This window comes from Ranitomeya variabilis, chromosome 4 (assembly GCF_051348905.1).
Source record: "Ranitomeya variabilis isolate aRanVar5 chromosome 4, aRanVar5.hap1, whole genome shotgun sequence".
Lineage (NCBI taxonomy): Eukaryota > Metazoa > Chordata > Amphibia > Anura > Dendrobatidae > Ranitomeya > Ranitomeya variabilis.
In genome coordinates, this window is record NC_135235.1 from 227065570 (window position 1) to 227131004 (window position 65435).

Consider the following 65435-nt stretch of genomic DNA (forward strand, 5'->3'; position numbering starts at 1 on the left):
TTAATATTAGGTCTAGCGGTGCCCCCCTTATTGTTGGGTCCTGAACCAGTTGTGAAAGGTAATTGTCTCTCATAGTTTTCAAAAAGGTGATGTCACAGCTCACCTCTTCCTCCTGTACAATGACTGATAACACCTCTATATACAGTAGATAACACAGGATCCGCCATTCACAATAGCTGATGTCACAGCTCACCTCCTCCTCCTGTACAATGACTGATAACACCTCTATATACAGTAGATAACACAGGATCCACTATTCACAATAGGTGATGTCACAGCTCACCTCCTCCTCCTGTACAATGACTGAAAACACCTCTATATACAGTAGATAACACAGGATCCACCATTCACAATAGGTGATGTCACAGCTCACTGTCATGTCGGACGCTGTTCAGACCAGGTCGTTCGACAGACAGCGGTAATTCCGCTTTTGACCACTGTGTGCTCATTGGCGTCGACTAGATTTTATCTAGCTGGTCCGGGGTTAATTTACCTGATGCTCGGATTGGAAGCTGGGCCATGCCCATGGCCTTTAAATAGTTCTCCTGAACATTGGGCGTCGCCGATTATAGCTTCTGTCTTGTGCGTTGTTATCTCGGTCTGGAGTGGTGAGCTAGTAGTTGGAGTATCATTGCTGGTGGTGTATTTCCCTTTGTTTTATTTACTCCTTCCTATATTTGTATTTATTTTGCCCTGCACATTTATAGTGTATTTCTGAGTTACTGCGGCGTGGTGTATATTTTCCGTTATCCTTGTCTGTTCTAACTGTGGGTATTGGTGTATGATCTTTTCACTGGGTGGTGGGCGGTGGTTTCAGCCTGGGGTTGAAACAGGAGACAGTGCGAGGTTCGAGGCCTAGACATGCACACCATCAGTGTAAACTCTAGGTAGAGGGTCAGTCAGGATTTCCCTAGTCTGAGGGAAATTGCAGGGGCCCGGGTTATTAGCTCTTGCCCACCTAGTCTCCCCATGACACTCACCTCCTTCTTCTGTACAGTGACTGATAACACCTCTATATACAGTAGATAACACAGGATCCACCACTCACAATAGATGTCACAGCTCACCTCCTCCCCCAGTACAATGATTGATGACACCTCTATTTACAGTAGATAACACAGGATCCACCATTCACAATAGGTGATGTCACAGCTCACCTCCTCCTCCTGTATAATGACTGATAACACCTCTATATACAGTAGATAACACAGGATCCACCATTCACAATAGGTGATGTCACAGCTCACCTCCTCCTCCTGTACAATGACTGATAACACCTCTATATACAGTAGATAACACAGGATCCACCATTCACAATAGGTGATGTCACAGCTCACCTCCCCCTCTTGTACAATGACTGATACTTTGCCAAGTGCATGGTTAAAGCTACTTCCATAAACTGGGATGTATAGCAGTAAATGTTTAACTTTGATAATATAAGGAAGTCAACTTGAGATTTTGTTTATTACTGTGTAGGTTTATATTTCTGTAGAATTCCCAAGGCCCATCCTACCTCCACCCCTCAAAACCCATATAAATACTTAATTCAAGGTTTTCATCTCACAAGAAGATCTATCTTCACTGGCAGAATGATGAGATCCTTGATTGGAATTCTGAGTCTCTTCTCTACTCTCGCAGCAACAAGTACGTTTTTTCAAAAATCTTGAAACTTGAATTTATGCTTTGTTTTTGTCAATTTTTTTTTAATCCTTATTACCGTGTTGTTGTATTATTATTATTACTATTATTATTTTTAACAAATTAAGATATGAGGCCTGAATGGGCCTTAATGACGAGCCTTTTTTTTTCAATTTTGCATATCCTCTTTTTTAGCAGCCATAATTTGTTATTGTAGCATGAGGCTTTGTTTTATTTGGGATACATTGTAATAGTTTTTAGCCTTCATTTTGGGCATAATAACTTATTGATTAATTTGTACAATTTGAACACTGATTTTCTTTTAATTTCTTTAGTTTATTTTTGCATATTTTTTTTATTGTTTGCGTTTCACACCAAAGAACTAATTGAATTAATTCTCCAGGTTATTACACTCGCATGGAGACCTAATATGTGTAGCTATTTTGTTTTCTTGTTATATTTGTGGAATTAATGTTATTCTGTTCACTGCTTATCAATTGCTAACTGCTTTGCACCCTGGACCACAGCTGTGTCTGACAGTCAGGATTGGAATTGTACCTGGCAAACTGCAGGAGCAGAAGTTTTAGCTCTGCTCTTTATATTTTTGGGGGGCTAAAGCACACGACCAAGTACCACAAATGATTATTATTAGCGATGGGCGAACCCCTGCATGTTCAGGTCTGGAGGGCTTAGCCGAACAGTGAAAAAAAGTTTGATTTGGGTACCACAACAGTATGGCGCCATCGAGTTACCACAGGTCACTGAGGCTAAGGTTCCTGCCGGGCCCCTGAACTGTGGTAACCTCTGTGAGATCACCACTAGCACCGTCAGGGCTCACACCCATATGTAAGAAATAAAATGGTCCGATTTCCGGGCCGAAAAACGAATGAGTGCTATGCGAGTACAATGCGATTTTCACACCTAGCATCCGATTTACATCCAAGTGCATTGCGATTGCTATACGATTGCAAATTCTCTGTATGTAAAAGCTCATGTTAAAATCGCATTATAATACACAACTGTACACATCGTTTTAAAACCAAATATTCTTCAAAACATATATATTAGATAGATAGATTAAAAGCCGGCAAATCACCTGCCGCGTACAGTATAGAATAGGTTATAAATAATAGAATAGATAGAATAGATACAGTATATACACATAGAATAGATATATATATATGTGTGTGTCAGTGACATATATATATATATATATATATATATATATATATATATATATATTTATTTATACTGCATCGACAGATAGATAGAAGATTAGCCGGTAATTCATTTGTCGGCTTCTGTAAAATCAATGCAGGAGCCGAAAGGATAGAAGACATGGTTTACATACAGTAAATCCATGCAGAATAGTTTGATATATACACTAGATGTATGTGACCAATACAATTAGTATAGCATGTGTGCTAATTAGCGTGTGCTAAATACATGTATGTATTTAATAAAATAATCTTTTTTGGGGAAAAAATGGCGTGGCTCCAGCACAATTTTCTGCACAAGAGAGGGAAAGCCAGCGACTGGGGGCCGATGTGTATAGTTTAGGAAGGGGTTAATACCCATGGATCTTCCCATGCTATGAATATCAGCCGGCTGTTGTATATTTAGCCTTTACTGGCTATTAAAATAAGGGACCCCAAAAAAAATGATGTGGAGTCCCCTATAATTAATAGCCAGAAAAGGCTATGCAGACAGCTTGCGGGCTGATATTCATAGCCTAGGAAGGGACCTTGGTTATTGCCCCCCCTTGTCTACAAACACCAGCTCACAGCCGGCACTGAAATGGCACATCTGTATTCCCACTGCCCTGTAGCATATGGGGTAATAGGGGCTAATGTCACCATTGTATTGTAAGATGACATCAAGCCGGCTTAGTAATGGAGAGGTGTCAATAAGACACCTATCCATTACTAATCCTATAGTTTTTAATGGGTTAAAAAAAGACACAGCCTGAAAAAAGTATTTTAATGAAATAAAACAATAAACACAGTTTGAACATTTTATTGTTACTGCTAATCCATGCGACCCCCCAAATCTCCTGTAAAAAATAAAAAAACACCAATATACCTATAACTGTCCGGCGTTCAGTCAGTCCCATGCCATAATCCATATCCGGGGTATATACAGTTTACAACCGGGAGTGGTGCTAATGCAACCGGCCCGGCTGTAAACTATTGAGGAATGAATAAAATGCTGCTGGCACAGCTTCAGTGACTAGCGCTGACATCACTGAAGCTGCGCTCCCTCACAGCCTGAACTCTTGAGCATGGGAAAATGCCAGTTGATTTTCCCACGCTCAAGAGTTTAGTTTAGGTCAGGCTGTGAGGTAGAGCAGTATCAGTGACATCACCTGTATTCATTGAAGCTGTTCTTGCAGCCAGCATGAACTGCTGTGACCTAATCCTTGGCATTTTCCCATGGTCCTGAAGTTACAGCAGTTCATGCCGGCTGCGAGAACAGCTTTAGTGAATACAGGTGATGTCACTGATGCTGCGCTCCCTCACAGCCTGACCCACACTGAACTCTTGAGCGTGGGAAAATCAGCTAGCATTTTCCCACACTCAAAAGTTCATCTGTGTTCAGGCTGTGAGGGAGTGCAGACTTAGTGACGCCAGCTGCGCCAGCAGCATTTCATTCAATCCCCAGTAGTTTGCAGCCAGGACGATCGCATTAGCACCTTCCTGGTTGCAAACTGTATATACCCCAGATATGGATTACAGCGTGGGACTGATTGAACGCCGGACAGGTATGGGTATATTGTTGGTTTATTATTTTTTATTTATTACAGGAGGTTGAGGGCTTCGGGGAATTAGCAGATGTTGTAAGTATGGTTTAATTAAGAACAATAAAGGAGACTGTGTGTTTATTTCAAATTAAGGATTTTTTAATGGGTGTCTGTGTTTTATTTACTATTTCACTATATGAGGTTAGTAATGGGGGCATCTAATTGGTGCATCTTCATTACTTACCTTGGGGCTTGATGTCACAAAGGTGACATCAACACCCCAACTATTACCCCACTTGCCACCAATACAGGGCAAGTGGGAAAAGCGAGGCTAAGTGCCGGAATTGGTGGATCTTACAGATGGGCCTTTTCAGGGGCGGCTGAGTGCTGATGTTTTTAGCCGAGGGGGCCAATATCCATGGTCACTTCCTAGGCTATTAATATCAGCCTGCAGCTATCTGCATAGCCTTTGCTGGTTATTAATTATGGGGGAACCCCACATCATTTTTTTTGAGGGTCCCCCATTTTAATAGCCAGTAAAGGCTAAGCATACAGCTGTGAACTGATATTAATAGCCTGGGAAGCTCCATGGGTATTACCCCTTCCCAGGCTATAAACATCTGCCCCCAGTCGCCGGCTTTCCCTCTGCTGGTTTTGAAAATTGCGCTAATCTTTTATTAATTACATACATGTCACTTAATTCGCACACACACTGTACTAATTGTATTTGTCACTGACATCTATATATCTACCTATTCTGTATGTATTTACGGTATGTAATCCATCTCTTTTATCCTGTCAGCTCCTGCAGTGAATTTACAGGACCTGGCAAATGAATTACCAGCTATTCTTCTATCTTTTTATCCATGTAATATCAATACATATATATGTGTGTGTGTGTTACTGACATGTATATATATATATATATATATATATATATATATGTATTCTATGTGTATATATCTATTCTATCTTTTCTATTATAACCTGTCAGTGTGATTTTTACAGTAGCCGCATATGAATTGATGGCTTTTCAAAGGACACCTGTGCGTAAAAAACGGACAGCACTCACATGGTGCGAGTGCTGTACATTTATTTTCTCGCATCCATTGACTTGCATTGGTGAGTCCCGTCCGAGATATGCAGCAAATTCTTCCTGGTGAAGTTCATATTCGGGGTCCGTGCTCAAGCAGTGGGTGTTGGCTACAGACCCCAAACTTTACTGATCGGGTTCGTCCATCTCTAATTATTATTAATATTATTATTAACAATAATAATAATAATAATAATAATAATAATAATAAAGTTATAAACTAATGTAAACTAAGAATACATTTGAATTAGTTCCAAAATTTGTTGGTAAATACTATAACATTGTAGTAGAGCAAAGTGCTGACTGATGCGCTGTTTGTGATTTAGGTTATGCCCTCTCGTGTACACAGTGTATATCTGCAACATCTACATGCACAGGCAGCAGTGTGAATTGTCCTTCAGGTTTAGTTTGTGGCACCGCATATACAGAAATAGCTGTTGGTGAGTTATATGATTACATATCACAATATGAACTTTGTACTTTAATAAATAGATTTTTTAGACATATGGAAGCCGATGTACTTACTTTGAAAATCCATGTTAGAATTGCTGTAAAATCATTCAATAAGATTCCCCCAATAAGTATTACAATAAGTATTTTACAGGTTGTACTAATGTTAATTTTTCAAAAAGTAGAATGTACCACAGCACTTCACTGGGTATATAGTATCAAAAAGTAATCTTATTTATATAATTGCCTTGTAATGTTTTCATTTCCTGTTCCATCCAGATGTCACCAACCGTATCCCAGAATTCCAAGCAGATGAAGTTCACCAACTGCCATATTGGGACACCCTAGCGAAGGGTGTCTCAATATGGAAACTGCTGCTGGTACCAACCTATTGAGCGGTACCACCAGGGGAACACCATCGCACCACACACACACACTCTATACGCCGTACGCACCACACGCACACAATCACACAATCACACACTCACTCACTCACACACACTCACACTCAGACACTCACGCAGCCTTTGGCACGGAACGGAACACCGTCGCGAACACCCCGCCGCCGGGATCAGCCGAATGATTCACTGACTGCCGCCATCTTTGTACAGGAGGAGAGCATGCGCAGTTTTAATGTGACCACCACTATCTGTCTGCACAAAGATGGCGGTGGTCTGATTTACTGCGCCTGCGTGAATTATGCGCAGGTGCAGTGAATCATTCAGCTGATCCCGGCGGCAGATGTGCGACGTGTCTACAGGCAGAGGAAGCCGGTCACATTAAAGGGGTTTTCCCACGAACGAAAGTTCATTTTAAAAATTGTGTGTCTGACCGTGTATGGAGCATACAGGCAAGGAAGCAAAAGACAATACTGACATTACAGCATGGGATCACAGTGGATTCATTTTGTGAGGCAAAATATTTCACTGACTGTTTTTAAAATATATTTTACCTCACAAAATGTATGGGGGGGAGAGATTCTCAACGCTGCTAAGTCTGCCACCATGTGTATAGGTGGCTGAGCACATGTAAGGGAGAGATTCTCAACGCTGTAAAGCCTGCCCCCATCGCAACATTACCGCCCTCCCGATGCGATAGCATCCGGCCTCCATCTAGTTCCATATTCTTCAATCATCATAAAATTAGCAACGTTTCAACTCTAGTTTGAGTCTTCAAGCTTAAAAAAGACTCAGACAGGAGTCAAAACGACGCTGTTTTTATGACATTTGATGGATAAATAATATTACTTTTTGACACTATATATCATGTAAAGTGCTGTGTTCCGTTCTACTTTTTTGAGCTTTGTTGGGGCTAGTTGACTCAGTTCTAACACCTCGAGGACTATGAAGTGAATGGAATTACCTGGTTTTACCTTAAACCTCATTGTGTTTCTCTCTTCTTCCAATTCTCTAATGTTTATTTTTATCTTTATTAAAAATAAACTCTACTGTAGTAATGCTTTTTAAAAAAACCTTTATGTTCATGTTATGTATGGACGGGACTAAGACAAAATGCAGACCTCCCATCTCTCATCACCATGCTACAATGAATTGAAGGGGTTGTTAGACTATAGAAAATCCATTTCCATAAATCGTATTATAGAAATTGATTTATTTGTTTAGGCTCCAGATCTCTTGGCCTGAGTGTAGAGTCTCTCATTCTGGAGGACTTCATTTATGCATCACAAAACCCATTGATTTAAATGGACACTGTGTAATACTCAGTTTAACCTGTGGTGTCACTGTAGGAATTAAAATGATTTGCTATGATTATTTGTAGGTGGATCGACAACCGGGGCTGTGGTCAGGACTTGCGCACTTTCATCTGAATGTCGCTTGATAGGCAGCATGACTGTACAGCAGATAAAATACAGAATGGGGGCTTCATGTTGCCACTTTGACAACTGTGCTCCTTTAACTCCTTCATGTAAGTCATTTGTTTCTACTTGCACTTGGAATTTAAATAAGGAAATATTGCGTTGTTTCTCCTTCAGCCCCATTGTCCCCAGTGTATATCTTCTGGCCCCTTGACACTGGTATATAAAATACAGCCCCTTGGCCCCCCAGTGTGTAACCTCCAGCTGCCATCTGCCTTTACTACCATGTGACAGAACAGCCGGTGGTGCAGAGCTCACTGATACCAGCGCGGTCCTGTAATAGGAGCCACCGGGGAAACAAGTCCGTTCATGACATTTCTTCCTTCTGAATCTTCCAGCATGTGAGAGATATTATTGAGAAGTGAAAGAATCCGCAGCAACTCCCCTGTAAAGTTAAAGAGGGTAGTGACTGACTGCTGAGGAGCAGAGGGCAGAAAAATTATCACTGCTCTACTGACCCCATAACTGCAAAATCCAGACCTCCTCAGCAGAAAAACTGCACCCCCGCCAGAAGCTTCATGGCTGAGCAGATGCATGCAGCCTCACATCCCTAAGGACAATGCTGAGCATCGAATGGACTAGTGTAAAGATGCATCCACTGGACTGTGGAGGAGACGTGTTCTGTGCAGTGATGGATCGCACTAATCTATCTGCGTCTGGGTTTGGTTACACCAGGAGGACATTACCCCATGACCGCATTGTGCCCCAAGTACAGATGTTGGAGGGGGATAATGCTAGGGACCATTAACGGAGGTCGGCCTCAGCCTCTCAGTTCCAGTGATGGGAAATCTTAATCTTCAGCACAAGACTGTCATGGTTCCCAATGGCAAGGAAACGTCAGAGAACTTAAATAACAGACTAGCTCTTGGGTGATGGAATCTCGAGCTGACCATGAGCTAAACCTACCACACAACTAACAGTGGCCGGGTGACGTACCTACGTTTTATCCCTAGACGCCCAGCGCCAGCCGGAGAACTAACTAACCCTAATAGAGGAAAAAACAGACCTGGCTTACCTCTAGGGAAATTCCCCCAAAAAGGAGACAGAAGCCCCCCACATATATTGACGGTGAGTTCAGAGGAAAAGACATACGCAGTATGAAGGTAGGTTCAGCAAAGCGAGGTCCGCTTACTAGATAGTAAGAAGATACAATAGGGAACTTCACGGTCAGCTGAAAACCCTATTAAAATACCATCCAGAAATTACTTTAAGACTCATGTATCAACTCATGACACCGGAGTGGTAATTTCGGCCCACAAGAGCTTCCAGCTACAGAAACATAACATAACTGTGAACTGGAACAAAAATGCAAACAAACTTAGGACTAAGAGTCCAACTTAGCTGATAGTAGTCTAGAAGCAGGAACATGCAACAGAAAGGCTCTGGTTACATTGATGGCCGGCACTAGAATAACTGAGCAGCAAGGCTAAACAGGATACTCCCACATCCTGATGGAAACAGGTGAACAGAGAAAGTGAAGCACACAAGTCCAGTACCACCAGCGACCACCGGGGGAGCCCAAAAACCAAATTCACAACAGTACCCCCCCCTCAAGGAGGGGGCACCGAACCCTCACAAGAACCACCAGGGCGATCAGGATGAGCCCTATGAAAGGCACGGACCAAATCAGAGGCATGAACATCAGAGGCTGTCACCCAAGAATTATCCTCCTGACCGTAGCCCTTCCACTTGACCAGATACTGAAGTTTCCGTCTGGAAACACGGGAGTCCAAGATCTTCTCCACAACGTACTCCAATTCACCCTCAACCAACACCGGAGCGAGAGGCTCAACGGAAGGCACAACCGGTACCTCATACCTGCGCAATAATGACCGATGGAAGACATTATGGATAGAAAAAGATGCCGGGAGGTCCAATCGAAAGGACACAGAGTTAAGAATCTCCAAAATCTTATGCGGGCCGATGAACCGAGGCTTAAACTTAGGAGAAGAAACCCTCATAGGGACAAAACGAGAAGACAACCACACCAAGTCCCCAACACGAAGACGAGGACCAACACGACGACGGCGGTTAGCAAAATGCCGAGTCTTCTCCTGGGACAACTCCAAATTGTCCACCACCTGTCCCCAAATCCGATGCAACCTATCCACCACAGTATCCACTCCAGGACAATCCGAAGACTCCACCTGACCAGAAGAAAAGCGAGGATGAAACCCCGAATTGCAAAAGAAAGGAGAAACCAAAGTGGCAGAACTAGCCCGATTATTGAGGGCAAACTCCGCCAACGGCAAAAAGGCAACCCAGTCATCCTGATCCGCAGACACAAAACACCTCAAATAAGTCTCCAAGGTCTGATTAGTTCGCTCAGTCTGGCCATTAGTCTGAGGATGGAGCGCAGACGAAAAAGACAAATCAATGCCCATCCTAGCACAGAACGCCCGCCAAAATCTAGACACGAACTGGGTCCCCCTGTCAGAAACGATATTCTCCGGAATACCATGCAAGCGAACCACATTTTGAAAAAACAGAGGAACCAACTCGGAAGAGGACGGCAACTTAGGCAAGGGCACCAAATGAACCATCTTTGAAAAACGGTCACACACCACCCAGATGACAGACATTTTCTGAGAAACAGGGAGATCAGAAATAAAATCCATAGAGATGTGAGTCCAAGGCCTCTTTGGAATAGGCAAAGATAACAACAATCCGCTAGCCCGAGAACAACAAGGTTTGGCCCGAGCACAAACATCACAAGACTGCACAAAAACTCGTACATCTCGAGACAGAGAAGTGTTGTGAATTTGGTTTCTGGGCTCCCCCGGTGGTCACTGGTGGTACTGAACTTGTGTGCTTCATCTCCTCTGTTCACCTGTTTCCATCAGGATGTGGGAGTTTTCTATTTAACCTTGCTCCTCAGTCATTTCTATGCCGGCCAACAATGTTACCAGAAGCCTTTCTGTTGCATGTTCCTGCTCCTAGACTACTATCAGCTAAGTTGGACTTGTAGTCCTAAGTTTGTTTTGCATTTTTGTTCCAGTTCTCTGTGTTTGATTATTTCTGAGGCTGGAAGCTCTTGTGAGCTGAAATTGCCACTCTGGTGTCATGAGTTGATATTAGAGTCTTAAAGTAATTTCAGGATGGTGTTTTGAAAGGGTTTTCAGCTGACTGTGAAGTCCCCTTTTCTGTCTTCCTACTATCTAGTAAGCGGACCTCAATTTGCTAAACCTATCTTCATACTTCGTATGTCAATTTCCTCTGAAATCACTGACAATATATGTGGGGGCTACTGTCTGCCTTTTGGGGAAAATTTCTCTAGAGGTAAGCCAGGTCTGTATTTTCCTCTGCTAGGGTCAGTCAGTTCTCCGGCTGGCGCTGGGCGTCTAGGGATAAAACGTAGGCACGCTACCCGGCCACTGTTATTTGTGCGGTAGGTTTAGCTCACAGTCAGCTCGAGTTCCCATCTTCCAAGAGCTAGTCCTTTTTGTATGCTTTACTACGTTCTCTTGCCATTGAGAACAATGACAGTTTGGCCGGCCAAGGGTTAAAATAATTGGCAGAAGAAAGGAGAGAAAAGAAGTCTGCAGAGAATTTTTTTTTTTTTTCCTGAGTTTGCTCATTAGTTGATTCACTAGCATCTCTGCTTACTGCAGCCTTCGTCTCTCTCTCCTTCTAATCATTGAATGGTTCTGATTTCACCTGATTAAAATGGATCCTCAGAGTTTAGCTACAGGTTTGAATAATCTCGCTATGAAGGTTCAAAGTTTACAGGATTTTGTAATTCATGCTCCTATATCTGAACCTAGAATTCCTTTACCTGAATTTTTCTCCGGGGATAGATCTCGCTTCCAGAATTTCAAACATAATTGTAAATTATTTTTGTCTCTGAGATCTCGCTCCGCTGGAGATCCTGCACAGCAGGTCAGGATTGTGATTTCCTTGCTCCGGGGCGACCCTCAGGATTGGGCATTTGCTTTGGCACCAGGGGATCCTGCGTTGCTCAATGTGGATGCGTTTTTCCTGGCTTTGGGGTTGCTTTATGAGGAACCTCATTTAGAGATTCAGGCTGAAAAAGCCTTGATGGCCCTGTCTCAAGGGCAAGATGAGGCTGAAATATACTGCCAAAAATTTCGTAAGTGGTCTGTGCTTACTCAGTGGAATGAGTGCGCCCTGGCGGCGAATTTCAGAGAGGGTCTCTCTGATGCCATTAAAGATGTTATGGTGGGGTTCCCTGTGCCTACAGGTCTGAATGAGTCCATGACAATGGCTATTCAGATTGATCGGCGTTTGCGGGAGCGCAAACCTGTGCACCATTTGGCGGTGTCTACTGAGAAGGCGCCAGAGATTATGCAATGTGATAGAATTCTGTCTAGAAGCGAATGACAGAATTTTAGGCGAAAAAATGGGTTGTGCTTCTATTGTGGTGATTCAACTCATGTTATATTAGCATGCTCTAAACGTACTAGGAAGGTTGATAAGTCTGTTTCAATTGGCACTTTACAGTCTAAGTTTATTCTATCTGTGACCCTGATTTGCTCTTTATCGTCTATTACCGCGGACGCCTATGTCGACTCTGGCGCCGCTTTGAGTCTTATGGATTGGTCCTTTGCCAAACGTTGTGGGTTTAATTTAGAGCCTCTGGAAGTTCCTATACCTCTGAAGGGTATTGACTCCACGCCATTGGCTAGTAATAAACCACAATACTGGACACAAGTAACTATGCGTATTAATCCGGATCACCAGGAGATTATTCGCTTCCTTGTGTTGTATAATCTACATGATGTGTTGGTGCTTGGATTGCCATGGCTGCAATCTCATAACCCAGTCCTCGACTGGAAAGCAATGTCTGTGTTAAGCTGGGGATGTCAGGGGACTCATGGGGACGTTCCTTTGGTTTCCATTTCGTCATCTATTCCCTCTGAGATTCCGGAATTTTTATCTGATTATCGTGACGTTTTTGAGGAGCCTAAAATTGGTTCACTACCTCCGCACAGAGAGTGCGATTGTACTATAGATCTGATTCCGGGCAGTAAGTTTCCAAAGGGTCGTTTATTTAATCTATCTGTGCCTGAACATGCTGCTATGCGGGAATATATTAAGGAGTCCTTGGAAAAGGGACATATTCGTCCTTCGTCATCTCCCTTAGGAGCCGGTTTTTTCTTTGGTTCTAAAAAAGATGGCTCTTTGAGGCCGTGTATTGATTATCGGCTTTTGAACAAAATCACGGTTAAATATCAGTATCCTTTGCCACTGCTGACTGATTTGTTTGCTCGAATAAAGGGGGCCAAGTGGTTCTCTAAGATTGATCTTCGTGGGGCGTATAATTTAGTGCGAATTAAGCAGGGGGATGAGTGGAAAACCGCATTTAATACGCCTGAGGGCCATTTTGAGTATTTAGTAATGCCTTTTGGTCTTTCAAATGCCCCTTCAGTCTTTCAGTCTTTTATGCATGACATTTTCCGTGAATATTTGGATAAATTTATGATTGTGTATCTGGATGATATTTTGATTTTTTCGGATGACTGGGACTCTCATGTCCAACAGGTCAGGAGGGTTTTTCAGGTTTTGCGCTCTAATTCCTTGTGTGTAAAGGGTTCTAAGTGCGTTTTTGGGGTTCAAAAGATTTCGTTTTTGGGGTACATTTTTTCCCCCTCTTCCATTGAGATGGACCCTGTCAAGGTTCAGGCTATTTGTGATTGGACGCAACCCTCTTCTCTTAAGAGCCTTCAGAAGTTTTTGGGCTTTGCTAATTTTTATCGTCGATTTATAACTGGTTTTTCTGATGTTGCTAAACCGTTGACTGATTTGACTAAGAAGGGTGCTGATGTTGCTGATTGGTCCCCTGCTGCTGTGGAGGCCTTTCGGGAGCTTAAGCGCCGCTTTTCTTCCGCCCCTGTATTGCGTCAGCCTGATGTTACTCTTCCTTTTCAGGTTGAGGTCGACGCTTCAGAAATCGGAGCTGGGGCGCTTTTGTCGCAGAAAAGTTCCGACTGCTCCGTGATGAGACCTTGCGCGTTCTTTTCTCGTAAATTTTCACCCGCTGAGCGAAATTATGATATTGGTAATCGGGAGCTTTTGGCTATGAAGTGGGCTTTTGAGGAGTGGCGTCATTGGCTTGAGGGGGCTAGACATCAGGTGGTGGTATTGACCGACCACAAGAATTTGATTTATCTTGAGTCTGCCAGGCGCCTGAATCCTAGACAGGCGCGCTGGTCGTTATTTTTCTCTCGGTTTAATTTTGTGGTTTCTTACCTTCCGGGTTCTAAAAATGTGAAGGCGGATGCCCTTTCTAGGAGTTTTGAGCCTGATTCCCCTGGTAATTCTGAACCTACAGGTATCCTTAAGGATGGAGTGATATTATCTGCTGTTTCCCCAGACTTGCGACGGGTCTTGCAGGAGTTTTAGGCGGATAGACCTGATCGTTGCCCGCCTGGTAGAATGTTTGTTCCTGATGATTGGACCAGTAGAGTCATCTCGGAGGTCCATTCTTCTGCGTTAGCTGGTCATCCTGGAATCTTTGGTACCAGGGATTTGGTGGCTAGGTCCTTCTGGTGGCCTTCCCTGTCGCGAGATGTGCGAGGTTTTGTGCAGTCTTGTGATGTTTGTGCTCGGGCCAAGCCTTGTTGTTCTCGGGCTAGTGGATTGTTGTTATCTTTGCCTATTCCGAAGAGGCCTTGGACTCACATCTCCATGGATTTTATTTCTGATCTCCCTGTTTCTCAGAAGATGTCTGTCATCTGGGTGGTGTGTGACCGTTTCTCTAAGATGGTCCATTTGGTCCCCTTGCCTAAATTGCCTTCCTCATCCGAGCTGGTTCCTCTGTTTTTTCAAAATGTGGTTCGCTTGCATGGTATTCCGGAGAATATCGTTTCTGACAGGGGAACCCAATTCGTGTCTAGATTTTGGCGAGCGTTCTGTGCTAGGATGGGCATTGATTTGTCTTTTTCATCTGCTTTCCATCCTCAGACTAATGGCCAGACCGAGCGAACTAATCAGACCTTGGAGACTTATTTGAGGTGTTTTGTGTCTGCGGATCAGGATGATTGGGTTGCCTTTTTGCCCTTGGCGGAGTTTGCCCTCAATAATCGGGCTAGTTCTGCCACCTTGGTTTCTCCTTTCTTCTGTAATTCGGGGTTTCATCCTCGTTTCTCTTCCGGTCAGGTGGAGTCTTCGGATTGTCCTGGAGTGGATGCTGTAGTGGAGAGGTTGCATCAGATTTGGGGGCATGTGGTGGACAATTTGAAGTTGTCCCAGGAGAAGACTCAGCATTTTGCCAACCGCCGTCGTCGTGCTGGTCCTCGTCTTTGTGTTGGGGACTTGGTGTGGTTGTCTTCTCGTTTTGTCCCTATGAAGGTTTCTTCTCCTAAGTTTAAGCCTCGGTTCATCGGCCCGTACAAGATATTGGAGATTCTTAACCCTGTGTCCTTTCGTTTGGACCTCCCTGCATCTTTTTCTATTCATAATGTCTTCCATCGGTCATTGTTGCGCAGGTATGAGGTACCGGTTGTGCCTTCCGTTGAGCCTCCTGCTCCGGTGTTGGTTGAGGGTGAGTTGGAGTACGTTGTCGAGAAGATCTTGGACTCCCGTGTTTCCAGACGGAGACTTCAGTATCTGGTCAAGTGGAAGGGCTACGGTCAGGAGGATAATTCTTGGGTGACAGCCTCTGATGTTCATGCCTCCGATTTGGTCCGTGCCTTTCATAGGGCTCATCCTGATCGCCCTGGTGGTTCTGGTGAGGGTTCGGTGCCCCCTCCTTGAGGGGGGGGGTACTGTTGTGAATTTGGTTTCTGGGCTCCCCCGGTGGTCACTGGTGGTACTGAACTTGTGTGCTTCATCTCCTCTGTTCACCTGTTTCCATCAGGATGTGGGAGTTTTCTATTTAACCTTGCTCCTCAGTCATTTCTATGCCGGCCAACAATGTTACCAGAAGCCTTTCTGTTGCATGTTCCTGCTCCTAGACTACTATCAGCTAAGTTGGACTTGTAGTCCTAAGTTTGTTTTGCATTTTTGTTCCAGTTCTCTGTGTTTGATTATTTCTGAGGCTGGAAGCTCTTGTGAGCTGAAATTGCCACTCTGGTGTCATGAGTTGATATTAGAGTCTTAAAGTAATTTCAGGATGGTGTTTTGAAAGGGTTTTCAGCTGACTGTGAAGTTCCCTTTTCTGTCTTCCTACTATCTAGTAAGCGGACCTCAATTTGCTAAACCTATCTTCATACTTCGTATGTCAATTTCCTCTGAAATCACCGACAATATATGTGGGGGCTACTGTCTGCCTTTTGGGGAAAATTTCTCTAGAGGTAAGCCAGGTCTGTATTTTCCTCTGCTAGGGTCAGTCAGTTCTCCGGCTGGCGCTGGGCGTCTAGGGATAAAACGTAGGCACGCTACCCGGCCACTGTTATTTGTGCGGTAGGTTTAGCTCACAGTCAGCTCGAGTTCCCATCTTCCAAGAGCTAGTCCTTTTTGTATGCTTTACTACGTTCTCTTGCCATTGAGAACCATGACAGAGAAGGCCACCAGAAGGACCTAGCCACCAAATCCCTGGTACCAAAGATCCCGGGATGACCTGCCAACGCAGAAGAATGAACCTCCGAGATGACTCTACTGGTCCAATCATCAGGAACAAACAGTCTACCAGGCGGGCAACGATCAGGTCTATCGGCCTGAAACTCCTGCAAAGCCCGTCGCAGGTCTGGGGAAACAGCAGATAATATCACCCCATCCTTAAGGATACCTGTAGGTTCAGAATCACCAGGGAAATCAGGCTCAAAACTCCTAGAAAGGGCATCCGCCTTCACATTTTTGGAACCTGGTAAGTATGAGACCACAAAATTAAACCGAGAGAAAAACAACGACCAGCGCGCCTGTCTAGGATTCAGGCGCCTGGCAGACTCAAGATAAATCAAATTCTTGTGATCGGTCAATACCACCACCTGATGTCTAGCCCCCTCAAGCCAATGACGCCACTCCTCAAAAGCCCACTTCATAGCCAAAAGCTCCCGATTACCAATATCATAATTTCGCTCGGCGGGCGAAAATTTTCGAGAAAAGAACGCACAAGGTCTCATCACGGAGCAATCGGAACTTTTCTGCGACAAGACCGCCCCAGCTCCGATCTCGGAAGCATCGACCTCAACCTGAAAAGGAAGAGTAACATCAGGCTGACGCAACACAGGGGCGGAAGAAAAGCGGCGCTTAAGCTCCCGAAAGGCCTCCACAGCAGCAGGGGACCAATCAGCAACATCAGCACCCTTTTTGGTCAAATCAGTCAAAGGTTTAGCAACATCAGAAAAACCAGTTATAAATCGACGATAAAAATTAGCAAAGCCCAAAAATTTCTGAAGGCTCTTAAGCGAAGAAGGTTGCGTCCAATCACAAATAGCCCGAACCTTGACAGGATCCATCTCAATGGAAGAGGGGGAAAAAATGTACCCCAAAAAAGAAATCTTTTGAACCCCAAAAATACACTTAGAACCCTTCACACACAAGGAATTAGCCCGCAAAACCTGAAAAACCCTCCTGACCTGTTGGACATGAGAATCCCAGTCATCCGAAAAAATCAAAACATCATCCAGATACACGATCATGAATTTATCCAAATATTCCCGGAAAATGTCATGCATAAAGGACTGAAAGACTGAAGGGGCATTTGAAAGACCAAAAGGCATTACTAAATACTCAAAATGGCCCTCGGGCGTATTAAATGCGGTTTTCCACTCATCCCCCTGCTTAATTCGCACCAAATTATACGCCCCACGGAGATCAATCTTAGAGAACCACTTAGCCCCTTTTATTCGAGCAAACAAATCAGTCAGCAGTGGCAGAGGATACTGATATCTGACTGTAATTTTATTCAAGAGTCGATAATCAATACACGGCCTCAAAGAGCCATCTTTTTTAGATACAAAGAAAAAAACGGCTCCTAAGGGAGATGAAGAAGGACGAATATGTCCCTTTTCCAGGGACTCCTTAATATATTCTCGCATAGCAGCATGTTCAGGTACAGATAGATTAAATAAACGACCCTTTGGAAATTTACTGCCCGGAATCAGATCTATGGTACAATCGCAATCTCTGTGAGGAGGTAGTGAACCAAGCTTAGGCTCCTCAAAAACATCACGATAATCAGATAAAAATTCCGGAATCTCAGAGGGAATAGATGACGAAATGGAAACCAAAGGTACGTCCCAATGAGCCCCCTGACATCCCCAGCTTAACACAGACATTGCTTTCCAGTCAAGAACTGGGTTATGAGATTGTAACCATGGCAATCCGAGCACCAAAACATCATGTAGATTGTACAACACAAGGAAGCGAATCGTCTCCTGATGGTCTGGATTCATACGCATAGTCACTTGTGTCCAGTATTGTGGTTTATTACTAGCCAATGGTGTAGAGTCAATACCCTTCAGAGGTATAGGAACTTCCAGAGGCTCTAGATCAAACCCACAGCGCCTGGCAAAGGACCAATCCATTAGACTCAAAGCGGCGCCAGAGTCGACATAGGCATCCGCGGTAATTGACGATAATGAACAAATCAAGGTCACAGACAAAATAAACTTAGACTGTAAAGTGCCAATTGAAATAGACTTATCAACTTTTTTTGTACGTTTAGAGCATGCTGATATAACATGAGTTGAATCACCACAATAGAAGCACAACCCATTTTTTCGCCTAAAATTCTGCCGTTCGCTTCTGGACAGAATTCTATCACATTGCATATTTTCTGGAGCCTTCTCAGAAGACACCGCCAAATGGTGCACAGGTTTGCGCTCCCGCAAACGCCGATCAATCTGAATAGCCATTGTCATGGACTCATTCAGACCTGTAGGTGCAGGGAACCCCACCATAACATCTTTAATGGCATCAGAGAGACCCTCTCTGAAATTCGCCGCCAGGGCGCACTCATTCCACTGAGTAAGCACAGACCATTTACGAAATTTTTGGCAGTATATTTCAGCTTCATCTTGCCCTTGAGATAGGGCCATCAAGGTTTTTTCAGCCTGAATCTCTAAATTAGGTTCCTCATAAAGCAACCCCAAAGCCAGAAAAAACGCATCCACATTGAGCAACGCAGGATCCCCGGGTGCCAATGCAAATGCCCAGTCTTGAGGGTCACCCCGCAGCAAGGAAATTACTATCCTAACCTGCTGTGCGGGATCTCCAGCGGAGCGAGATCTCAGGGAAAGAAATAATTTACAATTATATTTGAAATTCAGGAAACGAGATCTATCCCCGGAGAAAAATTCTGGTATAGGAATTCTAGGTTCAGATATAGGAGCATGAATAACAAAATCCTGTAAATTTTGAACCTTCGTAGCAAGATTATTCAAACCTGTAGCCAAACTCTGAGGATCCATTTTAATCAGGTGAGATCAGAGCCATTCAAGGATTAGAAGGAGAGAGAGAGGCAAAGGCTGCAATTAGAGCAGAAATGCAACTGAGTCAACTATAGAGCAAGCTCAGAAGAAAAAAAAAAAAAAAAAAAATCTGCAGACTTCTTTTTCTCTCCTTTCCTCTGCCAACGGTTTTAACCCTTGGCCGGCCATACTGTCATGGTTCCCAATGGCAAGGAAACGTCAGAGAACTTAAATAACAGACTAGCTCTTGGGTGATGGAATCTCGAGCTGACCGTGAGCTAAACCTACCACACAACTAACAGTGGCCGGGTGACGTACCTACGTTTTATCCCTAGATGCCCAGCGCCAGCCTGAGAACTAACTAACCCTAATGGAGGAAAAAACAGACCTGGCTTACCTCTAGGGAAATTCCCCCAAAAAGGAGACAGAAGCCCCCCCCAGGTGAACAGAGAAAGTGAAGCACACAAGTCCAGTACCACCAGCGACCACCGGGGGAGCCCAAAAACCAAATTCACAACACAAGACATTGTGGACAATTGTAGCTTCAGCTTTGTGGGAACAGTTTGGGGAAGACCCTTTTCTGTTCCCCATAACTGTGCCCAGTGCACAAGCTCCATACAGGCATGGAAGGAAGAATATGAGTGGCCGACAGAGCCCGGACGTCAGCTCCATCCAAGACTGGAGATTGTGATCCACCCAACATCAAGGTCTGACCCTACAAATTTTCTTCTGTATGAAGGCAACAATTTCCACAGACGAATCAAAAAATGTTGTAAAAATACTTCCCAGAAGAGCGGGATCCTGGGCAAAATAAAATTGTTGTGATTGTTAATACTGTCATCTTTGGCAGAAGGATTAACTTTTTACCAAATAGAAGGTTGAAGGAATGATCAAAGTTCTTCATAAATTCATACATGGAAAACAATATAGCGTTAAAACCTGTTTTTTCTTCTCTCTTTCTCCTCTTCGGCTCTAGTACCATCACGGAATTCTACCCAGAATGGACTGGTATGCCGAACCTGCACATCCCCTGACTCCACCTGGTGTTACACTTCCAATACTATGCAATGCACCGGAGATGAGAAAAAGTGTATTCTCCAAACTACAAAAATAACAGGTAAAGGAAACCAAAAACCAATATTGATGAACCCTTCAGGTATGATTTCAGAAACCGTGAGCACTAGGTGTCTCTTCATTGTAAGGTCAGCAAAATTATGAGCTGGGCATATTATTACCCCTTCACGACATGAGCCATACATGCACAACGCAAGTCAGAAGCGAGAGTATGGAGCGGGCTCACGGGCGTGAGCCCGCCCCATACTCGGCAGGAGATAGCTGCGTATTACAGTCAGAACCTGCATCTAACAGCTCCGACCACTAATGTTGACCTGCTAAATGCCACTGTCAAACTCTGAAAGCGGCATTTACCAAATGCCAACAATGGGGTGCATCATTCCTTGCTCCCATCTGCATGCCGGTTATGTGATCGCGGGTTGCTGATGGGTTGCTGTGACAGCCAGGGGTCTGCTGAAGACTCCCGTGCTTGCCATTACGAAGCTCCTTTGAAACCATGCCTGTGGCTGGGCTACAAAGGAGACTGTGCTTTATACTGTGTGCAGCAATGCTACACTACTGCTCTATATAGCACAAGTGATCAGCTTATAGTCCCCTAAAGGGACTATTAAGAACAAGGAAAAGTAAAAGAAAATGTTTAAAAAAGATATAAAAAAAATAATAGTTCAAATCTCCCCACTTTTCAACCATTGAAAAATAAAAATATAACAAAATTAAAAAAATATATATATCGCTTCTTTAATAAAAATTTGCTTTATCAAAATATAAAAATAATTAACCAGATTTGTAAAACACCGTAAACAAAAAAAATCAAGAAAGACAATTTTTTTTTTATTTTTGCATGTCCACCAAAAATGCTCTAACAAGCAATCAAAACATCTATCCCAAAATGGTATGTATAAAAACGTCTCGTCCTGTAAAAAATAAACCATCACACAACACCATTGACTGAAAAATAAAAATGTTACGGGTCTCTGAAATTGACGATACAACCCTCAAACATTTTTTTGCATATTTCTAATTTTTTTTCACTGCCAAAATAATAAAAAAGCTGGACATGTTTGGTATTGCCATAATCAAACTGATGAGCAAAATAATTTTGCAATGTCATTTTTACCACAAAATATATATCGTAAAAACAGTTCCCAAAAAACAATGTTAGAAGTTTTGTTTGCTTTTTTTTTACATAATTTCTTCTAACTTGGATTTTTCTTCTCATTTTCCAGTAGAATGTGTTGTAAAATAAATAGTTTCATTCAAAAGTACAACTCATCTTGCAAAAAACAAGCCATGATACATCTATGAGGAAAGAAAAACTAAAAAGTTATTGCTCAGGGAAAAAAGGGCTGAAAAATCAAAACGCAAAAATGGAAAGTGGCCACGTCAGGAAGGGATTAAAAAAAAATTACTAATTGTTAAAGGGGTTCTCTGAAAATAGAAAAAAAAATAAGCAAACCACCTCCTCACCTCACCCCCTATCTGTCAGAGTCCCGCAAGGTTCAGTTCTAGGGCCCCTGTTCTTCTCCATTTACACCTTTGGCCTGGGACAGCTCATAGAATCTCACAGTTTTCAGTATCTTCTTTATGCTGATTACACACAAATCTACCTCTCTGGACCAGATATCACCACCCTACTAACCAGAATCCCTCAATGTCTGTCCACTATTTCATCCTTCTTCTCCGCTAGATTTCTAAAACTTAACATGGACAAAACAGAATTCATCATCTTTCCCCCATCTCACGCGACCCCCCAATGAACCTATCCATTACAGTAAACGGCTGCCCACTCTCCCCCAGTCCCACAAGCTCGCTGTCTCAGGGTATTCCTTGACACTGATCTCTTCTTCAAACCACATATCCAAGCCTTTTCCACTTCCTGCCGCCTTCAACTCAAAAATATTTCAGGGATTCGTACATTCCTAAACCAAGAATCTGCAAAAACCCTAGTCCATGCCCTCATCATGTCCCGCCTTAACTACTGCAACCTTCTGCTCTGTGGCCTCCCCTCAAACACTCTCGCACCCCTCCAATCTATTCTAAACTCTGCTGCCCGACTAATCCACCTGTCCCCCCGCTATTCCCCGGCCCCTCCCCTCTGTCAATCCCTTCACTGGCTCCCCATTACCCAGAGACTCCAGTACAAAACCCTAACCATGATGTACAAAGCCATCCACAACCTGTCTCCTCCATACATCTGTGACCTCCTCTCCCGGTACTTACCTACACGCAACCTCCGATCCTCACAAGATCTCCTTCTCTACTCCCCTCTTATCTCCTCTTCCCACAATCGCATACAAGATTTCTCTTGCGTCGGTGGGGGCTCCACCGACATTTTGTGACCTCCCGGAGCCTGCGGCCCCGTCGCACTGCCTAACACCTCATCCTTCCAGCCTGGGACTCATAGCATCGCCCCATTCCTGCCACCGCCGCCAGCTTCCTGGAGCAGCCTCTCTGGGACCCCAGTCCATCATACCTGGTTAGCTATATTCGGATTATAAGATTCACCCCCATTTTCCCCCAAAATTTTGGGGGAAATAGGTGCATCTTACAATCTGAAAAAGACGGTAATTTTGTCTAGAGAGAAAATAATTAGTGTACATTACAATGTAAGAATCCTGCCTTAGATGGAACAGGGGCTTGTGAGCATGTGCAGTAGGAAGCTCCTCCCCTTCATTTATTTGTAGTAGTCATTTCCACTCCGGTGACCCAGAGATAACTGTACTCCAAAAAACCTCTTTTCTGAACACTGATATAAAAAAATTATTATTTATGAAGCAGGATAATATATGGAATGAAACGTAGGCAGAAAATTGTCCCTACTGTAAATGAGGCCAAGTTTAAGGTCAAACCATGTTCTTATATGAGGGTTAATATTGGGTTTAATTTGCATCTTTACAGGGTCAAATCCAGTTTCCACAGCCATGAGGGGGTGTGCAACAAAATCCATCTGTGATCTTGGCAGCCAGTACCAAAATATTGGAGGTGTAGTAACCGAAGTGAAGATTTTCTGCACCGATGGTGGCTTAAGTGTCCATAAAGTTCTACTGACTCCAGTTATCGTGTGTCTTCTACTGCTGAAGTTGTTCTTCTAACAGTTATCAGGGATCCTCAGGTGCATGAGACTAAAAACGATTAAAATTGTGTACAATATAGAGTTTTGTTTAATCCTATTTGAATCTTACCTGTGAATTGCCCAGGTAGAGAAGTAATAGGCCTCCTGCGTCTATTAAAAAACACTCTTGTTTTTTGCAAAAATGGCTTTCGTTGATAATTTATGACTTCGTGAAATTCTCCTTAACTATTAACACAAAAAAATATATACAACGTATTTAATAATGTTGAGCAAATCTGCCAAAACTTGAATTAGGCAAATTCGCTCAAATTGAGATAGAAAATTAAATTCGTATCATAATTATCTGATGCTCTTTAGCATCACTCTGTACTCTGGCCAAGAGACTAAGGACCAAGTCCTCCTAAAAATTCCTTGGAATTCACTAGAAAGGTTTATGTAAATGGGTTTTCTAAACTGTTCATATATTGTAGTGCTTTTTTCACTAATTTCTAGAGATCTGTAGTCAGACTATAAATGATTCTTCATTTAGACAAAGAAATATATCATTGATTTATATACTGTAGGTGAGGACCCTTTTCCCTTCAGTCGTACATTTGTCCTTCGTCTTGAATCTTCTACACCTTATGAACATGTCTCAGTTGACTGACTGATCTCATATTCTTTCCCTAAGATGTCAAGGTCTGGCTAACACTAAGGATCATAATTAAAAGTCTCTTTAACTAGGTGCCTCAACTTGCCTGCTAGAGGAGAACTGACACCACTCTTACTTGATTTTGATGGAGCATACTAACTTCCGTAAGTCTGCTCTTCTTGCACATGCCAAATATCGCTGACACTGTTGAAAGTATATTACTTTTTCTGAAGCTGAACTTGGACTAAACTATAAAATGGGAACTTAGATCCTATTGCAAACTTACTGCTCCCCCAAACCATGGGCTGGCCCTACAGTTAACCCCATCCAACCCTGTGCACAGGAATACTGAATTGATTGAGCATGCTACCTTCTGCATTTCTGCTCTTCTTCCACACACCAAATATGGCTGACGGTGTTGAAAGTATCTTTCTTTTTCTGAAGATGAACTTGATCAAACTGATAAACAGGAAGTAAGCTCCCAGTGCCCACTTACTCCTCCCCAAACCATTGGCTGGCCCTACAGCTAACCCCATCCAACCCTGTGCACAGGAATACTGAAGCCTACATGAGGAATAAATAAAATAAACAGATCACAATAAATAGTATATCAGGAGTCTTCCGAGATGGTGCTTAATGTCTTCTCCACCTTAACATAAGTATGAGCTGCAAGAAAATTTTATAGGATGTCAATTGGCCAATCAACATTTTTCAATAATTTGGGAAGAAACTATAAAACTCTAAGACAGAGTTGCCCCACAAGCCTGTAATCAAAGAGGACTAATGGACTGTCTAATTTAGAAAAACAATTTTCATATGACTTATGAGCAGGGACAGATTTTGGTTTGTGAAGGCACAAAAGGTAATAATGTTGGTGGGGCATTCCCATCATTTTAATATCCATAATATTTATTGTAAGTTGGACAACATGGTTTATTCCTTACCGGGTAAAACGCTATATAAAAACATACATGCAGAAGCTAAAGTATTTATATATTTAAGAGATAAGCTGTCTTTTAAAAGGACTATTCTGCGTATAAGTACTCTGTAGATATAGGACCATGTGCTGCACTCTTTACAAAAATAATGGTCAATAAATGCTCATTTTCATAGTACAGTGGAATAACTTTCATAGAAATTAGTAAATGTGAAACTGGTATATTATGTATAAGAAGATATGCATAAATGCAGCGTCGGTGTGCCATATCTTTGCACTACGCTGCAATGCTCTTCAGTCCTTCTTCTGCTCCTTACTGATTGCCCACACAGACAAACATAATAAATATATGATCTTTGGTCCTGATTAGGGTTGAGCAACTTTTACTTTTTTAGGATCGAGTCGGGTTTCGTGAAACCCGACTTCCTCAAAAGTCGGATCGTGTGAAATCGGCCGATTATTGTGAAAAGTCGGGGGGGCGACCGAAACATGAAACCCAATGCAAGTCAATGGGGATATTATTATTTTTTTTGTCTCTCTGTCTCTCTCTCTCTCTCTCTCTCTCCCTCTCTCCTCCGTGCAAAGCATATGTTGTATTGGACTGCGGAAATCGCTACATCCCAAACGGTAATATGGCTCTGTGACGCCGCAGAAAGCAAGCCAAAATCTATGTCATCACGCTGCCCACACTCCTTCATTGGCTGAAAAAATGGCGGGGAAAGCGTCATACGAAACGCGACTTTGGCGCCAAGATCGCCGACCGCATGGCCGATCCCACGCTGGGATCGGATCGGGTTTCACGAAACCCGACTTTGCCAAAAGTCGGCGACTTATGAAATTGTTCGATCTGTTTCGCTCAACCCTAGTCCTGATACCTTCCATGGTTGCACTTGCCAAAAAACGGCCTTAGAGTCAGGCACTGTTAGGGTTGGCGGAACGCACCGAATATATTTATTAGATGGGATTGGTGCGTTCGCAACCCGGGATCCACCGTGCAGGAAAGAACCTGCTGCTAAGTAATTGGCGGCACTATATGGCGGTATGAACCAGCTCTGTTAGCTTCACAGAGCGGCCGAGAAAGCAAAGCTCTGTGCCCTGTTAGACTTTCACAGAGGCACAGGCTAACTACCCAAATGAGAGCAGTCAGTGGTCATGCATGCACACAAACTCCTCGCCGGAGGTGCCAGCATTCTAGGGGCTTATTTCAGCCGGGTCCCTGAACACATACAAACACATGACCATACTGGCGCAAAGCACATAACTTAGGAAGATACTAGCGCATGGCCGTGCGACCATGCGAGCCTTAAATAGCTGCAGCACATACAGGACCTTTCTAGAAGGACCAATGAGAGGCTGCTACAAAGCCTGCGCACCTACAGGACCTTCCTAGAAGGACCAATAGATTTGGCTGCAGTACCTGAGCATGTGACCCTTGATCTCCACTCAGAGATCTTACCCTGGACATGCTCAGTGTGTGCAAAGCAGGACTTAGTCCCAGAAAAGCCTGCTCCCGGCAGTTCAGTGCAGGGTACAATATCAGAGCCTGGAGAGGCAGCAGTAACCCTTTGCACAATATCAGTCTCAGTGAGAAGCTGGGGCCGACGTCTCCGCTGAGCAGGCTCTGCCGATGCAGAATGGGAGACCGCAGCAGACACGGATCGAGATTCCCCCTGTTCGGCAGAGGAAACTCGACTCCTAACATTACCTCCTTCTAGGGCCCTCCCCTCCTTGAGCCTCGCTATGCTCAAAAGCTGCAATGAGCAGCGGAGCCCAAATGTGCTCCACAGGCTCCCAGGTTCTATCCTCTGGACCGTGACCCTTCCAGTCCACCAGATAAAATTTCTTGCCAAGTACCACCTTCCACCCCACGATAGCATTAACCTCAAACTCATCCGTGGATGAACTCGATGTCCCGGCAGATTACTCAGAAAACCGGGACAAATGAACGGGCTTTAAGAGGGAAACGTGAAAAGTATCGGTGATACCAAGGCGTGGAGGAATAGCCAAACAGTAGACCACAGAGTTGACCTGTTCCAGAACCTTGAACGGGCCAATGTTGCGAGGCACAAACTTAGTGGACTCAACTCGCAGCCTGATGTAACGGGCGGAGAGCCACACTAAGTCGCCAGGAGCAAAGGTCGGAGCGGGGCGCCGGTGTGTATCAGCCGAAACCCTCATTCTCTCCTTGGAGGCCCGGATGGCATCCTGTGTGCAGTCCCAGATGTCACGTGCCTCCACCGCCCAGTCTGCCACCCTAGAATCGGTGGATGACACGGGCATGGGCACAGGGACACGCGGATGCTGGCCGTAATTAAGGAGAAAAGGAGTCTGACCAGTGGAATCGGCTACGGCGTTGTTCACGGCAAATTCCACCCAAGGTAGCAAAGATGCCCAGTCATCCTGCCTAGCAGAGACAAAATGTCGCAAGTAGGGTTGAGCGAAACGGGTCGTTCATTTTCAAAAGTCGCCGACTTTTGGCAAAGTCGGCGTCTCATGAAACCGAGCCGATCCCAGCGTTGCATCGGCCATGCGGTACGCGACTTTCGCGCCAAAGTCGCGTTTCAATGACGCGAAAAGCGCCATTTCTCAGCCAATGAAGGTGAACGCAGAGTGTGGGCAGCGTGATGACATAGGTCCTGGTCCCCACCATCTTAGAGAAGGGCATTGCAGTGATTGGCTTGCTGTCTGCGGCGTCACAGGGGCTATAAAGGGGCGTTCCCGCCGACCGCCATCTCACTGCTGCTGATCTGAGCTTAGGGAGAGGTTGCTGCCGCTTCATTAGAAGCAGGGAGTGCGTTAGGCAGGGTCCATTAACCACCAAACCACTTGTGCTGTAGCAATTTCCACTGTCCAACACCACCTTCGGTGTGCAGGGACAGTGGAAGCTACATTTTTTTTTTTCTCTCAGCGCTGTAGCTCATTGGGCTGCCCTAGAAGGCTCCCTGATAGCTGTATTGCTGTGTGTACGCCACTGTGCAAACCAACTGCTTTTTTAAAAGCACATATCCTCTTGTTCCTTCCTTTCTGCACAGCTATCTTTTTTGTTTGTCCACACTTTTTATTTAATTTGTGCATCAGTCCACTCCTTATTGCTGCCTGCCATACCTGGCTGAGATTACTGCAGGGAGATAGTAATTGTAGGACAGTCCCTGTTTTTTTTTTTTTTTTGTGGGAGATTAAGATTGGCATTTCTGCTAGAGTGCCATCCCTGTGTGTGCCATCTCTCACTCAGTGGGCCATAGAAAGCCTATTTATTTTTTTGCTTGATTTGGGTTCTAAAATCTACCTGAAAAAAAATCACTACATCAATCAGTGGGAGAAAAATATTGGCCTCAGTCAGGGCTTGTGTGCCACTCCTGACTCCTGTGTGTGCCATCTCTCACTCAGTGGGCCATAGAAAGCCTATTAATTTTTTTGCTTGATTTGGGTTCTAAAATCTACCTGAAAAAAAACACTACATCAATCAGTTGGAGAAAAATATTGGCCTCAGGGCTTGTGTGCCACTCCTGACTCCTGTGTGTGCCATCTCTCACTCAGTGGGCCATAGAAAGCCTATTAATTTTTTTGCTTGATTTGGGTTTTAAAATCTACCTTAAAAAAAATCACTACATCAATCAGTGGGAGAAAAATATTGGCCTCAGTCAGGGCTTGTGTGCCACTCCTGACTCCTGTGTGTGCCATCTCTCACTCAGTGGGCCATAGAAAGCCTATTAATTTTTTTGCTTGATTTGGGTTCTAAAATCTACCTGAAAAAAAATCACTACATCAATCAGTGGGAGAAAAATATTGGCCTCAGTCAGGGCTTGTGTGCCACTCCTGACTCCTGTGTGTGCCATCTCTCACTCAGTGGGCCATAGAAAGCCTATTAATTTTTTTGCTTGATTTGGGTTCTAAAATCTACCTTAAAAAAAATCACTACATCAATCAGTGGGAGATTAATATTGCCCTTTCTGCTTGTGTGCCACTCCTGACTCCTGTGTGTGCCATCTCTCACTCAGTGGGCCATAGAAAGCCTATTTATTTTTTATTATTTGGTTTCTAAAGTCTCCCTGAAAAAGAAAAAAAAAAAAAAACAGTGGGAGATTAATATTGCCCTTTCTGCTTGTGTGCCACTCCTGACTCCTGTGTGTGCCATCTCTCACTCAGTGGGCCATAGAAAGCCTATTAATTTTTTTGCTTGATTTGGGTTCTAAAATCTACCTTAAAAAAAATCACTACATCGATCAGTGGGAGAAAAATATTGGCCTCAGTCAGGGCTTGTGTGCCACTCCTGACTCCTGTGTGTGCCATCTCTCACTCAGTGGGCCATAGAAAGCCTATTAGTTTTTTTGCTTGATTTGGGTTCTAAAATCTACCTGAAAAAAAATCACTACATCAATCAGTGGGAGAAAAATATTGGCCTCAGTCAGGGCTTGTGTGCCACTCCTGACTCCTGTGTGTGCCATCTCTCACTCAGTGGGCCATAGAAAGCCTATTAATTTTTTGCTTGATTTGGGTTCTAAAATCTACCTTAAAAAAAATCACTACATCAATCAGTGGGAGATTAATATTGCCCTTTCTGCTTGTGTGCCACTCCTGACTCCTGTGTGTGCCATCTCTCACTCAGTGGGCCATAGAAAGCCTATTTATTTTTTATTATTTGGTTTCTAAAGTCTCCCTGAAAAAGAAAAAAAAACAGTGGGAGATTAATATTGCCCTTTCTGCTTGTGTGCCACTCCTGACTCCTGTGTGTGCCATCTCTCACTCAGTGGGCCATAGAAAGCCTATTAATTTTTTTGCTTGATTTGGGTTCTAAAATCTACCTGAAAAAAAAAACACTACATCAATCAGTGGGAGAAAAATATTGGCCTCAGGGCTTGTGTGCCACTCCTGACTCCTGTGTGTGCCATCTCTCACTCAGTGGGCCATAGAAAGCCTATTAATTTTTTTGCTTGATTTGGGTTCTAAAATCTACCTGAAAAAAAAACACTACATCAATCAGTGGGAGAAAAATATTGGCCTCAGGGCTTGTGTGCCACTCCTGACTCCTGTGTGTGCCATCTCTCACTCAGTGGGCCATAGAAAGCCTATTAATTTTTTTGCTTGATTTGGGTTCTAAAATCTACCTTAAAAAAAATCACTACATCAATCAGTGGGAGAAAAATATTGGCCTCAGTCAGGGCTTGTGTGCCACTCCTGACTCCTGTGTGTGCCATCTCTCACTCAGTGGGCCATAGAAAGCCTATTAATTTTTTTGCTTGATTTGGGTTCTAAAATCTACCTGAAAAAAAATCACTACATCAATCAGTGGGAGATTAATATTGCCCTTTCTGCTTGTGTGCCACTCCTGACTCCTGTGTGTGCCATCTCTCACTCAGTGGGCCATAGAAAGCCTATTTATTTTTATTATTTGGTTTCTAAAGTCTCCCTGAAAAAGAAAAAAAAAAAAAAAAGTGGGAGATTAATATTGCCCTTTCTGCTTGTGTGCCACTCCTGACTCCTGTGTGTGCCATCTCTCACTCAGTGGGCCATAGAAAGCCTATTAATTTTTTTGCTTGATTTGGGTTCTAAAATCTACCTGAAAAAAAATCACTACATCAATCAGTGGGAGATTAATATTGCCCTTTCTGCTTGTGTGCCACTCCTGACTCCTGTGTGTGCCATCTCTCACTCAGTGGGCCATAGAAAGCCTATTAATTTTTTTGCTTGATTTGGGTTCTAAAATCTACCTGAAAAAAAAACACTACATCAATCAGTGGGAGAAAAATATTGGCCTCAGGGCTTGTGTGCCACTCCTGACTCCTGTGTGTGCCATCTCTCACTCAGTGGGCCATAGAAAGCCTTTTAATTTTTTTGCTTGATTTGGGTTCTAAAATCTACCTTAAAAAAAATCACTACATCAATCAGTGGGAGAAAAATATTGGCCTCAGTCAGGGCTTGTGTGCCACTCCTGACTCCTGTGTGTGCCATCTCTCACTCAGTGGGCCATAGAAAGCCTATTAATTTTTTTGCTTGATTTGGGTTCTAAAATCTACCTTAAAAAAAATCACTACATCAATCAGTGGGAGATTAATATTGCCCTTTCTGCTTGTGTGCCACTCCTGACTCCTGTGTGTGCCATCTCTCACTCAGTGGGCCATAGAAAGCCTATTAATTTTTTTGCTTGATTTGGGTTCTAAAATCTACCTGAAAAAAAAACACTACATCAATCAGTGGGAGAAAAATATTGGCCTCAGGGCTTGTGTGCCACTCCTGACTCCTGTGTGTGCCATCTCTCACTCAGTGGGCCATAGAAAGCCTATTAATTTTTTTGCTTGATTTGGGTTCTAAAATCTACCTGAAAAAAAAACCACTACATCAATCAGTGGGAGATTAATATTGCCCTTTCTGCTTGTGTGCCACTCCTGACTCCTGTGTGTGCCATCTCTCACTCAGTGGGCCATAGAAAGCCTATTTATTTTTTATTATTTGGTTTCTAAAGTCTCCCTGAAAAAGAAAAAGAAAATAAAACAGTGGGAGATTAATATTGACATTTGTGCTTGAGTGACAGTCCTGCGTGTGTGGCATCTCTGTGATTTGGTGCCACAGAAAACAGAGTGTGTAACATTGTGCCTGATTTTCCTTGTGGTCTCACCAACCTGTTAAGGGATATTGAAATCATACTGAAGTTATAGCTCACCGTGTAAGTTGTTTGACAGCAACAAATAAAGTTACTTTGGTTAAGTTTTTAAAACAATGAGGAAGTCTGGTGCAAGAGGTCGTCGTGGCCGTGGGCGTTCATTGTCAGCTGGTAATGATGGTAGTGGTAGTGGAGCATCAGGTGGTCGTGGGGATAAAAATATTCCACCTAAGTCTGGAGCTGTGGAGCCAGCTTCGTCGTCTGGCTACACAAGGCCTCGAACGCTCTCTTTTCTGGGAGTAGGAAAACCGCTTTTAAAGGCGGAGCAGCAACAGCAAGTTTTGGCTTACATTGCAGACTCAGCCTCTAGCTCTTTTGCCTCCTCTTCTGAAACTGGTAAATGTAAAAGCAGCGCGTCGCTTGTGGATGTTCACGGTCAGGGACAAGTCGCTTCCTTGTCCTCTTCAGCAAAAACTACAACAAGAGAGAAGGATGCAGCAAGCGACACAACGGGTTACTCCATGGAGCTCTTTACACATACCATCCCTGGCTTAGAAAGTGAAACACTTAACAGGCCATGCCCATTACAAGTAGATTCTGACATGGAGTGCACTGATGCACAGCCACAGCCAGAGTACTATGCTGCTCCTTTGACTCAGACCACCACATTGCCCTCTCAGGGTACTGATCCACAATCAGACCCTGATGAGACTATGTTGCCCCGCCACGAACGCTATACCACCGACCGACACAGTGACACAGACGAAGTTGCACACGAGCTCGAAGAGGAGGTAATAGATGACCCAGTTGTTGACCCCAATTGGCAGCCATTGGGGGAACAGGGTGCAGGCGGCAGTAGTTCAGAAGCGGAGGTGGAGGAGGGGCCGCAGCAGGCATCAACATCGCAACAGGTTCCATCTGCCGGGCCCGTATCTGGCCCAAAACGCGTGTCAAAGCCAAAACCTGTTGGAGGACAGCGTGGCCATCCGGTTAAAGCTCAGTCTGCAATCCCTGAAAAGGGATCCGATGCTAGGAAGAGTGCAGTCTGGCATTTTTTTAAACAACATCCAATTGATCAGCGCAAAGTCATCTGTCAAAAATGTTCAACTAGCTTAAGCAGAGGTCAGAATCTGAAAAGTCTAAATACTAGTTGCATGCATAGACACTTAACCACCATGCATTTTCAAGCCTGGACTAACTACCAAACGTCCCTTAAGGTTGTAGCACCCTCGGCCAATGAAGCTAGTCAGCAACGCAACATCCCTTCCGTCACTGTAAGGCCACCATTTTCCGCACCACCGGCAGTATCTGTGCAGGTTTCTTTGCCAGCCAAAAGCAGTCAGGGTCAGGGAATCACCAGTTTTGTAGGAGGAAATATTGCATCTAGGGCACCGGCGGAAACAATACCGTCTCCAACCGTCTCTCAGTCTGCCATGTACACCGGCACACCCGAAAGTTCCACGATCTCCAGCTCTCCAGTCCAGCTCACCCTACATGAGACTCTGGTTAGAAAAAGGAAGTACTTATCCTCGCATCCGCGTACACAGGGTTTTAACGCCCACATAGCTAGACTAATCTCGTTAGAGATGATGCCCTACCGGTTAGTTGAAAGCGAAGCTTTCAAAGCCCTGATGGAGTTCGCTGAACCACGATACGAGCTACCCAGTCGACACTTTTTTTCCAGAAAAGCCATTCCAGCCCTGCACCAGCATGTTAAACAGCGCATCGTCCATGCACTCAGGCAATCTGTGAGTACAAAGGTGCACCTGACTACAGATGCATGGACCAGTAGGCATGGCCAGGGACGTTATGTGTCCATCACGGCACACTGGGTGAATGTGGTGGATGCAGGGTCCACAGGGGACATCAATTTCGGGACAGTTGTGCCTAGCCCACGGTCTAGGAAACAGTTGGCTGTAGGCGTTCACACCCCCTCCTCCTCCTCCTCCTCCTCGTCCTCCTGCAGAAGCTACAGCTCTTCCACAGACCGCAGTCGGCCAACCACTCCATCGGCAGATGACACTGTTGCACACCAGTTGTCCCATTATGGGCCAGCTACTGGCAAGCGTCAGCAGGCTGTATTGGCTATGAAGTGTTTGGGCGACAATAGACACACCGCGAAAGTTCTGTCCGAGTTCTTGCAACAAGAAACGCAGTCGTGGCTGGGCACAGTAGATCTTGAGGCAGGCAAGGTAGTGAGTGATAACGGAAGGAATTTCATGGCTGCCATCTCCCTTTCCCAACTGAAACACATTCCTTGCCTGGCTCACACCTTAAACCTGGTGGTGCAGTGCTTATTGAAAACTTATCCTGGGTTCTCCGACCTGCTCCTCAAAGTGCGTGGGCTTTGCTCACATATCCGACGTTCGCCTGTACACTCCAGCCGTATGCAGACCTATCAGCGGTCTTTGAACCTTCCCCAGCATCGCCTAATCATAGACGTTGCAACAAGGTGGAACTCAACACTGCACATGCTTCAGAGACTGTGCCAACAGAGGCGGGCTGTTATGTTTTTGTGGGAGGATACACATACACGGGCAGGCAGTAGGATGGCAGACATGGAGTTGTCAGGTGTGCAGTGGTCGAAGATACAAGACATGTGTCAAGTCCTTCAGTGTTTTGAGGAATGCACACGGCTGGTTAGTGCAGACAACGCCATAATAAGCATGAGCATCCCCCTAATGCGTCTGCTGATGCAAAGTTTGACGCACATAAAGGATCAGGCGTCTGCACCAGAGGAAGAGGAAAGCCTTGATGACAGTCAGCCATTGTCTGGTCAGGGCAGTGTACAGGACGAGGTAGCGGGCGAAGAGGGGGTGGAGGACGAGGAGGATGATGGGGATGAGTATATTTTTAATGCGGAAGCTTTCCCGGGGGCACTGGAAATTGGTTGCGTGGCAAGGCCGGGTTCTGGTTTTTTGAGGGACACAAGTGACATAGATTTGCCTGAAACTGCCCCTCAACCAATCACAACCGGAGATTTGACAACTGGAACTTTGGCCCACATGGCGGATTATGCCTTACGTATCCTAAAAAGGGACACACGCATTACGAAAATGATGAACGATGACGATTACTGGTTGGCCTGCCTCCTTGATCCACGCTATAAAGGCAAATTGCAAAATATTATGCCACATGAGAACTTGGAACTAATATTAGCAACCAAACAATCAACTCTTGTTGACCGTTTGCTTCAGGCATTCCCAGCACACAGCGCACGTGATCGTTCTCACACGAGCTCCAGGGGGCAGCAGACTAGGAGTGTTAGGGGTGCACACATCAGAAGTGGTGTTGGACAGAGGGGTTTTCTGACCAGGTTGTGGAGTGATTTTGCTATGACCGCAGACAGGACAGGTACTGCTGCATCAATTGAAAGTGACAGGCGACAACATTTGTCCAGTATGGTTACTAACTATTTTTCATCCCTTATCGATGTTATCCCTCAACCGTCATTCCCATTTGATTACTGGGCATCAAAATTAGACACCTGGCCAGAATTGGCAGAATATGCATTGCAGGAGCTTGCTTGCCCGGCAGCAAGTGTCCTATCAGAAAGAGTATTCAGTGCTGCAGGTTCAATATTAACCGAAAAAAGGACTCGTCTGGCTACCCAAAATGTTGACGATCTAACATTCATTAAAATGAACCACAACTGGATTTCGAAATCTTTTGCCCCACCTTGCCCGGCCGACACCTAGCTTTCCTATGAAAAGCTCTTGCCTGTGGACTACTGTGAATTACTTTTCTAATGTCTAATTTTCTGCAGCTGATTGTCCAGCATACGACATGTTTACACCTCCCTAAATGGCCAAACTCCCCACACGGGGCCGTGGTATCGCGACTTGGCGCAAGCACCCATGAGACTGCTGTTTGTCTGAAGAGGTGGGTGTGCTCGCTTTTGGTCGACGGCATTGCTACTGGGTCCCTCATAGTACAATAAAGTGTCTCTGGCGGTGGTGGTGCGCACCCAACGTCAGACACATTGTTGTAACATGAGGGGCCCTGGGCCTGTACCGCCGGCCACAAGAGAGTTCACCCACCCCCAGGTCAAACATTGCTCTACCACTTCCACAGTTATCTCTCACACTTCCACCAATGTTTAGTCTATGCGCTGACATCCTTCCATACCTGCCACTGACAATACCATTGTGTTGACATGTATGATGGTTCTTAACATAGTCAGGGGCAGTGTCCTCTATTTACCACAGTAAATACTTTGCGCTAAATTAGTAGGTCTGAAACAACGCAGAGGATCCCACCCCTGAACCTAATGATTGCACCCTTTAGTGTTTTTGTTTTGTTTTAATGCGAGACATTCACATTTATTTGTTGTTTTTTAACTACTAACTGGCAGACACTCATATTACAATCGGCCTCCGTTGACCAGACCACTGCTGCCCGTGTACCCCTGGAACCAATTATAAAGTGCCTCCAGCCAGCCCATTTTATTGTGTTAGGCCTTCGAAGCCTGTCTGCGGTCCCTCCTTCCACTAGGCCTCCACTGACCAGACCACTGCTGCCCGTGTACCCCTGGAACCAATTATAAAGTGCCTCCAGCCAGCCCATTTTATTGTGTTAGGCCTTCGAAGCCTGTCTGCGGTCCCTCCTTCCACTAGGCCTCCACTGACCAGACCACTGCTGCCCGTGTACCCCTGGAACCAATTATAAAGTGCCTCCAGCCAGCCCATTTTATTGTGTTAGGCCTTCGAAGCCTGTCTGCGGTCCCTCCTTCCACTAGGCCTCCACTGACCAGACCACTGCTGCCCGTGTACCCCTGGAACCAATTATAAAGTGCCTCCAGCCAGCCCATTTTATTGTGTTAGGCCTTCGAAGCCTGTCTGCGGTCCCTCCTTCCACTAGGCCTCCACTGACCAGACCACTGCTGCCCGTGTACCCCTGGAACCAATTATAAAGTGCCTCCAGCCAGCCCATTTTATTGTGTTAGGCCTTCGAAGCCTGTCTGCGGTCCTTCCTTCCACTAGGCCTCCACTGACCAGACCACTGCTGCCCGTGTACCCCTGGAACCAATTATAAAGTGCCTCCAGCCAGCCCATTTTATTGTGTTAGGCCTTCGAAGCCTGTCTGCGGTCCCTCCTTCCACTAGGCCTCCACTGACCAGACCACTGCTGCCCGTGTACCCCTGGAACCAATTATAAAGTGCCTCCAGCCAGCCCATTTTATTGTGTTAGGCCTTCGAAGCCTGTCTGCGGTCCCTCCTTCCACTAGGCCTCCACTGACCAGACCACTGCTGCCCGTGTACCCCTGGAACCAATTATAAAGTGCCTCCAGCCAGCCCATTTTATTGTGTTAGGCCTTCGAAGCCTGTCTGTGGTCCCTACTTCCACTAGGCCTCCACTGACCAGACCACTGCTGCCCGTGTACCCCTGGAACCAATTATAAAGTGCCTCCAGCCAGCCCATTTTATTGTGTTAGGCCTTCGAAGCCTGTCTGCGGTCCCTCCTTCCACTAGGCCTCCACTGACCAGACCACTGCTGCCCGTGTACCCCTGGAACCAATTATAAAGTTCCTACAGCCAGCCCATTTTATTGTGTTAGGCCTTCGAAGCCTGTCTGCAGTCCCTCCTTCCACTAGGCCTCCACTGACCAGACCACTGCTGCCCGTGTACCCCTGGAACCAATTATAAAGTGCCTCCAGCCAGCCCATTTTATTGTGTTAGGCCTTCGAAGCCTGTCTGCGGTCCCTCCTTCCACTAGGCCTCCACTGACCAGACCACTGCTGCCCGTGTACCCCTGGAACCAATTATAAAGTGCCTCCAGCCAGCCCATTTTATTGTATTAGGCCTTCGAAGCCTGTCTGCGGTCCCTCCTTCCACTAGGCCTCCACTGACCAGACCACTGCTGCCCGTGTACCCCTGGAACCAATTATAAAGTGCCTCCAGCCAGCCCATTTTATTGTGTTAGGCCTTCGAAGCCTGTCTGCGGTCCCTCCTTCCACTAGGCCTCCACTGACCAGACCACTGCTGCCCGTGTACCCCTGGAACCAATTATAAAGTGCCTCCAGCCAGCCCATTTTATTGTGTTAGGCCTTCGAAGCCTGTCTGCGGTCCCTCCTTCCACTAGGCCTCCACTGACCAGACCACTGCTGCCCGTGTACCCCTGGAACCAATTATAAAGTGCCTCCAGCCAGCCCATTTTATTGTGTTAGGCCTTCGAAGCCTGTCTGCGGTCCCTCCTTCCACTAGGCCTCCACTGACCAGACCACTGCTGCCCGTGTACCCCTGGAACCAATTATAAAGTGCCTCCAGACAGCCCATTTTATTGTGTTAGGCCTTCGAAGCCTGTCTGCGGTCCTTCCTTCCACTAGGCCTCCACTGACCAGACCACTGCTGCCCGTGTACCCCTGGAACCAATTATAAAGTGCCTCCAGCCAGCCCATTTTATTGTGTTAGGCCTTCGAAGCCTGTCTGCGGTCCCTCCTTCCACTAGGCCTCCACTGACCAGACCACTGCTGCCCGTGTACCCCTGGAACCAATTATAAAGTGCCTCCAGCCAGCCCATTTTATTGTGTTAGGCCTTCGAAGCCTGTCTGCGGTCCCTCCTTCCACTAGGCCTCCACTGACCAGACCACTGCTGCCCGTGTACCCCTGGAACCAATTATAAAGTGCCTCCAGCCAGCCCATTTTATTGTGTTAGGCCTTCGAAGCCTGTCTGCGGTCCCTACTTCCACTAGGCCTCCACTGACCAGACCACTGCTGCCCGTGTACCCCTGGAACCAATTATAAAGTGCCTACAGCCAGCCCATTTTATTGTGTTAGGCCTTCGAAGCCTGTCTGCGGTCCCTCCTTCCACTAGGCCTCCACTGACCAGACCACTGCTGCCCGTGTACCCCTGGAACCAATTATAAAGTGCCTACAGCCAGCCCATTTTATTGTGTTAGGCCTTCGAAGCCTGTCTGCGGTCCCTCCTTCCACTAGGCCTCCACTGACCAGACCACTGCTGCCCGTGTACCCCTGGAACCAATTATAAAATGCCTCTAGCCAGCCCATTTTATTGTGTTAGGCCTTCGAAGCCTGTCTGCGGTCCCTTCTTCCACTAGGCCTCCACTGACCAGACCACTGCTGCCCGTGTACCCCTGGAACCAATTATAAAGTGCCTACAGCCAGCCCATTTTATTGTGTTAGGCCTTCGAAGCCTGTCTGCGGTCCCTCCTTCCACTAGGCCTCCACTGACCAGACCACTGCTGCCCGTGTACCCCTGGAACCAATTATAAAGTGCCTCCAGCCAGCCCATTTTATTGTGTTAGGCCTTCGAAGCCTGTCTGCGATCCCTCCTTCCACTAGGCCTCCACTGACCAGACCACTGCTGCCCGTGTACCCCTGGAACCAATTATAAAGTGCCTCCAGCCAGCCCATTTTATTGTGTTAGGCCTTCGAAGCCTGTCTGCGGTCCCTCCTTCCACTAGGCCTCCACTGACCAGACCACTGCTGCCCGTGTACCCCTGGAACCAATTATAAAGTGCCTCCAGCCAGCCCATTTTATTGTGTTAGGCCTTCGAAGCCTGTCTGCGGTCCCTCCTTCCACTAGGCCTCCACTGACCAGACCACTGCTGCCCGTGTACCCCTGGAACCAATTATAAAGTGCCTCCAGCCAGCCCATTTTATTGTGTTAGGCCTTCGAAGCCTGTCTGCGGTCCCTCCTTCCACTAGGCCTCCACTGACCAGACCACTGCTGCCCGTGTACCCCTGGAACCAATTATAAAGTGCCTACAGCCAGCCCATGTTATTATGTTAGGCCTTCGAAGCCTGCCTGCGGTCCCTCCTTCCACTAGGCCTCCACTGACCTGACCACTGCTGCCCGTGTACCCCTGGAAACTATGTTACAGTGCCTACAGCCAGCCCATTTTATTATGTTAGGCCTTCGAAGCCTGTCTGCGGTCCCTCCTTCCACTAGGACTCCACTGACCAGAACACTGCTGCCCGTGTACCCCTGGAACCAATTATAAAGTGCATAGAGCCTATTTTTTTATTTTATTTAATATTAATAAAGCCAGGATTGACTACGATGTACCACGCTATGAGCTACCCAGTAGACAATTCTTTTGCGAGAAAAGCCATCCCACCCCTCCACCAGCATGTTAAAGACCGCATTGTCCTTGCATTCTGTCAATCTGTGAGTCCAAAGGTACACCTGACAATAGACACATGGACCTGTAGGCATGGCCACGGAAGGTTACGTGTCCTTTGTGGCTCAATGGGTTAATGTATTGGATGCATGGTCCACACAGGGGACAGCCTGCTAAGTCTGTCTGCAGTCCCTAATTCAAGTTGTCCTCAACTGAAGAAAGCTGAGCTTCTACCTTCTGGCTCTGATTAACTGCTGTTTTAAAAAAAATTGGTGGTTCCGGCCTACTAACGGTGTCTGCCCCTGCCTGGTGTTGTCCTCAACTGAATAAAGCTGAGCTTCTACCTTCTGGCTCTGATTAACTGCGGTTTTAAAAAAAATTGGTGGTTCCGGCCTACTAACGGTGTCTGCGCCTGCCTGGTGTTGTCCTCAACTGAATAAAGCTGAGCTTCTACCTTCTGGCTCTGATTAACTGCTGTTTTTTAAAAAAATTGGTGGTTCCGGCCAACTAACGGTGTCTGCCCCTGCCTGGTGTTGTCCTCAACTGAATAAAGCTGAGCTTCTACCTTCTGGCTCTGATTAAGCTTTTTTTTTTTTTTTTTTAATTGCGGGATGGGGCCTAATACCTCTGTTTGCTGCTCCCTGGTGTTTGTCCTCAACTGAAAAAAGCTGAGCTTCTACCTTCTGGCTCTGATTAACTGCTGTTTTAAAAAAAATTGGTGGTTCCGGCCTACTAACGGTGTCTGCCCCTGCCTGGTGTTGTCCTCAACTGAATAAAGCTGAGCTTCTACCTTCTGGCTCTGATTAACTGCTGTTTTAAAAAAAATTGGTGGTTCAGGCCTACTAACGGTGTCTGCCCCTGCCTGATGTTGTCCTCAACTGAATAAAGCTGAGCTTCTACCTTCTGGCTCTGATTAACTGCTGTTTTTAAAAAAAAAATGGTGGTTCCGGCCTACTAACGGTGTCTGCCCCTGCCTGGTGTTGTCCTCAACTGAATAAAGCTGAGCTTCTACCTTCTGGCTCTGATTAACTGCTGTTTTTTAAAAAAATTGGTGGTTCCGGCCTACTAACGGTGTCTGACTCTGCCTGGTGTTGTCCTCAACTGAATAAAGCTGAGCTTCTACCTTCTGGCTCTGATTAAGCTTTTTTTTTTTTTTTTTTTAATTGCGGGATGGGGCCTAATACCTCTGTTTGCTGCTCCCTGGTGTTTGTCCTCAACTGAATAAAGCTGAGCTTCTACCTTCTGGCTCTGATTAACTGCTGTTTTTAAAAAAAATTGGTGGTTCCGGCCTACTAACGGTGTCTGCCCCTGCCTGGTGTTGTCCTCAACTGAATAAAGCTGAGCTTCTACCTTCTGGCTCTGATTAACTGCTGTTTTAAAAAAAATTGGTGGTTCCAGCCTACTAACGGTGTCTGCCCCTGCCTGGTGTTGTCCTCAACTGAATAAAGCTGAGCTTCTACCTTCTGGCTCTGATTAACTGCTGTTTTAAAAAAAATTGGTGGTTCCGGCCTACTAACGGTGTCTGCCCCTGCCTGGTGTTGTCCTCAACTGAATAAAGCTGAGCTTCTACCTTCTGGCTCTGATTAAGCTTTTTTTTTTTTTTTTTTTAATTGCGGGATGGGGCCTAATACCTCTGTTTGCTGCTCCCCGGTGTTTGTCCTCAACTGAATAAAGCTGAGCTTCTACCTTCTGGCTCTGATTAACTGCTGTTTTAAAAAAAATTGGTGGTTCCGGCCTACTAACGGTGTCTGCCCCTGCCTGGTGTTGTCCTCAACTGAATAAAGCTGAGCTTCTACCTTCTGGCTCTGATTAACTGCTGTTTTAAAAAAAATTGGTGGTTCCGGCCTACTAACGGTGTCTGCCCCTGCCTGGTGTTGTCCTCAACTGAATAAAGCTGAGCTTCTACCTTCTGGCTCTGATTAACTGCTGTTTTTAAAAAAAATTGGTGGTTCCGGCCTACTAACGGTGTCTGCCCCTGCCTGGTGTTGTCCTCAACTGAATAAAGCTGAGCTTCTACCTTCTGGCTCTGATTAACTGCTGTTTTAAAAAAAATTGGTGGTTCCGGCCTACTAACGGTGTCTGCCCCTGCCTGGTGTTGTCCTCAACTGAATAAAGCTGAGCTTCTACCTTCTGGCTCTGATTAACTGCTGTTTTAAAAAAAATTGGTGGTTCCGGCCTACTAACGGTGTCTGCCCCTGCCTGGTGTTGTCCTCAACTGAATAAAGCTGAGCTTCTACCTTCTGGCTCTGATTAAGCTTTTTTTTCTTTTTTTTTTAAATTGCGGGATGGGGCCTAATACCTCTGTTTGCTGCTCCCTGGTGTTTGTCCTCAACTGAATAAAGCTGAGCTTCTACCTTCTGGCTCTGATTAACTGCTGTTTTAAAAAAAATTGGTGGTTCCGGCCTACTAACGGTGTCTGCCCCTGCCTGGTGTTGTCCTCAACTGAATAAAGCTGAGCTTCTACCTTCTGGCTCTGATTAACTGCTGTTTTAAAAAAAAATTGGTTGTTCCGGCCTACTAACGGTGTCTGCCCCTGCCTGGTGTTGTCCTCAACTGAATAAAGCTGAGCTTCTACCTTCTGGCTCTGATTAAGCTTTTTTTTTTTTTTTTCTTAATTGCGGGATGGGGCCTAATACCTCTGTTTGCTGCTCCCTGGTGTTTGTCCTCAACTGAATAAAGCTGAGCTTCTACCTTCTGGCTCTGATTAACTGCTGTTTTAAAAAAAATTGGTGGTTCCGGCCTACTAACGGTGTCTGCCCCTGCCTGGTGTTGTCCTCAACTGAATAAAGCTGAGCTTCTACCTTCTGGCTCTGATTAACTGTTGTTTTTAAAAAAAATTGGTGGTTCCGGCCTACTAACGGTGTCTGCCCCTGCCTGGTGTTGTCCTCAACTGAATAAAGCTGAGCTTCTACCTTCTGGCTCTGATTAACTGCTGTTTTTAAAAAAAATTGGTGGTTCCGGCCTACTAACGGTGTCTGCCCCTGCCTGGTGTTGTCCTCAACTGAATAAAGCTTTGCTTCTACCTTCTGGCTCTGATTAACTGCTGTTTTAAAAAAAATTGGTGGTTCAGGCCTACTAACGGTGTCTGCCCCTGCCTGGTGTTGTCCTCAACTGAATAAAGCTGAGCTTCTACCTTCTGGCTCTGATTAACTGCTGTTTTTAAAAAAAATTGGTGGTTCCGGCCTACTAACGGTGTCTGCCCCTGCCTGGTGTTGTCCTCAACTGAATAAAGCTGAGCTTCTACCTTCTGGCTCTGATTAACTGCTGTTTTTAAAAAAAATTGGTGGTTCCGGCCTACTAACGGTGTCTGACTCTGCCTGGTGTTGTCCTCAACTGAATAAAGCTGAGCTTCTACCTTCTGGCTCTGATTAAGCTTTTTTTTTTTTTTTTTTTTAATTGCGGGATGGGGCCTAATACCTCTGTTTGCTGCTCCCTGGTGTTTGTCCTCAACTGAATAAAGCTGAGCTTCTACCTTCTGGCTCTGATTAACTGCTGTTTTTAAAAAAAATTGGTGGTTCCGGCCTACTAACGGTGTCTGCCCCTGCCTGGTGTTGTCCTCAACTGAATAAAGCTGAGCTTCTACCTTCTGGCTCTGATTAACTGCTGTTTTAAAAAAAATTGGTGGTTCCGGCCTACTAACGGTGTCTGCCCCTGCCTGGTGTTGTCCTCAACTGAATAAAGCTGAGCTTCTACCTTCTGGCTCTGATTAACTGCTGTTTTAAAAAAAATTGGTGGTTCCGGCCTACTAACGGTGTCTGCCCCTGCCTGGTGTTGTCCTCAACTGAATAAAGCTGAGCTTCTACCTTCTGGCTCTGATTAAGCTTTTTTTTTTTTTTTTTTTAATTGCGGGATGGGGCCTAATACCTCTGTTTGCTGCTCCCTGGTGTTTGTCCTCAACTGAATAAAGCTGAGCTTCTACCTTCTGGCTCTGATTAACTGCTGTTTTAAAAAAAATTGGTGGTTCCGGCCTACTAACGGTGTCTGCCCCTGCCTGGTGTTGTCCTCAACTGAATAAAGCTGAGCTTCTACCTTCTGGCTCTGATTAAGCTTTTTTTTTTTTTTTTTTTAATTGCGGGATGGGGCCTAATACCTCTGTTTGCTGCTCCCTGGTGTTTGTCCTCAACTGAATAAAGCTGAGCTTCTACCTTCTGGCTCTGATTAACTGCTGTTTAAAAAAAAATTGGTGGTTCCGGCCTACTAACGGTGTCTGCCCCTGCCTGGTGTTGTCCTCAACTGAATAAAGCTGAGCTTCTACCTTCTGGCTCTGATTAACTGCTGTTTTAAAAAAAATTGGTGGTTCCGGCCTACTAACGGTGTCTGCGCCTGCCTGGTGTTGTCCTCAACTGAATAAAGCTGAGCTTCTACCTTCTGGCTCTGATTAACTGCTGTTTTAAAAAAAATTGGTGGTTCCGGCCTACTAACGGTGTCTGCCCCTGCCTGGTGTTGTCCTCAACTGAATAAAGCTGAGCTTCTACCTTCTGGCTCTGATTAACTGCTGTTTTTAAAAAAAATTGGTGGTTCCGGCCTACTAACGGTGTCTGCCCCTGCCTGGTGTTGTCCTCAACTGAATAAAGCTGAGCTTCTACCTTCTGGCTCTGATTAACTGCGGTTTTAAAAAAAATTGGTGGTTCCGGCCTACTAACGGTGTCTGCCCCTGCCTGGTGTTGTCCTCAACTGAATAAAGCTGAGCTTCTACCTTCTGGCTCTGATTAACTGCTGTTTTAAAAAAAATTGGTGGTTCCGGCCTACTAACGGTGTCTGCCCCTGCCTGGTGTTGTCCTCAACTGAATAAAGCTGAGCTTCTACCTTCTGGCTCTGATTTAGCTTTTTTTTCTTTTTTTTTTTAATTGCGGGATGGGGCCTAATACCTCTGTTTGCTGCTCCCTGGTGTTTGTCCTCAACTGAATAAAGCTGAGCTTCTACCTTCTGGCTCTGATTAACTGCTGTTTTAAAAAAAATTGGTGGTTCCGGCCTACTAACGGTGTCTGCCCCTGCCTGGTGTTGTCCTCAACTGAATAAAGCTGAGCTTCTACCTTCTGGCTCTGATTAACTGCTGTTTTTAAAAAAAATTGGTGGTTCCGGCCTACTAACGGTGTCTGCCCCTGCCTGGTGTTGTCCTCAACTGAATAAAGCTGAGCTTCTACCTTCTGGCTCTGATTAAGCTTTTTTTTTTTTTTTTTTAATTGCGGGATGGGGCCTAATACCTCTGTTTGCTGCTCCCTGGTGTTTGTCCTCAACTGAATAAAGCTGAGCTTCTACCTTCTGGCTCTGATTAACTGCTGTTTTAAAAAAAATTGGTGGTTCCGGCCTACTAACGGTGTCTGCCCCTGCCTGGTGTTGTCCTCAACTGAATAAAGCTGAGCTTCTACCTTCTGGCTCTGATTAACTGTTGTTTTTAAAAAAAATTGGTGGTTCCGGCCTACTAACGGTGTCTGCCCCTGCCTGGTGTTGTCCTCAACTGAATAAAGCTGAGCTTCTACCTTCTGGCTCTGATTAACTGCTGTTTTTAAAAAAATTTGGTGGTTCCGGCCTACTAACGGTGTCTGCCCCTGCCTGGTGTTGTCCTCAACTGAATAAAGCTGAGCTTCTACCTTCTGGCTCTGATTAACTGCTGTTTTAAAAAAAATTGGTGGTTCCGGCCTACTAACGGTGTCTGCCCCTGCCTGGTGTTGTCCTCAACTGAATAAAGCTGAGCTTCTACCTTCTGGCTCTGATTAACTGCTGTTTTAAAAAAAATTGGTGGTTCCGGCCTACTAACGGTGTCTGCCCCTGCCTGGTGTTGTCCTCAACTGAATAAAGCTGTGCTTCAACCTTCTGGCTCTCATTAAGTGCTGTGTTCTTAAAAATTGGTGGTTAGGGCCTACTAACGGTGTCTGCCCCTCCCTGGTGTTGCCCTAAACTGAATACAGCTGAGCTTCTACCTTCTGGCTTTCGGCCTATAGTATCAGATATTAAACTGCATTTGGCCTACTAGTGTGGTTGGGCCCTTAAAACAGTGTCTGCTGCTCTTGGGTTTGCTACTCCACTGAACAAAGCAGTGCCGCCTGTTTAGTCCTGTTACCAATTTTGAACTGCATTTAGCCTACTTTATTCTTTGGCCCTATATCTGTTTCCTCCTCATCCTGCCCATTGCCCAGCCACTGCTAGATGAGTCTGCTGGTACATTGACCCAGACCACTACATTCCCCTTGCACTCTACACAGCCAGAATCTGACCCTGCTGAAAGTAAGGTTCCCCTTCCCGCATGTTATACCACCTTACACAGGGACAAAGAGGAAGGTGCAGATGAAAGTGCAGGTTCCTTCATCAGGTGGGGGGGGCATACTCGTTGGCGACGTCACTGGCACAGGGCCCCTCAGAGTACGCAAAAGTGTCGCTGCTGGTGGGAGGCGCCCCCGCCATGCAAACACACCGCTGTACTTTGAGGGGCCCTGTGCCAGTGCCAATGCCAACGAGTGGGCCCCCCTGCTTGCTTAGGATCACAGCACTTGCAAACTTGACATACTTACCTCTCACTGCTCCACCGCCGTGACGTAGTCCACATTTCCTGTGCCCACTAAAACCTTGAACCAGCCCTACCCCCCACAACTTTTGCCAAATGACCCCAATTTCCAATGCCCAACTATTATTATAAAGTTAATTAAGATTGACAAGCTTCAGAAACAAGAATGGATGTTTTTGGCATTAAAATGGGCACTGTAGGTGTTTTCCTGGCCTCCACTCACTGCCGACTATGCTTCCCCATTGACTTGCATTGGGTTTCGTGTTTCGGTCGATCCCCGACTTTTAGCGACAATCGGCCGACTGCACTCGACTCGACTCTGGACAAAATCGGGTTTCCCAAAACCCGACTCGATCTTAAAAAAATGAAAGTCGCTCAACCCTAGTCGCAAGTATGTCACCAGTCTGGTTGGTTCTCTCTACCAACCCATTCGTCTCGGGATGATATGCAGAGGAGAGATTCAGCTCTATGCTGAGTAAACGGCAGAGCTCTCTCCAAAACCGAGACGCAAACTGGGGACCCCGGTCGCTGACAATTTTATCAGGCATTCCATGTAAGCGGAAAATATGTTTTATGAACAACGCCGCCAAGGCCCGTGCAGAAGGTAACTGTGGAAGTGGCACCAAATGCACCATCTTAGAAAAATGATTGGTGACTACCCAGATAACGGTGCAGCTACGAGACTTGGGTAAGCTCACCACGAAGTCCATCCCGACCATCTCCCAGGACCCGTCTGCCACCTGCATGGGGTAAAGTAACCCAGCAGGCTGTTGCCGAGGAGACCAATTCTGGGCGCAGGAGACACACGCCCGAATATAGTCCCCGACGTCACGGGCCATATGCGGCCACCAGTACGTCCCCGCCAAAAGCTCAGATGTCTTCTTGGTCCCAAAATGTCCACCCACTCTGGACGAGTGAGCCCAAGAGAGAACCTCCGGTCACAAATTCGCTGGTATGAAAGTCTTGCCCGGGGGCACGGACTCTAGCGAAACCGGAGCCACAGTTCTCAGGCTCTCAGAAGGGAAAATAAGCCGAGGCTCCTCCTCCTCCTCAGATGACACTACGGAGCGGGAGAGAGCGTCGGCACGAATGTTCTTCTCCCCGGAGAGAAAATGGAGAGTAAAATGGAACCGGGAGAAGAACAGGGACCATCTAGCCTGGAGAGAATTCAGCCGCTGGGCCGTCTGTATATATACCAAGTTCTTGTGGTCAGTGAACACTTGGAAGGGGAAGCGAGCTCCCTCCAAGAGGTGTCTCCACTCTGAAAAAGCCAACTTCATGGCTAGCAACTCCCTGTCCCCGATGGAATAATTCCTCTCCGCTGGTGTGAAGGTCTTGGAGAAGAAGAAGCAAGGATGCTTCCGACCTTGAGCATCCTTTTGGAAAAGGACTGCTCCAGCACCAACGGATGAGGCATCCACCTCCATGATAAATGGCTTATCTACAACGGGGTGATGTAGGATGGGATCGCTAGCGAAGTGTGACTTAATTGAGAGAAAGGCCTTTGAGACCTCCTCTGACCACAACTTGGGATTTGCTCCCTTCTTGGTGAGGGCAACCAAGGAAGCTACCAAAGTTGAGAAGTGTGGAATGAACTGGCGATAGTAATTAATTAACCCTATAAAGCGCTGCACCGCTTTAAGAGAATGGGGTTCCTGCCAGTCCATCACAGCCTGTAGCTTGGCAGGATCCATAGCCAAACCCTGGGCAGAGATGATATAACCAAGGAAAGGCAAGGACTGCTGCTCAAACACACACTTCTCCAACTTGGCGTAGAGGGAGTTTGCCCGTAAGAGGTCGAAGACTTTACGAACGTCTCTCCGATGGGAGTCAATATCTGGAGAGTAGATGAGAATATCATCCAGATAGACTACGACCGAGGTGGTGAGCATATCTCGGAAAATGTCGTTCACAAAGTCTTGGAAAACAGCTGGGGCATTACAGAGGCCGAAGGGCATCACCAGGTATTCATAGTGCCCATCCCTGGTGTTAAAAGCCGTCTTCCATTCGTCCCCCTCACGGATGCGAATCAGGTTATAGGCACCCCGCAGATCTAATTTTGTAAATACCCTTGCTCCCCGTAGCCTATCAAAAAGCTCAGATATCAGGGGTAATGGGTACTTGTTCTTAACGGTGATGGCGTTAAGACCCCTGTAGTCTATGCATGGACGTAAGTCTCCAGTCTTCTTCTGTACGAAGAAGAACCCAGCCCCTGCAGGTGACACTGACTTCCTAATGAATCCTCTTGCCAGATTCCCTTTGATGTACTGAGACATTGCCTCTGTCTCCGGGAGAGATAATGGATAGACTCGACCCCAGGGAGGCTCAGCACCAGGCAAGAGGTCAATAGGACAGCCATAGGGGCGGTGAGGCGGAAGGGTCTACACAGCCCTTTTGGAGAACACGTCTGCATAGGGCCAATAGTGCTTAGGGAGAGAGGAAAGATCTGCGGGTACCTGTGTTGTAGCAACCTGAATGCACTCCCTCTGACATCTACCCTCGCAGGATTTACTCCATCCCAAAATTTTCCCTGAGGACCACTCTATATGAGGAGAATGATAGCGTAGCCATGGTATCCCCAACAGGACCTCATCAATTCCCTCAGGAATTACTAATAGGGAGATAATCTCCTGATGTGATGGAGACACAGAAAGCGTGATAGGAATGGTTTGGTGGGTAATCTGTGAGGGTAGCGTCGACCCATTTACCACTCGAACTGTTACTGGTTTGGCGAGCATAACCAGGGGTATTGCGTGACGCTGAGCGAAATCGGATGACATAAAATTACCCTCCGCCCCAGAGTCCACGCATAGCTCTACCATAAGAGTGGATGGGCCTAAGATAATTGTCCCCTTGAAGGACAACTTTGAGGCAAACGTCGCCGTGTCTAGTGTACCTCCTCCAACAGCCACTAGATGCTGACGTTTCCCCGACTGCTGAGGACACTTGGAGGCAAGATGTCCTGACTACCAGCAAACATGACAGACCTTACGGCCATGAGCGGATTGGGACTTGGATCCCGCTCGTGTCACCTCTATGGCCTCATCTGACTCGGATGCCTGGACTGGAGATTCCAGAGGTCTGGTGAAGGTGGGAGCCAGCCGAAACCTCTGCCTACACTGGGCTCGCTCCAACCTTCACTCGTGAAAACGAAGGTCTATGCGTGTTGATACAGCTATGAACTCCTCCAGTGTGGCGGGGATCTTCCTAGTAGCCAGAGCGTCCTTCACATGGTCAGCCAACCCCCTCCAAAATATGGGAATGAGGGTTTTATCTGGCCATTCCAACTCAGACGTTAATGTCCGGAAGAGAACCGCAAAATGGCTGACCATGGTTGAACCCTGAGTCAAAGCCAGCAGCTGGAGCGCTGTATCATGGGTGACTTGAGGTCCTACAAAGACCTGTTTCAGAGTGTCCAGAAACCTAGGAACACTCCGCACTACATGATCATTGCGCTCCCACAGCAGCGTAGCCCACTCCAACACCCTGTCCGATGAGAGAGATTATGAATCCCACCTTTGCCCGCTCTGTGGGAAAACATGCAGCCAGAAGCTCGAGGTGTATACCACACTGGCTCACGAAACCCCTACAGGACTTACTGTCCCCAGAGTATCTCTCAGGCAATGGGAGATGAGATAAGGTCGGAACAGAGGTGGCAGTGAGTAAAGCTGCTGCAGCCACGCTAGCAGCCTGAACAGCTATTGCGGTAACATCCACCGCCGAGGTTGCACGCTCAAGAGACGCCAACCGGCCCTCCAGCAGCTGGATGTACCCCTGCAATCGCTGTTCATCCGCCATTACTTAGCCAGATCCTGGCGCTAGTATACTGTTAGGGTTGGCGGAATGCACTGAATATATTTATTAGATGGGATTGGTGCGTTCGCAACCCGGGATCCACCGTGCAGGAAAGAACCTGCTGCTAAGTAATTGGCGGCACTATATGGCGGTATGAACCAGCTCTGTTAGCTTCACAGAGCGGCCGAGAAAGCAAAGCTCTGTGCCCTGTTAGACTTTCACAGAGGCACAGGTTAACTACCCAAAAGAGAGCAGTCAGTGGTCATGCATGCACACAAAACTCCTCGCCGGAGGTGCCAGCATTCTAGGGCTTATTTCAGCCAAGTCCCTGAATACACACAAACACAAACTCCTCGCCGGCGGTGCCAGCATTCTAGGGACTTATTTCAGCCGGGTCCCTGAACACATACAAACACATGACCATACTGGCACAAAGCACATAACTTAGGAAGATACTAGCGCATGGCCGTGCGGCCATGCAAGCCTTAAAGGGAACCTGTCACCTGAATTTGGCGGGACCAGTTTTGGGTCATATGGGCGGGGTTTTCGGGTGTTTGATTCACCCTTTTCTTACCCGCTGGCTGCATGCTGGCCGCAATATTGGATTGAAGTTCATTCTCTGTCCTCCGGAGTACACGCCTTCGCAAGGCAATATTGCCTTGCCCAGGCGTGTACTCCGGAGGACAGAGAATGAACTTCAATTCAATATTGCGGCCAGCATGCAGCCAGCGGGTAAGGAAAGGGTGAATCAAACACCCGAAAACCCCGCCCATATGACCCAAAACTGGTCCCGCCAAATTCAGGTGACAGGTTCCCTTTAAATAGCTGCAGCACATACAGGACCTTTCTAGAAGGACCAATGAGAGGCTGCTATAGAGCCAGCGCACCTACAGGACCTTCCTAGAAGGACCAATAGATTTAGCTGCAGTACCTGAGCATGTGACCCTTGATCTCCACTGAGAGATCTTACCCTGGGCATGCTCAGTGTGTGCAAAGCAGGACTTAGTCCCAGAAAAGCCTGCTCGCCACAGATCAGTGCAGGGTACAATAGCAGAGCCTGGAGAGGCAGCAGTAACTTTTTGCACAATATCAGTCTCAGTGAGACGCTGGGACCGACGTCTCCGCTGAGCAGGCTCCACTGCGGCCGATGCAGAATGGGAGACCACAGCAGACACGGATCGAGATTCCCCTTGTGCAGCAGAGGAAACTTGACTCCTAACAGGCACCACAGGGGATTGTTCAGAAGTTGGCAACATTTAGGTTGTAAAAATTCAATTTTTCATTCGTGTCATGTCACTTTGCATTAATTCCTAAAAAACATCTGAAGGGTTAATTAACTACATAAAAGCAGTTTTGAATGTGTTGAGGGGGTCTTGTTTTTAAAATAGTATTACTTTTTGGCAGGTCAATATTTAGATCCCTCAAAGTCACTTCAAAATAGAATCTGTAAAAAAATAAGTTTTGTTAAAAATAAATTTTGAAAATTTTCCTGATAAAATGACTGCTACATTTATAAAGCTTTTAAAACTCTAATAAAATAAAACAACATTTTACAAATGGCGCTGATGTAAATCAGAGAGGGGAGAAAATGTTAATTATTAACTATTTTATGTGCTATGACTGTCAATAGTAAAGGGATAATTTTTCAGTGTGAAAATTGCTTATTTTTAGACATCAAAGTTCTGAAAATTTTATAAATAAACACCAAATTATATCAACTTAACTTGATTCCATCTAGCATATTTATCTGCAAGAGTAGGATTGCAAAATTTTATCGCTTCTCAAAAATGTGGTTCTACTTTTTACAGTTGCAGGAGTGTTTTATATATTCTATTATTTCCTTGTTGATTTCTGAATTCCATGAGTTATTGAATTATGTCTCTCCATTTCCTCTATGTTTCTGCTATTATTTGTTTATTTATTTTGAGACATAGGAAAATATTAATCTGTAATTTTTACCTAAAATTGCAAACATACTGTGAGTAGTGGGGAAAATAAGTAATTGATACACTACCAATTTTGCAAGTTTTTCTGTGTACAAACAATAGAGAGGTCTGTAATTTTTACCATAAAACAATCCAGAAAAGCACATTGCATGATTTTTGCAAAATAATTTGCATTGAATTGCGTGAAATAAGTATATATAATAGAAAAACAAACAACAGAACTTAATATATGGTTCAGTTTTCGGGGCTGTCTCCGGGAGTTTCCGCTCCCACCAAAGATTTTCTTTTGGGTTCAGGTCTGGAGACTGGCTAGGCCACTCCAGGACCTTGAGATGCTTCTTATGGAGACATTCCATAGTTGCCATGACTGTGTGTTTGGGGTAATTGTCATGCTGGAAGTCCCATCTAGGACCCATCTTCAATGCTTTTATTGATAGAAGGAGGTGATAGGCCAAAATCTCATGATACATGACCACGTCTATCCTCCCTTCAATACGATGAAGTCATCCGGTCTCTTTGCAGAAAAGCACCTCCAAAGTATGATGTTTCACCCACCATGCTTCACGGTTAGGATGATGTTCTTGTAGTTGTACTCATCCTTCTTCTTCCTTCAAACAAAGCAAGTGGTGTTGATACCAAAAAGTTCTATTTTGGTCTCATGTGACCACTTGACCTTCTCCCATGCCTACTCTGGATAATCCAGATGGTCATTGGTGAACGTAAACCGGGCCTGTGTATGTGCTGACATGAGCAGGGGGACCTTGTGTATCCTACAGAATTTTAATCCATGACGTCATAGTGTGTTACTAATGGTAATGTTTGAGACTGTGTTCCCCTTTCTATCCAGGTCCTCCCGTGTAAAAACATCAAGTCTTGCAATAACATAGCCAAAAAGCATCAATAAAAAATCTGAAATATTAGCAATAGCTTCTTACTGAAAATCATTGACTTCCGCATAAAAAAGGAATGGCTTGCAGGCATGGAACACATGACATGGCGCCACCACACTGATGAAAGATTGGAAGAGGCGGTACATTGTTGTGAATTTGCTTTTTGCTCCCTCTAGTGGTTACTAGTTTTTTGACTCTGGTTTTTCTGTCATTCCTTTTATCCGCACCTGGGTCGTTAGTTAGGGGTGTTGCTATATAAGCTCCCTGGACCTTCAGTTCAATGCCTGGCAACGTAGTTATCAGAGCTAGTCTGCTGTGCTCTTGTCTACTGATCCTGGTTCCAGTTATATCAGCTAAGTCTGCCTTTTGCTTTTTGCTATTTGTTTTGGTTTTGTATTTTTGTCCAGCTTGTTCCAAATCTATATCCTGACCTTTGCTGGAAGCTCTAGGGGGGCTGGTGTTCTCCCCCCGGACCGTTAGATGGTTCGGGGGTTCTTGAATTTCCAGTGTGGATTTTGATAGGGTTTTTGTTGACCATATAAGTTACCTTTCTTTATTCTGCTATCAGTAAGCGGGCCTCTCTGTGCTAAACCTGGTTCATTTCTGTGTTTGTCATTTCCTCTTACCTCACCGTCATTATTTGTGGGGGGCTTCTATCCAGCTTTGGGGTCCCCTTCTCTGGAGGCAAGAAAGGTCTTTGTTTTCCTCTACTAGGGGTAGCTAGATTCTCCGGCTGGCGCGTGTCATCTAGAATCAACGTAGGAATGATCCCCGGCTACTTCTAGTGTTGGCGTTAGGAGTAGATATATGGTCAACCCAGTTACCACTGCCCTATGAGCTGGATTTTTGTATTCTGCAGACTTCCACGTTCCTCTGAGACCCTCGCCATTGGGGTCATAACAGTTTGCCAGGCCCTTATTAAATGTTTAATGCATTGCAGAAGAGGGATTATAAGAAAGAAGATTCTGAGTTTTTTTTTTTCTTCTTCCCCTTTACCTCAGAGTGGCTATGCTTGCTGCAGACATGAATGTCCAGACCTTGATTACAAGTGTGGACCAGCTGGCTACTCGTGTGCAGGGCATACAAGACTATGTTATCAGAAATCCTAGGTCAGAACCTAAAATACCGATTCCTGAACTGTTTTCCGGAGACAGGTTTAAGTTTAGGAATTTCGTGAATAATTGTAAATTGTTTTTGTCCCTGAGACCCTGTTCATCTGGAGATTCTGCTCAGCAAGTAAAAATTGTTATTTCGTTCTTACGGGGCGACCCTCAGGATTGGGCTTTTTCGCTGGCGCCAGGAGATCCGGCATTGGCTGATCTTGATGCGTTTTTTCTGGCGCTCGGTTTACTTTATGAGGAACCCAATCTTGAGATTCAGGCAGAAAAGGCCTTGCTGGCTATGTCTCAGGGGCAGGACGAGGCTGAAGTGTATTGCCAAAAATTTCGGAAATGGTCCGTGCTGACACATTGGAACGAGTGTGCACTGGCCGCTAATTTTAGAAATGGCCTTTCTGAAGCCATTAAGAATGTTATGGTGGGTTTTCCCATTCCCACAGGTCTGAATGATACTATGGCACTGGCTATTCAAATTGACCGGCGGTTGCGGGAGCGCAAAACCGCAAATTCCCTCATGGTGTTGTCTGAACAGACACCTAATTCGGTGCAATGTGATAGAAAAACCGCAAATTCCCTCATGGTGTTGTCTGAACAGACACCTGATTTAATGCAATGTGATAGAATCCTGACTAGAAATGAGCGGAAAATTCATAGACGCCGGAATGGCTTGTGCTACTACTGTGGTGATTCTACACTAGTGTTGAGCGATACTTTCCGATATCGGAAAGTATCGGTATCGGAAAGTATCGGCCGATACCGTCAAAATATCGGATCCAATCCGATACCGATACCCGATCCCAATGCAAGTCAATGGGACGAAAATATCGGAATTAAAAGAAACCCTTTATACACTTGTAGGTTCATTCTACATGAAGGAAAACAACTAAGAATAATGTAGGATGTATTGGGGGACGTGGCGGAGATATTAAAGGCACAGAGGTTTAGCCCAATGTAATAGAATAGCAGGATTTTGCGTTTTTTTTTATGACGTTCGGCGTTAGAAAGAATTTGACTATGTTAATTTTTTTTTTAATGTCAGATATTGATGTTTCACTGCTTCCACGCCCTTCACCTTTTTTTTCACTTCTCCCACGCTTTCTTCTTAATTATCCTCATCATCAGCTTCTTTGACATCAACTTCTTCACCTTATTCATCTTCTTCTTCATCTTCTACCTATTATTTTTTGGGTTACATTGTTCATATTGTTTTTAGTTTACTATTATCTTCATCATATTCTACTTCTTCATCATATTCTTATTTGTGACAGGCATTCCCGTAGTTGTTATCTATAAAAGTTTGAAGATTACACCTTCCGTTCTGCCTGTCACAAAACAGTTACATTTGTCCGCGTTCAGTTTGGCCTGCAGCATCAGGCTTTATCCAGGGGCACCACGAGGAGGAACGGACTCACCCCCATACACTGCTTAGTCTTCTTCTGCTTATAATTTACATAATATTTTTTGCTCTGATATTTTGTGTTATGCTTAATGTCCTTCTGCTCTTTGTTCTGCAGCCTCTTGTTCTTCTGCTTCTCGGTCTTCCAGGTCGTCGTCGTCTCCAGGGTCGTCGTCTCCGGGGTCGTCGTCATCGGGGTGGTCTCCGGGGTCGTCGTCATCGGGGTGGTCTTCAGGGTCATCGTCTCCAGGGTCGTCGTCATCACGGTGGTTGTCGTCTCTGGTGTCGTCGTCATCTTAGGGGTGGTCTTCCGGGTCATCGTGTTTAGTCTCTTGAACTTGGAAATGTAGCAGAAGGTACAAGAAGGCTGAGAAAATGCCGAGAACCAGCTGATGGAACTGGAACTCGGATGGCTACCCGAAGGTCCAAGAGCCAATGGAACGACCGAGGACCAGCTGACGTTACTGGAACCCAGTTACTAAGCAGGAGGTACCTGTGCTGAAAGCACTACCAAGGACCACCTGACGTTGGTGGAACTCAGATACCCAGAGGGAGGCACCTAAGCCAAAGGCTCTGCCCGGAACCAGCTGACGGTACTGGAACCAGGATGGGGAGCAGAAGGTACAAGAGCAAAAGACACTGCCGAGAACCAGCTGACGGTGCTGGAACCCGGATGGGTAGCCGAAGGTCCAAGAGCCAATGGAACTACTGAGGACCAGCTGACGTTACTGGAACCCGGTTACTAAGCAGGAGGTACCCGTGCCTGAAAGCACTACCAAGGACCACCTGACGTTGGTGGAACTCGGATACCAAAGGGAGGCACCTAAGCCAAAGGCTCTGCCCGGAACCAGCTGACGGTACTGGAACCAGGATGGGGAGCAGAAGGTCCAAGAGCAAGTGTCTGCGTGGCTTTTGCAGGACACGTTGCCGGCTGCACAGCAGGGGAACAGCTGGCGGTGCTGGACCCCACTGACACATTGGCTGGTGTTTTTCTCTGTGCAGCTAGCACATCTGGGCCCCAACTGGCGGTTTGTTAGAGCCCAGGGTCAGCAGGAGGAGGAGGAGCAGGAGCAGGGGGAGGGGAGTGTAGGCCGAAGCCTGCACTGGCGGCAGCTTTGGGTCTGTTGTGTCTGCGTGGCGGTCGCAGGACACGTTGCCGGCTACACAGCAGGGGAACAGCTGGCGGTGCTGGACCCCACTGACACATTGGCGAGGTGTTTGGCTCTGTGCAGCCAGCACTTCCGGACAGCAACTAGCGGTGTTGGAGCCCGGGCTCTGCAGGGGGAGCAGAGTGTAGGCCGAAGCCTACTTGAACCAATTTCAAAGGTAACCTTTAACCCCCCCTCAGGGGTTAGAAAGTAGAAGAGCCACAGCTTATGCAGCAGTAGTGCTGCACAAGTCAAAGGTTGCTCTTTTAATTTCGCTCCTTGCACACGCTGAATGAAACACGTATAACATTTAGCCCTTTATACAGTCAAACTGTGTTGGAGGCGCGAGTTCCCTTTGTAATGAGACGCAGCACAGATGTCAAGAATCCCACCTTGGTGCTGGGTGCAGCCTCCTGAGCGTTGTTATTTGCTGTACAGGAGTCTGCGCTGTCGTGTTATCCCCTGGCCTAGCGCTGTTAGCGCTGCCCATCTTCTGACATCATTTAATGTCGGCCGGTGCGGTTCGCGATGACCATGAATCCCAGCCCCGCAGTGTCTTAACATTGTAAAAACACTGCGGGGCTGGGATTCAGGGCCTGGCGCAGCACATATGTTGGCCTCTCACACTCGGGTCCTTACACCCGCTTCAGACTGTGCGGCGTCATCTGATCCCTTATCGCATGCCACGGCCATGAAGCCGCACAGTCCGAAGAAGGCGGAAGGAGAGGAGGGACAGGCGAACTGATGCACTGATCCTGCCCATCAATCACACCCTCGCAGTCCCAATAAATAAGACACCGAGGGGCGTTGTGTGGGTCAGGGCGGCCGCAGAGGCGCAGCCAGCCAAACAATGATGCCAGAAGACGGGCAGCGCTACCAAGGGGGTTGCAGCGTGTCATTACAAAGGAAAGTCACACCACCGGGACGGTTAAATGGTCACACAGAGGACACATTGCAGACGTGTTTTCAGTTCCACATGTGCGAGGAGAATACGTTTCTGAGCCACCTTGCACACATGCAGCATTACCGCTGTACAAGGTGGCTGGATAACGTAAAAACGCCTGGGGGAGGGGGGACAGGTTCCCTTCAATTTCAGTTCTTGTGTCTGCGTGGCTTTTGCAGGACACGTTGCCGGCTGCACAGCAGGGGAACAGCTGGCGGTGCTGGACCCCACTGACACATTGGCTGGTGTTTTTCTCTGTGCAGCTAGCACATCTGGGCCCCAACTGGCGGTTTGTTAGAGCCCAGGGTCAGCAGGAGGAGGAGGAGCAGGAGCAGGGGGAGGGGAGTGTAGGCCGAAGCCTGCACTGGCGGCAGCTTTGGGTCTGTTGTGTCTGCGTGGCGGTCGCAGGACACGTTGCCGGCTACACAGCAGGGGAACAGCTGGCGGTGCTGGACCCCACTGACACATTGGCGAGGTGTTTGGCTCTGTGCAGCCAGCACTTCCGGACAGCAACTAGCGGTGTTGGAGCCCGGGCTCTGCAGGGGGAGCAGAGTGTAGGCCGAAGCCTACTTGAACCAATTTCAAAGGTAACCTTTAACCCCCCCTCAGGGGTTAGAAAGTAGAAGAGCCACAGCTTATGCAGCAGTAGTGCTGCACAAGTCAAAGGTTGCTCTTTTAATTTCGCTCCTTGCACACGCTGAATGAAACACGTATAACATTTAGCCCTTTATACAGTCAAACTGTGTTGGAGGCGCGAGTTCCCTTTGTAATGAGACGCAGCACAGATGTCAAGAATCCCACCTTGGTGCTGGGTGCAGCCTCCTGAGCGTTGTTATTTGCTGTACAGGAGTCTGCGCTGTCGTGTTATCCCCTGGCCTAGCGCTGTTAGCGCTGCCCATCTTCTGACATCATTTAATGTCGGCCGGTGCGGTTCGCGATGACCATGAATCCCAGCCCCGCAGTGTCTTAACATTGTAAAAACACTGCGGGGCTGGGATTCAGGGCCTGGCGCAGCACATATGTTGGCCTCTCACACTCGGGTCCTTACACCCGCTTCAGACTGTGCGGCGTCATCTGATCCCTTATCGCATGCCACGGCCATGAAGCCGCACAGTCCGAAGAAGGCGGAAGGAGAGGAGGGACAGGCAAACTGATGCACTGATCCTGCCCATCAATCACACCCTCGCAGTCCCAATAAATAAGACACCGAGGGGCGTTGTGTGGGTCAGGGCGGCCGCAGAGGCGCAGCCAGCCAAACAATGATGCCAGAAGACGGGCAGCGCTACCAAGGGGGTTGCAGCGTGTCATTACAAAGGAAAGTCACACCACCGGGACGGTTAAATGGTCACACAGAGGACACATTGCAGACGTGTTTTCAGTTCCACATGTGCGAGGAGAATACGTTTCTGAGCCACCTTGCACACATGCAGCATTACCGCTGTACAAGGTGGCTGGATAACGTAAAAACGCCTGGGGGAGGGGGGACAGGTTCCCTTCAATTTCAGTTCTTGTGTCTGCGTGGCTTTTGCAGGACACGTTGCCGGCTGCACAGCAGGAGAACAGCTGGCGGTGCTGGACCCCACTGACACATTGGCTGGTGTTTTTCTCTGTGCAGCTAGCACATCTGGGCCCCAACTGGCGGTTTGTTAGAGCCCAGGGTCAGCAGGAGGAGGAGGAGCAGGAGCAGGGGGAGGGGAGTGTAGGCCGAAGCCTGCACTGGCGGCAGCTTTGGGTCTGTTGTGTCTGCGTGGCGGTCGCAGGACACGTTGCCGGCTACACAGCAGGGGAACAGCTGGCGGTGCTGGACCCCACTGACACATTGGCGAGGTGTTTGGCTCTGTGCAGCCAGCACTTCCGGACAGCAACTAGCGGTGTTGGAGCCCGGGCTCTGCAGGGGGAGCAGAGTGTAGGCCGAAGCCTACTTGAACCAATTTCAAAGGTAACCTTTAACCCCCCCTCAGGGGTTAGAAAGTAGAAGAGCCACAGCTTATGCAGCAGTAGTGCTGCACAAGTCAAAGGTTGCTCTTTTAATTTCGCTCCTTGCACACGCTGAATGAAACACGTATAACATTTAGCCCTTTATACAGTCAAACTGTGTTGGAGGCGCGAGTTCCCTTTGTAATGAGACGCAGCACAGATGTCAAGAATCCCACCTTGGTGCTGGGTGCAGCCTCCTGAGCGTTGTTATTTGCTGTACAGGAGTCTGCGCTGTCGTGTTATCCCCTGGCCTAGCGCTGTTAGCGCTGCCCATCTTCTGACATCATTTAATGTCGGCCGGTGCGGTTCGCGATGACCATGAATCCCAGCCCCGCAGTGTCTTAACATTGTAAAAACACTGCGGGGCTGGGATTCAGGGCCTGGCGCAGCACATATGTTGGCCTCTCACACTCGGGTCCTTACACCCGCTTCAGACTGTGCGGCGTCATCTGATCCCTTATCGCATGCCACGGCCATGAAGCCGCACAGTCCGAAGAAGGCGGAAGGAGAGGAGGGACAGGCGAACTGATGCACTGATCCTGCCCATCAATCACACCCTCGCAGTCCCAATAAATAAGACACCGAGGGGCGTTGTGTGGGTCAGGGCGGCCGCAGAGGCGCAGCCAGCCAAACAATGATGCCAGAAGACGGGCAGCGCTACCAAGGGGGTTGCAGCGTGTCATTACAAAGGAAAGTCACACCACCGGGACGGTTAAATGGTCACACAGAGGACACATTGCAGACGTGTTTTCAGTTCCACATGTGCGAGGAGAATACGTTTCTGAGCCACCTTGCACACATGCAGCATTACCGCTGTACAAGGTGGCTGGATAACGTAAAAACGCCTGGGGGAGGGGGGACAGGTTCCCTTCAATTTCAGTTCTTGTGTCTGCGTGGCTTTTGCAGGACACGTTGCCGGCTGCACAGCAGGGGAACAGCTGGCGGTGCTGGACCCCACTGACACATTGGCTGGTGTTTTTCTCTGTGCAGCTAGCACATCTGGGCCCCAACTGGCGGTTTGTTAGAGCCCAGGGTCAGCAGGAGGAGGAGGAGCAGGAGCAGGGGGAGGGGAGTGTAGGCCGAAGCCTGCACTGGCGGCAGCTTTGGGTCTGTTGTGTCTGCGTGGCGGTCGCAGGACACGTTGCCGGCTACACAGCAGGGGAACAGCTGGCGGTGCTGGACCCCACTGACACATTGGCGAGGTGTTTGGCTCTGTGCAGCCAGCACTTCCGGACAGCAACTAGCGGTGTTGGAGCCCGGGCTCTGCAGGGGGAGCAGAGTGTAGGCCGAAGCCTACTTGAACCAATTTCAAAGGTAACCTTTAACCCCCCCTCAGGGGTTAGAAAGTAGAAGAGCCAGAGCTTATGCAGCAGTAGTGCTGCACAAGTCAAAGGTTGCTCTTTTAATTTCGCTCCTTGCACACGCTGAATGAAACACGTATAACATTTAGCCCTTTATACAGTCAAACTGTGTTGGAGGCACGAGTTCCCTTTGTAATGAGACGCAGCACAGATGTCAAGAATCCCACCTTGGTGCTGGGTGCAGCCTCCTGAGCGTTGTTATTTGCTGTACAGGAGTCTGCGCTGTCGTGTTATCCCCTGGCCTAGCGCTGTTAGCGCTGCCCATCTTCTGACATCATTTAATGTCGGCCGGTGCGGTTCGCGATGACCATGAATCCCAGCCCCGCAGTGTCTTAACATTGTAAAAACACTGCGGGGCTGGGATTCAGGGCCTGGCGCAGCACATATGTTGGCCTCTCACACTCGGGTCCTTACACCCGCTTCAGACTGTGCGGCGTCATCTGATCCCTTATCGCATGCCACGGCCATGAAGCCGCACAGTCCGAAGAAGGCGGAAGGAGAGGAGGGACAGGCGAACTGATGCACTGATCCTGCCCATCAATCACACCCTCGCAGTCCCAATAAATAAGACACCGAGGGGCGTTGTGTGGGTCAGGGCGGCCGCAGAGGCGCAGCCAGCCAAACAATGATGCCAGAAGACGGGCAGCGCTACCAAGGGGGTTGCAGCGTGTCATTACAAAGGAAAGTCACACCACCGGGACGGTTAAATGGTCACACAGAGGACACATTGCAGACGTGTTTTCAGTTCCACATGTGCGAGGAGAATACGTTTCTGAGCCACCTTTCACACATGTAGCATTACCGCTGTACAAGGTGGCTGGATAACGTAAAAACGCCTGGGGGAGGGGGGACAGGTTCCCTTCAATTTCAGTTCTTGTGTCTGCGTGGCTTTTGCAGGACACGATGCCGGCTGCACAGCAGGGGAACAGCTGGCGGTGCTGAACCCCACTGACACATTGGCTGGTGTTTTTCTCTGTGCAGCTAGCAGTACCGGGCCCCAACTGGCGGTGTTAGAGCCCAGGGTCAGCAGGAGGAGCAGGGGGAGCGGAGTGTAGGCCGAAGCCTGCACTCGAGCAAGTTGAAAGGAAACCTTTAACCCCCCCCCCCAGGCGTTTGTAGCTGAAAGAGCCATTGTGTACAGCACTAATGCTGGAAAAGGTAAACTTAGCTCTTTTAATTATGGTCCTTGCACATGCGGAACCTAACAGTTATGAAATGTGTCCCCTCACAGCGTAAAACCGTCCGGTAGGTGGAACTTTCCTTTGTCGTGTGACGCAGCACAGCCATCATTTTTACCCCCTTGGCGCCGTGCGCCGCCTCCTCAGCGTTGTTTGAATCTGTCCCGGAGCCTGCGCTGTTAGGTTAGCCCTTGGCCATGCACACATTTTGCGCTGCCCGTCTTCTGACATCATTTGGTGTCAGGCTGGCTGCGCCTGTGCGGGTGCGCTGGCCGAGATCCCGCCTCGCAGTGTCGTCTAATGTAATCCCACCGCGGGCCTGTGATCCGTGCCCGTGCGCAGTGCATATCCTCGCCTCTCACTCCCCTCCCTACGGCTTTTTCAGACTGTGCGGTGTCACGGCCGTGGCATGCTATTAGGGACCAGCTGACATCGCACAGTCTGAAGAAGCCGTAGGGAGGGGAGTGAGAGGCGAGGATATGCACTGCGCACGGGCACGGATCACAGGCCCGCGGTGGGATTACATTAGACGACACTGCGAGGCGGGATCTCGGCCAGCGCACCCGCACAGGCGCAGCCAGCCTGACACCAAATGATGTCAGAAGACGGGCAGCGCAAAATGTGTGCATGGCCAAGGGCTAACCTAACAGCGCAGGCTCCGGGACAGATTCAAACAACGCTGAGGAGGCGGCGCACGGCGCCAAGGGGGTAAAAATGATGGCTGTGCTGCGTCACACGACAAAGGAAAGTTCCACCTACCGGACGGTTTTACGCTGTGATGGGACACATTTCATAACTGTTAGGTTCCGCATGTGCAAGGAGCACCACGAAAAGAGGCACTTTTTCCCTTTGCATCATTACTGCTGCACAAGGTGGCTCCTTCAGTAACAAACGCCTGGGGGGGGGGGGACAGGTTCCCTTAAAGTAAACTTGTTGTGACTGCGTGGCGGTCGCAGTATACGTTGCCGTATACACAGCAGGGGAACAGCTGGCGGTGCTGAACCCCACTAACACATTGGCGAGGTGTTTGGCTCTGTGCGTATAGCACTTCTGGACGGCAACTGGCGGTGTTGGAGCCCAGGGACAGGTGGAGGAGGAGGAGGTTGGAGGAGGTAGGAGGGATTGCCACACACACAGCAGGGGAACAGCTGACGTTACTGAACCCCAATAACAGAGGAGGGACTGTTGACTGTGCGTACAGCACTTCTGGACGGCAACTGGCGGTGTTGGAGCCCAGGGACAGGTGGAGGAGGAGGAGGTTGGAGGAGGTAGGAGGGATTGCCACACACACAGCAGGGGAACAGCTGACGTTACTGAACCCCAATAACAGAGGAGCAACTGTTGACTGTGCGTACAGCACTTCTGGACGGCAACTGGCGGTGTTGGAGCCCAGGGACAGGTGGAGGAGGAGGAGGTTGGAGGAGGTAGGAGGGATTGCCACACACACAGCAGGGGAACAGCTGACGTTACTGAACCCCAATAACAGAGGAGGGACTGTTGACTGTGCGTACAGCACTTCTGGACGGCAACTGGCGGTGTTGGAGCCCAGGGACAGGTGGAGGAGGAGGAGGTTGGAGGAGGTAGGAGGGATTGCCACACACACAGCAGGGGAACAGCTGACGTTACTGAACCCCAATAACAGAGGAGCAACTGTTGACTGTGCGTACAGCACTTCTGGACGGCAACTGGCGGTGTTGGAGCCCAGGGACAGGTGGAGGAGGAGGAGGTTGGAGGAGGTAGGAGGGATTGCCACACACACAGCAGGGGAACAGCTGACGTTACTGAACCCCAATAACAGAGGAGGGACTGTTGACTGTGCGTACAGCACTTCTGGACGGCAACTGGCGGTGTTGGAGCCCAGGGACAGGTGGAGGAGGAGGAGGTTGGAGGAGGTTGGAGGAGGTAGGAGGGATTGCCACACACACAGCAGGGGAACAGCTGACGTTACTGAACCCCAATAACAGAGGAGGGACTGTTGACTGTGCGTACAGCACTTCTGGACGGCAACTGGCGGTGTTGGAGCCCAGGGACAGGTGGAGGAGGAGGAGGTTGGAGGAGGTAGGAGGGATTGCCACACACACAGCAGGGGAACAGCTGACGTTACTGAACCCCAATAACAGAGGAGCAACTGTTGACTGTGCGTACAGCACTTCTGGACGGCAACTGGCGGTGTTGGAGCCCAGGGACAGGTGGAGGAGGAGGAGGTTGGAGGAGGTAGGAGGGATTGCCACACACACAGCAGGGGAACAGCTGACGTTACTGAACCCCAATAACAGAGGAGGGACTGTTGACTGTGCGTACAGCACTTCTGGACGGCAACTGGCGGTGTTGGAGCCCAGGGACAGGTGGAGGAGGAGGAGGTTGGAGGAGGTAGGAGGGATTGCCACACACACAGCAGGGGAACAGCTGACGTTACTGAACCCCAATAACAGAGGAGCAACTGTTGACTGTGCGTACAGCACTTCTGGACGGCAACTGGCGGTGTTGGAGCCCAGGGACAGGTGGAGGAGGAGGAGGTTGGAGGAGGTAGGAGGGATTGCCACACACACAGCAGGGGAACAGCTGACGTTACTGAACCCCAATAACAGAGGAGGGACTGTTGACTGTGCGTACAGCACTTCTGGACGGCAACTGGCGGTGTTGGAGCCCAGGGACAGGTGGAGGAGGAGGAGGTTGGAGGAGGTTGGAGGAGGTAGGAGGGATTGCCACACACACAGCAGGGGAACAGCTGACGTTACTGAACCCCAATAACAGAGGAGGGACTGTTGACTGTGCGTACAGCACTTCTGGACGGCAACTGGCGGTGTTGGAGCCCAGGGACAGGTGGAGGAGGAGGAGGTTGGAGGAGGTAGGAGGGATTGCCACACACACAGCAGGGGAACAGCTGACGTTACTGAACCCCAATAACAGAGGAGCAACTGTTGACTGTGCGTACAGCACTTCTGGATGGCAACTGGCGGTGTTGGAGCCCAGGGACAGGTGGAGGAGGAGGAGGTTGGAGGAGGTAGGAGGGATTGCCACACACACAGCAGGGGAACAGCTGACGTTACTGAACCCCAATAACAGAGGAGGGACTGTTGACTGTGCGTACAGCACTTCTGGACGGCAACTGGCGGTGTTGGAGCCCAGGGACAGGTGGAGGAGGAGGAGGTTGGAGGAGGTAGGAGGGATTGCCACACACACAGCAGGGGAACAGCTGACGTTACTGAACCCCAATAACAGAGGAGGGACTGTTGACTGTGCGTACAGCACTTCTGGACGGCAACTGGCGGTGTTGGAGCCCAGGGACAGGTGGAGGAGGAGGAGGTTGGAGGAGGTAGGAGGGATTGCCACACACACAGCAGGGGAACAGCTGACGTTACTGAACCCCAATAACAGAGGAGGGACTGTTGACTGTGCGTACAGCACTTCTGGACGGCAACTGGCGGTGTTGGAGCCCAGGGACAGGTGGAGGAGGAGGAGGTTGGAGGAGGTAGGAGGGATTGCCACACACACAGCAGGGGAACAGCTGACGTTACTGAACCCCAATAACAGAGGAGGGACTGTTGACTGTGCGTACAGCACTTCTGGACGGCAACTGGCGTTGTTGGAGCCCAGGGACAGGTGGAGGAGGAGGAGGTTGGAGGAGGTAGGAGGGATTGCCACACACACAGCAGGGGAACAGCTGACGTTAC

At 47.2% G+C, this 65435-nt stretch overlaps 1 protein-coding gene across 1 annotated transcript; it reads left to right on the plus strand.

Annotated features, from left to right (window-relative positions):
* The first annotated feature begins 1487 nt into the window (after nucleotides 1-1487).
* On the plus strand, nucleotides 1488-23336 carry LOC143770467 (phospholipase A2 inhibitor NAI-like). The gene is made up of 5 exons (XM_077260107.1): nucleotides 1488-1644; nucleotides 5798-5911; nucleotides 7701-7847; nucleotides 20089-20229; nucleotides 23085-23336. Exons 1-5 carry the CDS (start codon nucleotides 1590-1592, stop codon nucleotides 23276-23278), a joined length of 651 nt encoding a protein of 216 aa, XP_077116222.1. The 5' UTR covers nucleotides 1488-1589; the 3' UTR covers nucleotides 23279-23336.
* Nucleotides 23337-65435: the final 42099 nt, after the last annotated feature.

Coding starts and splice junctions, on each gene's coding strand:
- LOC143770467 (XM_077260107.1), top strand. CDS start 1,590: ATGATGAGATCCTTGATTGGAATTCTGAGTCTCTTCTCTACTCTCGCA. Junction 1,645..5,797: donor CTCTACTCTCGCAGCAACAA/GTACGTTTTTTC, acceptor TTTGTGATTTAG/GTTATGCCCTCTCGTGTACA. Junction 20,230..23,084: donor CCAAACTACAAAAATAACAG/GTAAAGGAAACC, acceptor GCATCTTTACAG/GGTCAAATCCAGTTTCCACA.